The 72089-nt window shown below is 44.6% G+C and overlaps 1 protein-coding gene across 1 annotated transcript; it reads right to left on the minus strand.

Moving 5' to 3' along the window:
* Positions 1–5403: 5403 nt before the first annotated feature.
* Positions 5404–19630, minus strand: SLC34A2 (solute carrier family 34 member 2). Its single transcript, XM_065877196.1, has 12 exons — positions 19519–19630; positions 19281–19415; positions 18115–18243; positions 16519–16662; positions 14980–15091; positions 12112–12307; positions 11242–11337; positions 10686–10806; positions 9358–9525; positions 7836–7952; positions 7609–7733; positions 5404–6045 (listed from the first exon to the last, which is right to left on the minus strand). Exons 1-12 carry the CDS (start codon positions 19628–19630, stop codon positions 5404–5406), a joined length of 2097 nt encoding a protein of 698 aa, XP_065733268.1.
* Between the last annotated feature and the right edge of the window lie 52459 nt (positions 19631–72089).

Here is a 72089-nt window from a genome sequence, read left to right on the forward strand (position 1 = left end):
AACAAAATTGATAAACCATTAGCCTGACTCATCAAGAAAAAAAGGGAGAAGACTCAAATCAATAGAATTAGAAATGAAAAAGAGAAGTAACAACTGACACTACAGAATTACAAAGAATCATGAGGGATTACTACAAGCAACTCTATGCCAATAAAATGGACAATCTGGAAGAAATGGACAAATTCTTAGAAAAGCACAATCTTCTGAGACTGAACCAGGAAGAAACAGAAAATATGAACAGACCAATCACAAGCACTGAAATTGAAACTGTGATTAAAAATCTTCCAACAAACAAGAGCCCAGGACCAGATGGCTTCACAGGCAAATTCTATCAAACATTTAGAGAAGAGCTAACACCTATTCTTCACAAACTCTTCCAAAATATAGCAGAGGGAGGAACACTCCCAAATTCGTCCTATGAGGCCACCATCACCCTGATACCAAAACCAGACAAAGATGTCACAAAAAAAGAAATGTACAGACCAATATCACTGATGAATATAGATGCAAAAATGCTCATCAAAATACTAGCAAACAGAATCCAAGAGCACATTAGAAAGATCATACACCATGATCAAGTAGGGTTTATCCAAGGAATACAAGGATTCTTCAATATACACAAATCAATCAATGTGACACACCATATTAACAAATGAAGGATAAAAACCATGATAATCCCCATAGATGCAGAAAAAGCTTTCTACAAAATTCAACACTCATTTATGAAAAAAACTCTCCAGAAAGTAGGCATAGAGGGAACTTTCCTCAACATAATAAAGGCCATATATGACAAACCCACAGCCAACATCATTCTCAAGGGTGAAAAACTGAAATCATTTTCTCTAAAATCAGGAACAAGACAAGGATCCCCACTCTCACCACTATTATTCAACACAGCTTCAGAAGTTTTAGCCACTGCAGTTAGAGAAGAAAAAGAAATAAGAGGAATCCAAATCGGAAAACAAGAAGTAAAGCTGTCACTGTTTGCAAATGACATGATACTACATAGAGAGAATCCTAAAGATGCTACCAGAAAACTACTAGAGCTAATCAATGAATCTGGTAAAGTAGCAGGATACATAATTAATGCACAGAAATCTCTTGTATTCCTAAACACTGATGATGAAAAATCTGAAAGTAAAATTAAGGAAACACTCCCATTTACCATTGCAACAAAAAGAATAAAATACCTAGGAATAAACCTACCTAAGGAGACAAAAGACCTGTATGCAGAAAACTATAAGACACTGATGAAAGAAATGAAAGATGATACAAACAGATGGAGAGATATATCATGTTCTTGGATTGGAAGAATCAACATTGTGAAAATGACTATAGTACACAAAGCAATCTACAGATTCAATGCAATCCTTATCAAACTACTGATGGCATTTTTCACAGAGCTAGAACAAAAAATTTCACGAGTGGTATGGAAACACAAAAGACCCCGAATAGCCAAAGCAATCTTGAGAAAGAAAAACGGAGCTGGAGGAATCAGGTTCCCTGACTTCATACCATACTACAAAGCTACAGTAATCAAGACAGTATGGTACTAGCACAAAAATAGAAATAGAAATATAGATAAATGGAACAGGATAGAAAGCCCAGAGATAAACCCACACACATATGGTCACCTTATCTTCGATAAAGGAGGCAAGAATATACAATGGAGAAAAGACAGCCTCTTCAATAAGTGGTGCTGGGAAAACTGGACAGCTACATGTAAAAGAATGAAATTAGAACACTCCCTAACACCATACACAAAAATAAACTCAAAGTGGATTAAAGACCTAAATGTAAGGCCAGACACTATACAACTCTTAGAGGATAACATAGGCAGAACACTCTATGACATAAATCACAGTAAGACCCTTTTTGACCCACCACCTAGAGAAATGGAAATAAAAATAAACAAATGGGACCTAATGAAACTTCAAAGCTTTTGCACAGCAAAGGATACCATAAACATGATGAAAACACAACCCTCAGAATGGAAGAAAATATTTGCATGAAGCAACTGACAAAGGATTAATCTCCAAAATATAAAAGAATCTCATGCAGCTCAATACCAAAAACACAAACAACCCAATCCAAAAATGGGCGGAAGATCTAAATAGACATTTCTCCAAAGAAGATATACTGATTGCCAACAAACACATGAAAGAATGCTCAACATCATCATTAGAGAAATGCAAATCAAAACTACAATGAGGGGCTTCCCTGGTGGCGCAGTGATTAAGACTCCGCCTGCCGATGCAGGGGACACAGGTTCGTGCCCCGGTCCCGGAAGATCCCACATGCCGCGGAGCAGCTGGGTCCGTGAGCCATGGCCACTGAGCCTGCGCATCCGGAGCCTGTGCTCTGCAACAGGAGAGGCCACAACAGTGAGAGGCCTGCATACCGCAAAAAAACCAAAACAAAACAAAACCAAAACAAACAAACAAACAAAACTACAATGAGGTATTACTTCACACCAGTCAGAATGGCCATCATCAAAAAATCTACAAACAATAAATGCTGGAGGGGGTGTGGAGAAAAGAGAACCCTCTTGTGCTGTTGGTGGGAATGTAAATTGATACAGCCACTCTGGAGAACAGTATGGAGGTTCCGTAAAAAACGAAAAATAGAACTATCATATGACCCAGCAATACCACTACTGAGCATATACCTTGAGAAAACCATAATTCAGAAAGAGTCATGTACCACAATGTTCATTGCAGCACTATTTACCATAGCCAGGACATGGAAGCAACCTAAGTGTCCATCGACAGATGAATGGATAAAGAAGATGTGGCACATATATATACAATGGAATATTACTCAGCTATGAAAAGGAACGAAATTGAGTTATTTGTAGTGAGGCGTATGGACTTAGAGTCTGTCATACAGAATGAAATAAGTCAGAAAGAGAAAAACAAATACCGTATGCTAATACATATATATGGAATCTAAAAAAAAAAAAAGAAAAAATGGTTCTGATCAACCTAGACACAGATGTAGAGAATGGACTTGAGGACATGGCGGGGGAAGGGAAAGCTGGGACGACGTGAGGGAGTGGCATGGACATATCTACACTACCAAATATAAAATAGATAGCTAGTGGGAAGCAGCCGCATAGCACAGGGAGGTCAGCTGGGTGCTTTGTGACCACCTAGAGGGTTGGAGTAGGGAGGGAGGGAGGGAGATGCAAGAGGGGGGGGATATGGGGATATATGTATACATATAACTGATTCACTTTGTTATACAGCAGAAACTAACACAACATTCTAAAGCAATTATACTCCAATAAAGATCTTAAAGAAAAAAAATTCATGCTAATAATTTCTAAATTTCAACTTAGAATAGCATTAAATAGCAATTTTTAAAAAAGACAAATCAAGAGAGAAACCGTGGAAGAAAGGAAAGCTTGATATTTTTAGTACTTATGACAGCACTTTTCCCACTTTTTGAACGAGGGGCTCCACAAATTATATAGCTGCTGCTGTTGGTCAGTAGTGATATTAAATGAGAAAGACCTCAAATTTTTAGGAAACAGATCCAGGAGGCTCTCATTTCCCTGTAATTGAAAGCAACCTGCTCACTTTGGGTTTGATTATCATTTTTTATTTTTCATTTCCCACAGCCAGTAAAAAAAAAAAAAAAAAAAAAAATCAGCGCAGGTACAAAGATCCAATTTTTAAAAATCATCAGAGTACAAAGAAGGCCACAGCCCTGCCCAGGTTTAACTTACATATTTACAGGCTGTGTGACACGGGTGTGGCTGCAGAAGCAGTTTAAAAGGCAGGATTACAAAATATACAAAGTTGGTCTTTCTTAGTAGAAGCCAGCCTTGTTTCCAAATGAGAGCGCTTCATGACACAAATCACAGAACTATTTACTATATAACTTATGAAAAATGCTGCACATTGCATGAGTATAGAGTATCAATGGCTCTGTTTGGGAATCCGTATCTACACAGGGACGGTCAGGGGAAGGCTCGGTTTGGTACTTCAACCTATGAGAGTGATGGAGAAGCTAGGATCTGGGAGCATGTCTGCACTGACCCCTTTTCCCAGACTTGGTTGAAGCTCACTCAGTCTCTGGGGAGACCTGGGGTTGTTGACGATGAGAAGCAAGGGAAAGAGGAGGTGTACATACCACAGGGGGCTCTTGAAGGCACAGAGAGGGCATCTGGGACCAGAAGGAGCACACTTCTTGGTCCCACAGACACACAAGGACCCCACTGCCACTTGATGACGTGCCCTGGTTTCTGCCCTCAGTTTTGAGGTTTGCAGGCATGGAGAGCGGGCAGAAAATTAAAGTTCTTCTATCTATGGGAGTATGAGAGAATGCTGGGAAAGAGGTCCTGGCTTAGATGGGTGGACAGGTGGGTGGATGTATGGACAGAAGTTGACCACCGAAAGCTGACCCAGACAGTCATCTTGCACAGGACAGAGAGGCACAGAGCTGTTCCATGCTCAGGTGCTTCCTATGATTCAAGGGGGCACAGTGGAGGGGACTCAGAACCTGCATATCTTATTCCGAAAGACTCAGCAGGGATGATTTTTATCAGCACTAAGCTTTAGCCAGAATGTCTGCCAATTTGGTTTCTAAATTAGCCAGGTTAAGAAGCACCCAAGGCCTTTGTGGCAGATGAAACATCTCCCCCAAATGTTCCCCATTTCCCAGCTCTCATCCTCCATCTGCCAGCTCAGGGATAGGACCAATCTCTTCTTATGACTGGAGCGCCGGGTGAGCCAAAGCTCTCTGAGACCCTCTCTGTAGCTCAGATGTGGCTCCCATCCTGGAGACTTGAGGGCACAGCAGGTAAACTACTGGGACTAACCCTCCCTGCTCGGGTAAGAAAACCCTGACAGGGGACGTGGGGAGCACTGAGAAGGGGGAAAGGCCCACATCTATGGTCTTCACCCAAGTCCCCAACAATTACACCGTTTCCCCTGAATCGGGCTGCTCTGGGACACATGGGGGCAACTGCTCTTGGTTGAAGCTGGTCTTTGGTAAAACAGAGAAGTCTGAGCTGGATCATAATAAAGGAAAGTGTACGTGTATATGCACCTTTGACAAAGAAGCTGCCATAAATTCCTCCCTTGGGGCTTTTCCTTTGCAAGGGGATGGTCTGGAAAAAAGTCCTACTGACCAACCCCGCTGTGTGTGGCAGCGGGTGTGATCACCTCTCTGGCCAGGTTTCACTATCTAATTCTCTTTCAGTGTTGTTCTGTGCCTTTCCAGGCCTGGAAGACCCAGGGAGCATGGGGCTGAGATGAAACTACTGTGCGGGGCTGATACGCTGGGCCAGGGAATGAGAGTCGGGACGGATGTCATTTCTCAACGGGGAACAAATCCTCCCGAGGTGGAGGAAGAGGTGGAGGTGGGGTCCTCCTCCGGCCTCCAGGCAGCTCCTACCTACAAGGCTGTGATGCTGGAAATGGTTTTGGTGCCCGAGGCATCCACCTCGGACTTGGGGACCCCGTCCTGGGCCTCTTTGTCCATGGCCATGTTAGCAAAAGCCTCGGGGGACTTAATGGGGACGTCCTGCACCTCCTGCAGGTCTTCACAGCACTTGCTGCAACGGCAGCAGTGGGGGCAGCAGCAGCACTTCCTGCAATGGCAGCACTGGGGGCAGCCACACAGCAGACAGCAGACACGGCAGCAGAGGCTCTGGCAGGAGCTGGTGAACCTGTTGATGAGCTTGTCCCAGGGCTTCAGCGAGTGCATCCACAGCGGCAGGAACTTCCAGTTACGGAGCTTGTGGGGCAGGACGCGCGGGAAGCGGGACTGCAGGAGCCCAACCGCCACCACCAGAAAGACCACAAAGATGATGGGCACTCCCACACCCACGAGCACTGGCCAACCGAGCAGCGAGAGGCCAAACACTGCCAGAGGGATCAGGAAGAAGAAGGTGACCAGGTAGAAGACGGCAAACCAGCAGTACTTAGCTGAGATGCTGCCCAGCCACTTGGCCAGGCGGATGGGCAGGCGGGTGAACGGGATTGGGTACCACAGCAAGATGCCTGAGATGTTGAAGAAAAAGTGGCACAGGGCAATCTGAAACGCAAGAGGTTGGACAGGTGAACGGGTCTGCTACACAGTGGGGTCGGGGAGAAGAGGGCGTCATCTAGCAGCGGAGGCCTGAGTCTTCCTCGTCTTCATAGCCCAGCCCAGAGTGGGACCCTTATTACCTGAGGTCCTACTATGTGTCTGGGGCGGGGGGTAAGGGAGGGAGGGCAAGGGAGGTGACAGGCTGAATCACAGCTCAGTTTTCAGGGCCTGAAGTCCTTTAGGCCAAATCTAACAATGAACTTCATGAATGTGCCCGCTGCCACCCAGTGCCTTGACACTGCTGCTTCCAGCTGAGCAGTTAAGAGCTGGTGGGGCAGAAGGAAAGGTGTGCAAGATAGCTGGCTTTCTTGGCTCAGTGGCCCTATTTCAGGGAGGGGAGAGACAAGGAAAGATGGCTACAGTTAATAAAGATAATAGCAGCAGCAGCTGATGTTTATAGAGTGCTTACTATGGGGGAGGTGACAATTCCAAGCACTTTTATGGATTACTTCAATCCTCAAAAAATACCTGGAGTTGGCAGCATTATCTCCATTTCATGTAGGAGGAAACTGAGGCACCAAGAGGTCAAGCTATTTTCCTAGAGTCACACAGGCGGGAGATGAGATTCAAACCCAGGTAGCCTGTCTCCAGAGGCCATGCACTTGGCACTTTGCTCTTTGCTAGGTGTGCCCACCAGGTACCAAGCATGATGCTAAGGGCTTTGGACCAGCCCTGTCGGATACATTAGCCGCGATCCATTGAGATGTGGCATAAGCATAAAATACACACTGGATTTCAAAGACTTCGTCCAAAAAGGAATGTAAAATATCACCATATTTTTAGATCAATTACATGTTGAAATGATAATGGGTTCAATCAAACACATTATTAAAATTAATCTCCCTGTTCCTTTTTTACCTTTCGAAACTGTGGCTACTAAAAAATTTCAGATTTCGTGGGTGGTTCACATATTCTATACTCACTCTATATTTCTATCAACAGCATGGCTTTAGACAGTGCCTCATCAGATCCTTATAATAATCCTAATGAGATAGGGATTATGGTTCGCATTTTTCAGACATTGATGCTCAAAGGTTAGGTCACCTAAGGGCACTTCATGTGTAAATGGTGGCACAGTGATTCAAACACCAAAGGTCATCTTGCCCAAGGGCACCTAGTTGATCCAGGCAAGGCAGGTCCCCCTGATTCTTCTCAATGCCAGGCTCAAGACACAGGTGATCTCCCAGCGCTCAGTCAGAGTCCACCAAGAGGAGGGCAAGGAGACGGGAAGTGGTATCTATGCTTCCTGAATACCCATTCCACCTCTAGTAAAATGGCCACCCCACCTTTGTCTAAACAACCACTGGTGATGGGAGTCTGACTACCACTCTCAAGAGTAGATGGCTTTGTTCTCAAATCTGTCTCTCCGTGGCTTCTCCACGTCACAGTTTTGGACATAACAGAGAAAGGCCTGGCTTGGTTTCTTGGTTAAACACCATCTGCTTACAAGACCATGGATAGGGTTGGATCCCACCCACAGAGCCCCTGCCCCATGCAGCATTTCCTGACCTGGAGCGAGCTCTTCAAAGTACTGCCTGGGCTAGCTAAGGCGGCCAAAATGGCGGTGGTGGTGGTACCGATGTTGGCGCCCAGCGTGAGTGGATACGCCCTCTCAATGGATATCACACCGATACCTGGCGGGGGGGAGGGTGAAAATACAAAGCCCACAGCATTAGCCCCAGAGGATGACAGAAGATGGTAATGTCGGCCAGATGGAGACCCAGGGAGAAACTCACCGATCAGAGGGGTCATAGCAGACGTGAACACAGAGCTGCTCTGAACGATGAAGGTCATTCCCGCCCCCACAAGGATGGCCAGGTAGCCAGTCACCCAGGCAAAGGGGAAAGGGAAATCTGGAATGCAGAGGATAAGAGATGCGTCACAATCCTTCTGGGGAAGGCATGGGTTGGAGGCCCAGCTGGCATCTCCACAAGACCCAGGGGGCACGGCTTGGCCAGAGGTTGAAGTTGTGTAAAATCCTCCCCACCCCATACCAAGTCTGAAAGTGCAGATTGGATTTTCAGCATCCTTTCACCTTGCATATTCAGATGGTAGAACCAAGGATGTGGGTACGTGTTATGAAGACAAAAATACATTTCACTGGAGTTCTAAATGCTGAACCCATCTGTTATGGACAGAATGTTTGTGTCATTCCCCCCTCCCGCAATTCATATGTTGAAACCCTGACCCCCTAATGTGATTGTATTAGGAAGTGAGGCCTTTGGGAGGTGATTAGGTCATGAGGTTGGAGTCCTCATGAGTGGATTAGTACCCTTATAGAAGGCTGAGCTTGCTTCCTCTCCACTCTCTCTTCCATGTGAGGACACAGTGAGAAGGCGGCCATCTGTAAACCAGGAAGTGGGTCCTCACCAGAACCCAACTGTGCTGGCACCCTGACCATGGACCTCCCAGTCTCCAGGACTGTGAAAAACTAAATTTCTGTTGTTTAAGCCACCCAGCCTACAAGAATTTGCTACAGCAGCTGAATAACGACAAAGCACTTGGAGCATTCAGACCTCTATCTTTCCTCCTGTCCTGGTCTCCCAACGCTGCATACCCTCCACCTTTGTTTCCACCTAAAAGAGCAGTGAGGATGTGAAGCGGCTTGGAAGCCCTATAGACCCCACCCTCGGCACCACCAGCACAGGATCAGGCCCCGCACAGCCGGCAAGCATCCAGGGCACGGCAAGCATCCAGGGCACGGGTACTCAGCTCACCCTCATGACAACCCTGAGAGGTAGATATCCTCGGCCCCATTTCACAGGGAGAGTTTACAGGGTATATTTTCATTGGCCAGGATGCCATTCTCAGCAATGGAGTCTGACTGCCTGCCTCAAAACGCTGACGTATTTATCCAGCACCACATTTTCTTCCCAAGAGTCGAAGCGAAGTAGGGACCGTGGTGGACTTCTGTTAACCTTTTCCTAAGGTATCCTGACAGACCCAGTAAAGTCCTGGGCAAACAGGGAAACTGCCAGGAAGGAAGGCCTATCTCACAGCTCTCTGGATTTGAGCTGGCTCTCTCTCGGGACCTTGCAAACATCTGATGGAAGCTTGTGCCTTCTTCCCAGGCTCCACCCAAGACACTAAGGAAGATTCAAGAGTGAGTGGCATCTTAACTTCCGCAACTTAGCAGAGCCCAGAGAGAAACTCCATGCAGAGGCCACTGCTAGAGGAGAATCAAAAGGAGCGCCCCTGGAGGGACCACAGTGACACGCTATCCCCTAGAACGTCCAGAATGGGGGGCAGTGTGCTTACCAGTGTTGATGGTCTTCTTGATGACAACAGCTACCTGCCCCCTGAGCACAGAGCCCAAGAGCTTGACGATTAGGACCAGGCAGCTACAGAGGACCAGCAGGGAGAATACCAGCAGAATGGTGCCCACGACAACATCCGGGAGGTTGAAATTCACGAAGATGTGCTGGCCTGGAGAGACCACAGAATGCCCTCATTAGGAGGGCATGGAACCCTTGACAGCCACAGATTGCTGCTTATTCCCCAGCATCCTTCCGTCTCAGAGTAACAGAATCCTGGTTGTCAGCTTGACACACAGCAAGGCAGCCCAGAATAAAGACCACACTTTCCAGCCTCCCTTGCAGCTAAGTGTAGCCCTGAGGCTATGTTCTGGCCGACGGGATCTCATGAGGGTGAAGATGTAGTGAAATCCAGCGGCAGACCCAGGTTTCCAGCCCCATTCTTCTGCCTCTAAATCCCATGTTGTGTTTTACTCACGATAATGAGGATGCCTACAACAAAGTATTTGAGGAGCAAGGTGGGGTAGGATGGGCAAGTCAGAGTGGGAGCTATTGTTAATTATCAAACTCTGTGTTTTTTAAAAATCCCTGTGTGTCCCCATGATGATTCCAGAAAAACATGCTTATATCAATGGATGTATAGAACCTAGAACACGAGAGGGGATACGTTCACTTGATTCTGTGAGGTAAAGCACACCTGGAGTATTAAGGTATATGGCTCAGAATTAATGTGGGGTGCACGGAGAGGAGGAGAAGCAGAGATATGCAAATGGGTATATAAGGAATAAATAATTAAAAGAACTAACGTCAGGGCCATAAAAGAGTCCAGAGGCAACAGTATAGCTTCTTAAAGAACTGGAGCACCATGCAAGTGCACTGCTTTGTTCAGTGCTATAGCTCTGCTATATGGGGCCTGCTGTACCGCAGGGACTCATGACTTGAGGGTGAATGTGTTGTGTGTGTGCCCCACATCTCCTTCAAATCAGGCTGTCATCTCCCTAGAGGTGATGCCAAAGGGATACTGAAGCACATAGAAGGGCCATTCTGGTATCTGTTGAGGAGTTCTGAATCCGTCTGGAACTGCCAGAGGAACTGAATACCAAGTCCTAGTTCTGCCCCTTACGGGGGGACCTTGGGCCTGTCCCCTGTCCCTAAGCCTTAGTTTCCTCTGCTGTGAAAGCTCACAGCTCATTGGCCAGTGTAGGACTGGTGTTCAGCGAATCTCACTGCCCTTCTTTCCTTCACTTACTGGGGCTCCACACAGATAGGAAACACCTATCATCACCCCAGACAGCCTGTCCTGGCAGCTGACGCTCTGTGAGTTTCACTCACACTTGGCAAGGTTCTCCTGGTGGGTCACGTTCTTGATGGTCCAGGTGTGCAAACCATCCGTCCAACAGAGGGAAGGAGAGGTGCAGTTGTCAGGCGAGGGGACGGTGACATTCCTCTCAGTCTGGGTGGCAAACATGAGAAATGCTATGTATAGTCCATAACACTCATTTCTGGTGGGGAATGGCAGGAAATGCGAGGCGTCAGGGGAGACCCATAACAATTCGTGCAGTGTAAGTATGATGAATTGCTTCCATGGGTCCCTCCATAAATGCAAGCAAGGAGGCAGCCAGAGGTAAGCCAGGAGACATGAAAATAACAAGCCAGGAATAATGGGTCCATGATGTGGGCTGGTTCTGTCTGTCCTACTGGATAATGTCTGTCCATCCCATCTAGCATTCAAGGACTTAAGGATTCCCACTGGCTAGTTTTGATTTTTCAGAAATCCCTGATTTTTCTTTCCCCTTACCTTTTATATGCCCAATCTAAATGCAAGATCTTGCTTTATCAAGTATAGACACAAGCGTTCACCCACCCAGCAATATTCTCAGAAACTTACCATGCTGGTAAAAGTTTTACACCAAATCTTGACCATACTCTTGTTTTTGGCTGTTTCATCATTCATTGCAATTTGGTTGATAACTTTCTTATCCAGCTGAGGAAGGCAATGGACAGAAGAGAGTCAGCACATTCTCAGAACTGATGTGGGACAGATGTTAAGCTGTTAAAAGGGGCTGAGGTTGTGAACCGGACTGTGCACTGAAGGCGTGAGCTGGGACTCACTCTATCTGCACTCTCAGGGCAGAGCACAGCACCCAGATGTCAGTGGGTGCTCAATAAATGAATGATTGTATGAACAATGAACCCGTATCTAAGAAGCATGCAGTAGATATTCATCAGATGACTGAATGACAGAAGAAAAACAGAAGGTAAGAGTGAAAGGGCAAGGTCCAAACTGGCCCCTTCTCCCCAAGGCAACATCCACAAAGACTTCTTTCATTTATTTTAATAATATGGACAGACCCTAGTGAGCAGAGGGGTGAAATGGAAGGAAAGGCAGTAAACTCTTCCTCTTTGGCTGGGAGCAGGGTGCTACTTGAATCAGTGAGCCCACGGGTGCCGAGGCCAGTAGTGGGAACAAAGCGCCCAGGTGTCCAGTAGAGAGTCCTTGTGTCTAGAGAAGCGCTCACCCCCGCCACCTGCCCCCATCCTAATAAAGATGATACACTTGTTGAAATCAAGGAGATAATAAAGGCCAATTACTCCATCTCATCGGGTGTCCCTGAAGTTCTGCCTCCCTTGGCTTTTTTCAGAGGCAGCCAAAGGGCAGCTTTTACAGACCCTCATCCATCTCTTCCATCCCAGCCCGGTGAGGGGAGAGCAGGGGAGGGTGTTGGGGCCTTTCCCTCTCTGCAGGAAGGCGAGTTACCTGGATAATGAGCTTCGTGAAGGGATCTGTGATAACTTTCAGAAGCTCTGGGGCATCCTCTCCATTCTTGAAGTTGAAGGATTCCACTACCAGGTTGGTCAGGCGCTCCAGGTAATGGGTGGCAGCCTCCAGAGGCAGAAGCACCAACACAGAGAGCCAGTTGAAGAAGTCATGGACGGTGGCCCCTGCAAAGGCCCTGCAGGAGGCGAACCCCATCCCGAGCCAGATTAGTCAACAAGCGACTGGGCACCATCTAGGTAGGTCATCACTTGTATCACCGGCCAGGTGCCACCTATCTGAGTGCATAGAGGTGTACAGTCTCACTTTTGTTCCCACAGCAATCCCCAAAGTGAGTGGTATGAAGATCCCCATTCAACAGATGAGGAAACTGAAGGCCAGGGAGCACGCAGGAATTGAAGACCACTGCAGAAGCACTGGGTCCAGGACCCTTGTCTCCCACTGTCCGGCAGAACCTTTCCCACCAGATCAGACAGTACACAGTTTGCTCTGCTTGGGGAAAAGGGAACTAGATGTGTTCTGGCTGCAATTATTAGTTCATGGAGCACTGTTTGAGAAAACTTCATCAAGACCAGTTTCAAATCATGCATATGGAAGACAATCTTCATTTTGGAAAGGCAGGGGCCAGTATGAAGGTTACCATCAGAGCCTTCTACACAACTGAATTCTTAACTGTAAGATCTTGAGACTTTGATCAAATATTTGAACAGTCTCTACAGAAAACAAAGCTAATATATACTACAATTTGCATCTACCAGAGAAGGTTCACTGATTCCCCCTGAATTCCATCTTACCTATCTCCAGATTAAAAAAAAACTCTATAGTTGTTTTCCCTCAATGAAAAAATGTTCCTTTAAAAAAACTCTGCATGTCAAGAAATACCCAAAACAAATAGAAGATGGGACATGAAGGGACAGAAGCTATTAAACACGTAGGGGGAAATGCTTAACTTCACCAGTAATAAAAGAAATTTGCAATTTATTTATTTGCACGTACAGATTTTCACGTACCACTTTAACTAATATTTTACAATATTTTACAAAGTTAACTTATTCTTCCTGGAGAGGGTGATTTAAGACATTTTCATACACTGCTGATGCAAAGTGATACAAATATTTCTTTGTAGTTTGGCAAAATGTTTAAAGAGCCTTACAGGTGTGTTTGATATAGTAATCTATCCAGGAAAAAATTACCAGGAAAGAATAATACATATTTCCAAAGATGTTACTGAAAGCAATCTATTTAAATATCCCAAACAGGGGGTGAGCTAGGCCAATTATATTCCTATGCACAGGCACTTCCATAGATCGTATATTTATACATCCAGAGGTAAAAATTAGTGTAACAGTGAAAAGAACCCAAAATTTCCAATAAGAAAACCTGGATCGAGTCCCAGCTATGCCCCTCAGTGAAGTTACTTAACCTCTTTGCGTTCCTGTATTAATAAAATGGGCAGAGAAAAGTCTACTTAGCTTCTTGAGAAGATCGAAGTAACAAACACCCTGGGTAATGTGTATTATTATTTAGACCTCCGAACATTTCTTCAGGGTCCAGACTTTAGCCATGGTTGAGGGAAAATGAATGTCTCTGAGGACATCCACTGCCACCCATGGATGAGGGATGGTGTTAGCTGACCCCCAGCCAGCCAGTCATTTGTCTGATGCCACAGTTGAAGGTGTACAATATTATATTAGCTACAGGTGTTCAATACAGTGACTCACAATATTTAAAGGCTATACTCCATTTATAGCTCTTATAAAATATTGGCTACATTCCCCACAATACGTCCTTGCAGGTTCTTTTATATCTAATAGTTTGTACCTCTTACGCCCCTACTCCTATCTTGCCCCTCCCCCTTCCCTTTCCCCACTGGTAACCACTAGTTTGTTCTCATATCTGTGAATCTGCTTCTTTTTTGTTATATTCACTAGTTTGTTGTATTTTTTAGATTTCGCATATAAGTGATATCATATAGTATTTGTCTTTCTTTGTCTGACTTATTACACTTAGCAAAATGCCCTCCAAGTCCATCATGTTGCTGCAAATGACAAAACCTTTCTTTTTTTCTGGCTGAGTAGTATTCCACTCTGTGTGTGTGCACATCACTCTTCCATTCATCTCTTGATGGACACTTAGGTTGCTTCCATATCTTGGTAAATAATGATGATATGACCATTTGGGGGCACGTAGTTTTTCAATTTAGAGCGTCTGGTTTTTTTGGATGGGGACTGCTTCCCTATTTTAACAAGCTGTGGAAAAAGCCCATCACCAGTTAGAAGAGAGGCTGGGAAATGTGCTTAATTTTCACATGAAACTTTTGGAAGAAAAGGATTTCCTTTGCCTGTATTTATCCTGCCCCATTTTTAGATCTTACACATTCACAGAGGCTCTATGTTGCCTTTTATTGGCATGTGAGTGAAGAAGAAAAAAGTGGCATGGGTTGAGCTGGCCAAAAATGGAAGCTTTAGGAGGTAATAATTATTTCTAAGTGAGACAGTAAATCCTATTCTAACTGGCCTTGTTTTACACCACAGGTCAAGCTTCTAGCGAGGACTTGTATTCAGGCAGCCCGTGACTGTGTGCCAGGCACCTTGATCAGCATTTATCTGTATGATTGTGTTAACTCCTTTAGACAACACGGCAGTGATAGATACTATTATCCCAGCCCTGCATATCAGGGAGCTGAGTTTAATCAACTGGTAAGTAAGTGATCCCAACCCCAGCCATACTCCACTGTGTCTATTTCTAAAGAGGGCTAGGGATAAGAAACATGCTCTAATGTTAACGGTAGTTAGGACAACCTGGTCAACCCCAATGGGTGGTGGCAAAGGCTGATGCTGAGCCTCCTACCTTCTGAACTCACTCCGGTCTCCTGCCTGCATGAGCGCCACAATGGTGTTGGTGATGGAGGTCCCAATGTTGGCCCCCATGATAATGGGGATGGCAGCCTGCACATTCAGCACTGGAGGGTGGAAAACAGTAAGTTATCAAGTTAGTAAGTTGAGGAAGGGAGCGTGGCCATGTTCCTGGTGTGGCCCAAGGCAAGCCGATCACATTCAGGCTGGCAATCCCCTAAAGCATCAGTTCTTAACCTCTTTAGGGTCTGTACCTCGCTGTGAATCTGACAAAAGCTTGGACAGCTCACTATAGAAAAATGCACATGTACCAAAAAATAAAAAAATAAGTAAAAAATTTTACTTTCTGTAAAATATTGTTCAGTTTCAATTTCTAATTCCTATGGATTAAAAATAAAATCAAACAGTGTGAAATAAAAAAAAATTTCAGCACTTAATTACAGGGAATTCAGAGTCTCCATAAAGCCCTTTTGTGGACCCCAGTTTAAAAGTTTCTTTCTAAATTCCTCTGTCCTCCCTATTACAGATGCAAGGGTAGCTTAAAAGAGACCAAGAAACAATGTGTAAGGACTTGTGTATTTATTATGGCAAATTTATGGCAGTATGATTTCTTTTTCTAACAAAATTAATATATTGCCACATGTTCTAACATATGAAAGTATTTTGAAGAAGTAATGAATAACTTTTTCTAATTTGGCCTCCAAAAGTTCTAGTTAATTTTAGCTAAAATGCTGGTTTGGGCTGAAAATTAACCAGTTCAAACTGTCCACCCCAGAGGGTCTGTCTCAACTTAGCCAGGGCAAATGTTGAACAGGCTCAAGTTTGGAACGTCAGCTCCCCAAGCTCAGTTGCCCCAAAGCCAGTGTGTGATGTGATTACACGGTTTTATTCTTAGCCCTGACAGCGGTGATGGAAATGTTCTAAATCTATGTGGTCCAATATGGCAGTCGCTAGCCACATATGACTACCAATCCCTTCAAATATAGCTCTTGCAGCTGAGCAGCTGAATTTAAGGTTAAATAAAATGAAATAGGGGGCTTCCCTGGTGGCGCAGTGGTTGAGAGTCCACCTGCCGATGCAGGGGACGCGGGTTCGTGCCCCGGTCCGGGAGGATCCCACATGCCGCAGAGCGGCTGGGCCCGTGAGCCGTGGCCGCTGAGCCTGCGCGTCTGGAGCCTGTGCTCCGCAACGGGAGAGGCCACAACAGTGAGAGGCCCGCGTACCGCAAAAAATAAATAAATAAATGAAATGAAATGAAATGAAATAGCCACATGTAGCTAGTGGCTGCTGGACAGGATAACACAGTTCTAGAGAATTCAGAATTGAGTCTTCAAGCTTTGGGGCCAATTTTCAGACTCAGCCATGGGAAGGGAAACAGGAGACTGCCTATGATCTAAGCCGAACACATCATAGTTAGACAAGATAAGATGGTAATGGTGATAAGCCCGGATACATTCAGAGTAAATCCCAGCCTCCCCAGCTGAACAGGGAAATGCCTGAAATGTTATCTGGGCTCATGGGTTCTTGGACTCACATGAGGAGGCCACCATGCTGACGACAATGGACGAGGAGGTACTGGAACTCTGAACCAGGACAGTCACTAGCACGCCGATCACCAGCCCCGCCACAGGGTTGGACATGATGGAGTTGTTGCTGAAGAACTGCCCGGCCACCTTCCCTGAAAAACAAACCCATGGCCACGTGATGGGGGTTAGGTGGGTGCTAAGTAACAGAAGTCTCCAGTCAAGACCAGCTGGCCATAGGTACCAGCCTCCAGACTTTTATCTTGGGCATCTTGCTTCCTCGGGCTTCTCCCCAGTGCTTCTCTGCTGCCCTGACTCTGCCTCTGTGACCTAGTTCCCCATCCACCCCTGTTCCTCTTGTCCCTTCAACCCTACACCCTCCCATCCTTCAACCACTTTCATCAGCAAGTCCCCCTCTAGTCTTCTCTTTTCATGAACCTGGCCTCAACTCTGTACTTGGCCCGATGAGTGCCAGTGCATCTCCTGATGCCCTCATTCTTGTCTCTGGGATATATTCCCAATTCAGAAGATTTACCCAAGTGGATCTTCTCATTCTTTTCTATCTACCCCCTTCGACCCCAGCCCCTAGCCCCAGCCTATAATTGAACTCTAGGAGTGTCATTTTTGAGAATGTACCTCTGAGACCATCAACCCACCCTCCAATACATTGGTTAAAAAAGACTGAGGCCCAGAGAATGGAAAGTGGAATGACTCGTCTGAGATAGAGTGCAAGGCCCCTTACTGATGCTGCCTTGGACCGGGGGGACCAGAGCGGCATCCAGCAAGTCCATCTGCTCCTCACACTTTCCCAGGTCACAAAGATGAGTTCTCAAGAAAGGGGTGCAGAAACCTATGGTCTTCCATGTCACCGGATCTGAGTTTAAATCCCACTATGCCAATTATGGCTGTGAAACTCAGTGCGGGGCGGTGACCTTCTTGAGCCTTGGCCTATTCCTCTGTAAGTGGGAAGGACTTTTGGGATGGAATGTTTAAGACAATGCCCCTGGAAGTGCCCACCTCAGTAGGCATTCAAAGTGTTGGCTCTTACTGTTGTCACCCATCAGGGATGCACAGGTGACCAAGTGTATGGTGATTACACTTCCAGGTCCCCTCACCCTCCATAGCCACACTCAGTGGTGGGAGGTGTTTAGGCAACTGCTCTGAATGCAGATCCCCTAGCACAGGACCCCTATCCTTCTCCAGCAAAGGGCCAGCTTTGATTTTTAGCAGTGGCTTTAGCCTAAGAACACTCTTATTCAATAATCCCCTCAGGTGGGGAAGCCCAAAGACAGCGGGGATCCCTCAGATAAATCTTTAGGTCAAACAGCTTCCTGTCCAGTGTTCATAGACAAACACATGGAGCTGATTGCTTGGCCTTGGCTCTAGCCCTGGCTCTGGCCTAAGCCACTTCAGCCAGCCAGTCATAGCTCAGTTTTCCTTTCTGTAAAATGGGGGCATGACTTCACAAGATGATCTGAGGTGGCTTCCAGTCCTAAAATACTCCAGGAGACTGCAGCTGGAGGGGGCCTGCTGAGCTGTGACTTTCCAAACCAAATTCAATGAGAACACCACCCCCAACCCAGACCTTTGACCTCTTCCATCCATACCTCCAACCAGCTGGAAGGCACTGCTGAGGACATCCAAGGAGCACACGAAGAAGTAGAGAAATGCCAGAAGTAAAATAAATTTCCCAATCCCTTGGAAGACACAGAGAATCTTCCCTTTGGTGTCTCTCTCTGGGGGAGGGGAAAAGGCATGGAGGCTTTTAGTGTCCGAAACACTGAGAAGTTTGACAATGAGCTCAGAACTCCCCCACCTCCCCTCCCAGCCAGGCAGCTGTAATCTTATGGATCACAAGACCTAGAGATGGGATGTGTCCACGGCTACAGTTTTCAAAGCAATTACCACTGTACTCCATTTAATTGAAATGTCTCTAAAGCATTTGGCTCTGGGACAAGGGGCCAGTGGGCCCTGGGGCACACACAGGCCAAGCCGGGTACATGCTTGTGCTGGGCTGAACCCGGGTCACTGATGAGATGTTAAGAGCACTTGCCCCTTGCTAAGCGTGGGGTCAGAGATAATGGCTGTCCTAAGCACCTTGAGAACCACACAGAATACTTTCTACAAAGTGGCCGCAAGGCAGCCATCACAGACTCCATCTGGGACGGCTTGGGCCCTCATGCATCCTGGAAGGCTACCTCCTTGGTGGCTGTTTTCGACCCTCACTTTTAAAGTGGTTCTCACTTCCTCCCAGCTCCTTTACTCTCCCAGCTGTCTGATTCGCACAGACCTCACACCCTGCCTGGAAAAGAAGTACAGCATTTGCTTGCACCCCAGCTGTTCTGTCTGTAGAGTCTGTCTTCTGCAAGCCTTCCCTGATGCCCACATTTAGGCGAGGGGACTCCTCTCCCCCGACCCCCGGGGCTCTCGGAGGCAGGGCCTCATCTATTTACTGCTGCATCTGCAGCACTGAGCAGTACCTGGGACCTGGTTCAGCACAGGATGGATTATAAAGATCAGCGCAGGGTCTGGCCTGGTCATAACCCTGGTGCCGGCCCACGTTTGTTGAATGAATGAATGAAAGAACAAAAACATCCCCCGGTCACCACAGGATGCTTGACTCTTAAGCTGGGTGGCATCCCCTAGCCAGGACCTTTGCTCAAACAATGGAAGGCAGAGGCCGACACGAAGGAGGTGACGCTGTGAAGCTGGTAACCTCAATCCCTTGCCGACGGGCAGTCCCCTCCCGCCTGCCCCGGCTGGCCTCGTTTACCTGACCACTTGATCCCCGTGTCCTGAAGCTCGGGCAGGTTCCAGGGGTCTTCCACCACTGTGGGCTCCTCTATCAGTGCCATAGTAGAATCAGAGGGCAGAAGTTCAATCTTGGTGACAGGGGTGTCGGTGTCATCTGCCCAAACAGGCAGGGAAGACGATGAGAAATGAGACACCAAGCCTGGGTCTCCTGGTGTCCTCCCAGGGGGCCAGCCCAGGGCTGGAGGGGTGGCACTTACTTTTGCCGGTCTCCTTGCCTTTTGCGGGTGTGGTGGACTGCTGACCGGCGACCCCTTCGATGTATTTATCCGAGTTAGGCTGGGCATTTTCCAACTCAGGCCAAGGAGCCATGGTCTGTGGATGGGAAAACAGCTTACAGAAGTAGCCACTGAAAGGAGGCACACTCAGTTTCTGTGACAAGAAGGGCCAGTGGTTGCAAAGATTTGGAGGAGTTAAGGGATTTCGTCCTTATACCTTCTAAGTATGGACCCTTAAGCATCATATTTCACACCTCTGTAGGCCTCCCTCAATCGCTCACCCAGGCTGTCACTAAGTCAAACCACTGTTTCCAATTTTTCCAAAGCCACAAATCTATATACATCAGTTATCTTCCTTTGATTGCTCTAACGTCTGTCTTGGCCTCTGTCTTGACTCTCTCCCTTAGTCTGAAAGGGAACACGAACCCATTCATCTTCATCAACTTGTGGTACCACCAAGTCCTCACAACCCTCCAATGGGCTCCCCACCTGCTGCTCATTAAGGGACAAGTTCAACTGCAGATCTGCGCCAAACCTCATCCAGTGGACTTAATGTACACACTGATACACATTCTACCTGCTACTGGGTCTTCTGTGAGAAGCGTGACACATTACATCTGGTTCAAAACCCACAGGAGCCACTTCTCAGTGGGTGTGTGTTTAGGCAAGTCCCTTTATGCCTCTGAGCCATCTATAAAATGGGGACAATTCTTCATGCTTTGCAGGGTTATGAGATTAATAGCGATGCCTAGAAAGTGCCCGGTAAATAGTAGCAATGATTACTATGCCATGCTGCTTGGATTAACGACCCTTCGTCAGAACTACATTCTTCCCAGGCTTTGACAGAGACTTCCTCATAACCCATTTTCTGAACAAAGCCTTTCTCAGTTCCATAGAGAGGAAGCCTGGCTCCCGACAATCCGGGACGTCCACTACTCGCAGTCCTTGTCCTGACACACCAGACAATGCTGCCCAAAGGACTGGAACGAACAATTCACAGGAAAGGAAGTACAAGCGGCTAAAATACTTATTACAGAATAGGCGTTCAGCCTCATCGGGACCCAAGATATGCAAACCAAAACAGTGAGATAACTTTCAACTATCAGATTAGCAAAAAATAAATAAAAATTCAAGTATAATATGTCACTCTGGAGAAGATGCAGTGAAATAAGCACAGCTGAAGCTCTGGAAAGCAGCTGGCGAAATGCCTCAAATGCCCTACATTTTTCAAACATCTCTGACTCGATAATTTCACTTCTAGGAATTAAGAATCTAGGAAAAATGGATAACTAATAAGAACCTGCTGTATAAAAAAATAAAATTAAAAAAAAAAAAGATTCTAGGAACATTTTTTTTTCCCTCAGAAAATCAAAACGACCTGCTTTGCTCTGATCACCTCTTTGGAGAGGGTTTCCCAGAACCTTTGTCTATTCGTTTCCTTTCCTATTTTTCTTCAATAGATCTATTTCCTGCCTACCAGAATGTAAGCCCTTCCAAGAGAGGGAGCTTTGTCTTACTCATAACTGCATCCTCAGCGTCTACAGCTCTGCCTGGGACATTGACAGTGCCCAATAAATATTGGTTGATGAATGAATGTGATACAGGCCAAAATGCACTATATAACTTACAGGGTGAAAAATAAAAACAGGAAACTATTGTATTAACTATGGTACATCATACAGCATAATAGCATGCCATTAAAAATGTTATAAAGAACCAGCAAAACAAACCAAAAAACAAAAAAAACCCAGGAAAATGTTTTAGATGAATTGTGAATAAAAGGCACATTTATGTCCCATTCACAGTATGATCTCAGTAAGGAACTAGCAATGTTCCATGGGGTTCAGAGTGGGTGATAGGATTGTCTGTGATTATTTTCTTCTATCTGAACTTTCCATATTCTTTTAAGAGATGCAGCCCAACCCCCAAACCCACAAAGGTAAAATGGTTCAGGACACCTGTATTGTTACTGTCACTCATACTGACAAAGCTAGAAGTTAAAAGAAGCTGATTCTGTGAGTCCCCATCATGAGAGGATTTCGTGAATTTGTTTGGCCCAGGGAACTATTCGACTTCCCCCATGCAGTTGCAGCGCATGGCACGCACTTCTGCGATCACAGGGAACATCCCGCAGTCATTGGCTTCCAGGAAGGCATAGGCCAGGTCTTTCCTTTCAGCTTAAGAAGCACCCAGCACAGGGCCTGACACACAACAGGCCTCGTGCACTTTCTGAGCAGTATGCTGGGACCTGCCTCGCCAGCAAAACCCAATACTTATTGAGCCAGGCTGTGCCCCACCTCACTGCCACCCATGCAGGGAGGTGTTTTTATTCTCCCATTATACAGATGAAGAAACTCAAGCACAAGGAGACTTATAACTTGCCCGAGGTCCCACACGGTAGAGCCTTGGACACAGGTCAGTTTGAATTCAGAGTCTCCTGCAGCCACTCAAGCATGTGTCCTACTGGTGTGACTCATCTGGCACTCCATCACACATTACTGCAATACCTTTCAATTGATTTCTGATAACAACAACTATCACTTTAATGAGTACCAAAGAGGTGCCAGGGGCTGTGCTGGTGCTTGACATATATTATGTCATTTAGTCTTCGGGCAAGAAAGGGGTCGTGAGCATCACCATTTACAAATGGGAAAAAACTGGAGCTCCAAGACGTTGAAGCAACTTGTTCAAAGTCACCCAGTAGGTGAGTGACAGAGCCAGTTTTTAAACACGGCTCCACCTGTCAGTGAGGCTATGGGCCATATCCCCAATATCTTTGGCTGTGACAGACATATCTTCCTGGAGCACTGCTTTAATCCACACAACTGGGGCAAAGGGCATGTTAAATAATGTGACCAGCGGATGATTTACATTTGACTAATCCTATGAAGGGTTACTGTGATGATCAAGTGTGTCATGTTTTAAAAACTCTCAGAACAGTGACTGACATATTGTAAACTTTGTGTGATTATCAAGGATCATACTAAAATGAGCACGGACATATTATAGTACAAAATGCAAGATGTATAATTAAAAATTAAAGGAAAGAAAACAGAACACAAAAAACTGCTTTGAGCTTGCAACTGGCTGTTCTGGGCTTACTCACAGACCTCCAAGGATTTAAATATCTGCCTCTCTGCTCTTGGGGGCATTCTGAAGGAAAAATTTGGAAACTGCAACCTTCTACCATCTTTCTCTCTCTTATAATCTTAATTCACCCTAGAGTTGTTCTCCTATCATTTATGCACACTTATACTGCCTTCTCAACTAGAATTTAAGTTTTAGAGGGCAGAAACCCTGTTAGGATTTTCCTCCCAGCATTCAGTAGACTACACATAGTAGGTACTGTACATTTGTGAATGGAGGAGTCAACATATAGGGTTTGCTGAGGGAAATCCTAGAAGGTCTGCTGTGTCCTAGACCCACATTGATCATGACCAGGAAACAAATCAAGCCTGAATCTTACTGATGAGCGCTGTTCCTCATTACCATATGCAAGTTGGGTTGGCCAAGATCTGCTGGATGGACCAACTGTATCAAGAAGCTGCAACCAGGATGTCACAGCAGTGCCACCTGGGAAATTCTCAACAGCAGTAAGGTGCTATTACTTAAACTGTTTCCGGTGACTGGATTTCTGACTGATCAGAATCATTTTCTTTCAAGAAGTGAACAAAGCGTCTAGCGAACTCAGAAACAGACACGTCTATGGTCTGACATCCAAGTAATTCACAATAATACCAGCAACAGAATGGGCAGACACCCATTTCCACTGAACTGGACAGAAAGGAGTAGAATATGGCTGTAAGGGATCCCACAAGCTAGGGTACCTTGAATGCTTCCTCTCTGCAAGGCCTGTGCTGGCTTCCTTCCCTTCCAGGTCCTGGGTCCTCATTTACTATTAATCAGCGTCACCGAGAAGCAAAGGCAACTTTCTAATGAAATTCTCTACTCTTCCTTCCTGGAAATCTTGCTTCCCCTACTCTAAGTTCAGCCATTTGTCAGAAGCCCAAATCCCCTTTACAAATTTTCCCTGATGAAGCGATCATTTCTCCTCATCCAGTTCAGTAGGCCCTCCTTATCCTTGGCTTCTGCATCTACAGATTCAACCTACCACAGGTGGAAAACATTCAGGGGGAAAAACATATTCCAGAAAGTTCCAAAAAGCAAGAGCTGAATTTCCAGCACACAGGCAACTATTTCCATAGTGTTTACGTTGTATTTACAACTATTTACACAGCATTTACACTGTATTAGGTATTATAAATAATCTGTCTAGAGATGAGTTAAAGTATATGGGAGGATCGCATTGGTTATGTGCGAATATTACACCATTTTATACACGGGACTCTGGGAAAGCCCTGGAATCAATTCCCGCAGACACCAAGGGACCACTGTTCTTCATTTCCTGGTACATTCATCTACTCCACCATCACTCACTGGGCATTCACCGTGCTAGTCGCCTGCAGGTAAGGAGAGGAGGTGCAGGTCCACACACCGAAGCACTGTCCCCCAGAGGGGCAGGCAACGAGGAGTCATCTAACCCAGCCCAGGACATTCTGAGGCAGCTGCCCCCCCGCTCGCCGGCTCCCAGCCCTCCCCCACCCCGCACCTCCGCACCACCACGCTCCCCACTCCCCCACGCCCCAGCTCAAGTTGCTCTTCTCAGGATCTGGAAAGTGGGGAAATGCAGGCCACCTGGCACCCAACCACTGCATTAGGCAGCGTGGCTGTGGAGCCCCATTCTCCCGGACTCCCCAGCCAGCAAAGACCCAGCGCTCCAAGTAGGCTCACCCCACAGATTTGGAGTAAAGGAGGGCTTGGAGCAAACGGCCCATGATTAGTCCCGAGACTAGGCAGCTGTTCAGTACGCTGATACCCTAGCGCTTGTCACATAGCACTGCTTGTCACGTAGCACCGGGAGAGAGAGAACCATGCAGTAGGTGAGGGCCTTGCAGAGCCCTGCCACTCACTGTGTGTGACCCTGAGCCTCGGTTTCATCATCTCAAAAATGGGGAGAATACTCACTGAGCTGTTGTGAGACTAATTGATTAATGAGTGTAGGTGAGGTCCCGGGCACTGTGCCTGGCAGAGTGATCACTCAGAACTTTGTGAAATGAATTACATCACAAACAATGAACAGCCTCAACCCCACTTTGCCCCAGAGCATAAGCTCTTCATCTCAGTGCACAGCTGAGTGGACCTCGGTAAATATTTGCGCTGACAAATGAATCCAAAGCACCTAAGAAAAAAGGATCTAACGTTTGTTTTGCCATGGGGAGTGTCCTATGTGATCTGTGACCTCATTAAATCTTATAATAAGGAAGTCTTCTTTCCAGTTTACAAAGAAACTGAGGCACAGAAAAATTTTAAAAGTCCCACAGTGAGACTTCCCTGGTGGTCCAGTGGTTAAGACTCCGCGCTCCCAATGAAGGGGGTGCAGGTTCGATGCCTGCTGAGGGAACTAAGGACTCACATGCCCCACGGTGCGGCCAAAAAAAAAAAAAAAAAAAAGTCCACAGTTACCTAGGGTTAGTCAGGATTTCAACCCAGGACTGCTGGTTCCAAAGCCGGAGAGGCTTTCGATAGAACTCTCAGCCAGGTGCCAAGACAGGAAGGAGCAGTTATGCTCTGGGCCGCATCAAAGCAGCAAGGCGCCTCAGGTCCAGGCTCAGTGGGGGCTCTGAAGGTGTCTGAGATAGCTGGCTGGGCTCAACACCTCTGCAGGGGTCACTCTTGCCTAGTCATCCAGACAGCTGGAAATGCCAGCTAAGATGCTCTAACGGCAGGCTGCTGATTCCCTACAAAAGGCTTAGGCATAGCAGAGGCCTGGATTCGGCATATGCCAAGACTTTTAGTAGGCACTGGCCAGACAGAAGATGTAGCCTGGGGCTTCCCTGGTGGCGCAGTGGTTGAGAGTCCGCCTGCCGATGCAGGGGACACGGGTTCGTGCCCCGGTCTGGGAAGATCCCACATGCCGCGGAGCGGCTGGGCCCGTGAGCCATGGCCGCTGAGCCTGCGCGTCCGGAGCCTGTCCTCCGCAACGGGAGAGGCCACAACAGTGAGAGGCCCGCGTAACGCATAAAAAAAAAAAAAAAAAAAAAAAAGAAGATGTAGCCTGAATCTGAGGCCACTACTCCCAGGGGTGTGGCAGACACTAGCCTGTCTGGAACCCGATTCCCTTGGGAAGCGGTTTGCGGGACCGAGGGGTCCTTGGAGCCTGTGTTCCTCTCCAAAGGTTTTCTCCCATCCCTATTCCTCCGATTCAGCTGTTCCCTCTCCCCGCCTTCCCCCAAGGTTGTACTCTAGCACTCTCCTGCTACCTGCCAAAAGGAGAGAAGGGTAAAGTCATCCCTTTTGGCAGTTTGGTACTAACACCCAGGCACAAGATTAGTGACTATGACTGCACACCTGCTCCCTTGCCCCCGCCCCAAGCTCCTCCCTATAATTGAGCTGGCTGTATTGATAACTCTTTGGGCTCAATTTCCTGCATCCACATGTGTACCCAATGCCAAGAGGGACTCTCGTAGGCCAAGGAAAATAAACTGCTCAGCCTTCTCAGACCTGGGCAGCAGGGCAATGTAGGGCACCTGGAAGTCACCCAACCCCTATGCTCTGCATTGTCTGAGCCTCTCCAACCAGGACCTGTTCTGGGGCCACCTGCGATCAGAACAGCAGCAGCTCAAGGCCATCTGAAGAAGTGGGGAGAGGAGGAAGGAGGCCCGGGGCATCCTCCTGAGAGACCTCAATACGCAGGCATTTTGGCATTTTCCCACCGGGCTGTGGCCTCCACAAGCACAGGGAGAATGACCTTGAGCTCCCAGCACGCAGGGCAGTGTAGACAGTGTCTGCCAGCCAAATACTTACTGAGTGATTTGTGTCAGGTACTGCAGTAAGCCCTGTTCACAAATTAACCTGTTGAATCTCACAAGCACTTGATGTATTCCTGTCAATTTGCTTGATTTATACCTTAGTACCAATGTTATCCCCATTCTACAGAAAAGGAAACCGAGGCACAAAGAAATGAATTGCTTCAAGTCGCACTAAGCCTTCAGAGACAACTCCAGCTTGGGTATTCTGACTCCAATGTTCTCAATGGGCTCAAGAAATATTACCTTATACTTTGAAAGAATGACCAAGACTTCAAAAATTCCCAAGAGGGCAGTGGTTACTTTCCTTCAGCTTCCTCTAGCCATCACAAAGCAAAATAATCCCCAGAGAACACAGTGGTGGAGGAGGGAGGCATGTGAGACAGAGAATCAATTGGATCCGTTTTACCTTGATGAAAGGCTTTAGACTTTTGAAGACATGCACTAATAGGATTTTAAAAAGATGTTTACGCTACTGCTTTAAACTAAGGCCCTCTTACCAAACCACACCCCCCTTCATAGTGTGCTTCCGATCTGTATTTATGATATTTTAAAATAAATCCTGCAATTAACTTATAACCATATCAATTATTTTGTAATTTGGGGGGGCAGAGGTTTAAAAGGGCTAATTTATAAAAGATAAGCATCTATAAACATCTTGCAATCTTTTTGCAGCCTTTTTTCTGTACTGTTTTGCATTTTTAAATTCACTGGGATGAATTACTTCTCTGGGATGCCCTGACTACTCCCAGCTGATACTGCCTTTCTGTCCCCAGGGGGGAGTTGGGGGCAAGGCGGGAGGAAGGCAGGGTGGAAGGTAGCTAAAAATTAAAATTTTATTCTAAATCACTGATCCTGAGAAGATGTTTTCTTCATTAAAGTGAATTCAGGCTACAATTATGTCTGACTCGAATCTAACAGCAATAACCCAGACATCCATCCTCCTGCCACTGGGGACTTGTTTCAGTGAAACAGTTGAGTGACTTAGGGTGGATTTTGGAGGGGGCAGTTTAACACCCAAACCTTTACAAAGCATGCAGTTCCCAAAGTTACAAAAATAGAGAAAGAGATCATTATCAGCTAGTTGGCCTGGCAGGGGCGAGAGATTCAAAGACACTTAACAATCTGAAACAATGGTTACTGCCATGAGGCACAACTTTTTCAAGAACACTCAACTGACAACAGGTTAAAGAATTCCAGCACAGGAGCCAGGAAGGGAAAAAGTCAAACAGGGCTGGAGCAAGCAGAGCTAACACAAATCTCTTGGTGAACCTAAACAGGCACGAAGAGGGGATTCTAAGTGATGAAATCCACAAGCCACCTCGTGAAACCAGCAAGTTTGAGAAAGTTGAAGTGATGAAATCCACAAGCCACCTCCGTGAAACCAACAAGTTTGAGAAAGTTGCCTTCTCATTAAGGAAAAAGGAGAGGCTCTCTTCACCTCAGCACCAGCTACCCAGGGCATCTGAAGACTGAATTCACTCCACTCCACATGCCTCCCTTTCTGACCTGGAGATGCTTGAGCTCCCCCACACAACCACACCTTACACACATCTCCCCAGCCCGCCAGCCTGGTACCTTGACTCCGAAAACACTGAAAAACTGTGGGCTCTGTTTTCCATACAAGCAGAAGGTTGTCTGATGCTGCCTGCCCCGATGGGACCAGCAAACCAGGACTGTATCTTGCAAGTCACTTTAGATAAATAACCCTGCAAACTAGAACAGTAGCACGTGGAAGTCACACTGGGGGAGGCACGGCATCACTGGACAGCCACCCAAACCTGGAATTTTCAGCGAAGGAAAGACAGCAGAAAAGACAGACCATTCTGTTCCCCTTCTTGTAAAGAGGGAGAAACTGAGGTCCAGGGACCTCCCTCAGATCACACAGCTAGTTAATGACCAAAAACAGAGCCCACTAGTCCTGATTCTACGGCGTAGGAATCCCCAAGTATGCCACTACTAAGAGTGTAGTCATAGGAGCTGAAATAATAACAACAGCGGCAACAGTAAGTAGAAACAGTAAGAAGAAAAAGAAAAATCTGAAAATTTGGGGGAGGTTATGTTTTTCTCTTCCAAGCCCAAAGCCAGCGAAGTTCCTTGAGGTCAGGATAGAGGGAGATCTAAAAGAATTAAGTAAATTAAAAGTGAATTAAGGTTCTTTCAAGAGCCAGAAGGGAGGAGGAAGTGCCCTGACCCCAGCGGCGGTACTCACCGGCACTCTGCGCAGGTAATGGACCCGAGCAGGCACCCAGGTGGAGCGCGGCGCGCTGATATATATCAGGAAGGTGTTGCGCAAAAAGGCCGGCGGCAGCTGCAGTCATCACGCCCCTCGCACATTCCGGGACCGCCTGCGGCCGCCGCCGAGGCACTACTTACCCTCCGGCTTAATGAGCCCATCGTGACCTCGCCCGCTGCAACGAGGAAAGAGGCGGCCGGGCTGCGGGGAGAAAGCTCAGGCGGCCCCCCCCCGCCCCCGCTCCCGAAAGGCGGCCAATGTCCCCGCGCCCAGAGCCCCCGGCTGCTGCACGCCCGCCCCGCCCCGTCGCAGGCCGCCCGAGATCCCAGCCAAGGCGGTTTAGGGGGTCTCCCTGTCCCCGGCTTCCTCCTCCCCAAGAACCTGAACCTTCTAGTTTAGCTCCTCTAAGGCTGAAGAGGTCAGAGACGTTGAGACATAGATAGAAGCCAACTGGAAACTCAGGGACAAATCTTTCCAAACAAAGCCAGGATTGTTCGCCTTATCAGGCTCCGGGATGCTTTCTGCCCTAGTAGCTTGGAGTCGGTAGTCAGACACTTGGCCAGCTGGAGCCCTGGGTCTGAGACAGGTCGGTGCTGGCTTAGCCAGGCTGAGAAAGGCGAGGAGGGCTGATCTCACCGCCAGAACGTCCTGCCTGCCTGTCCCGGCTTTGGCAAACGGTGGCCCTTATTTCACCTTCCGCTGTGCCCTGTATTCCCTGTGTGACCACACATGTTTCTCCATACTGGCTTTGAGAAGACCTGTCCCAGGGAGAGCCCATCATGACACTTATCAAAGCAGCAGCTCATTTATGTGTGGAGCAAACACTTCCTCCAGAGCCCACACAATGCCTTCCTTGGGGTAAGAGTGGTTCCCTTTCCAGCTGAGGTTAGAGTGGGTAGTGAGCATGACATAGGATTACTCAGGATTTGCTGAGCCGGGATCAAACTTGGGTTTTATTCCAATACCCAGGCACTCTCCCGCTGCCAACTGGTCTTGATTTTACATCCGAGGAAAGGGAGGCTTAGCAAGTTTATGAGTTGCCCAGTAGCCCACAACAAATAGTGGAAGTGCCCCATTGGAACTAGGTTGGTTTCATTCCAAAACCAAGAGCTCTCCCCACCATAAGGGGAAAAAAGTCAGGAGTGCTGCTTCCAGGGATCCACAGAGCAAGGCTCTCCCTGAGGCTGAGAAGTCAGTGGTTACACATACTAACGCTGGGGTCAAACTGCCTGAGACCAGTTTCCTGTTCTGCCCCTTGCTTTTTCCCTGCCTTCATTTGCTTGTCTATAAAATGGAAATAATGAACACTCTCTGTGAAAATGAGCTAAAATATTTATAGCACATAGAACAGTACTTGGCACAGGAAGAGTCCTCAGTACACGTTAACTGTTAAAAGTTTCACTGGGAACCTCTCGTGTTGGGAGATGAGGGGGAAGCTTTGATTAGACTTATCTGGAACCTTGGGACTCTGAGGTCATTCTCCACAGACTCAAATGCTGGTCACATCAGTCCAAGGGCTGAGACATATTGCTTGGAGAGTGGGCACTAGAAATCAAATCAGGTCAGCCTGTTCTTATTAGAGGGATAATGATTTTGCCAGTGGGCGCTGGTCTTAAAAGCCGGCCCTTAGAGACTGTGAGTGAGCAGCACCTTTCCAGGGAGTGACTTCTAAAGCAGAGTCCACCAGTGATAGGCGCTGGCAGGTGCTCACTGGGCTCAGCTCCACCTCCAGCCCTAGGCAGGCTGCAGATTCATCTGGGGCAGGCGTGGGGGGGGGGGGGGGCGTGGGGGGGGCTTAATTCCCTTCCCAATTAGGGCAGGTCTTAATTGGACATTCATCCCGCTGAGCCTCCCCCAGTAACTGTGGGCTTATATGGGGTATGGATCTCTAACTGTGTTCACATTGCCTTCATATCACTCCCAACAAGGAGCTGACAGATGGGAATTTCAAAAACTTGGAGAAGGTCTCAGGTCTCCCTTTTATGTTCCAGTTGAAAAGGCAAAATGCTGTTTCAATCAGGAGGCTTTTTTTTTTTTTTTTTAACGAGAAGGGATTTCATTTATAGATCAGGGATGATATCTGTTTGATTCTAGTTTGGGATTGTCGGGTTTCGTATTACTTTGTACAGTGAAGAGAAAGGGTGGGTGGCGTATGTGCGTATAACTCTAGAATCTGTCCCTTTAGCGGAACATATTTTCCTATCTTCATTCCAAATCTGATGCTATCACCATTTAGCATTTTAAAGTACAGCCCATGTTTACCCGTAAGCTTATAAACTACTTTCCTTCAGCATAACCTTGTTTGCCTGCTGTTGTCCTATAAAGTAGAATTGACTGAATGCCACGATATTATGAAGGTGGATGTGAGGCCCACCTAGAGATCACATAGTGTCTTGCTCAAAGCTACAACACTCTGAGCTAATATGTGTCCACATCCCTTACTGAGTCTCTGGGGCCAGATGTATTTCAGAATTCAGGAATTTACATTTTTAGAAAGATGCAGATACTCTAATGGGACCTGGGCAGCATCCTGTAATCAAACTTGTTGATATTTTTACTGTAAAAATGTATAAATAGTGGCGCAGTGGTTGAGAGTCCGCCTGCCGATGCAGGGGACACGAACTCGTGTCCCGGCCCAGGAAGATCCCACATGCCGCGGAGCGGCTGGGCCCGTGAGCCGTGGCCGCTGAGCCCGCGCGTCCGGAGCCTGTGCTCCACAACGGGAGAGGCCACAACAGTGAGAGGCCCGCGTACCGCAAAAAAAAAAAAAGTATAAATATTGGTAATAAGTGGAATAAATTTGATTTTATACATCAGGTTAGGGCATTAAATGGGTTTTTAAACTGCAGATTAGAGATCATGACTGTTTTTTTTTTTTTTGGCCACAGCCAAGTATTTTACATTTATTTATAATATTTTACATATGTAGGGTAATTCACATTACCTATACATGTGTTCCATTTACCTATGCTTTTATTATAAACATTTTAATTTTTAAAAATTTTTTTATATTTTTGGTTGCACCGCACGGTTTGTAGGATCTCAGTTCCCCAACCAGGGATCAAACCCATGTCCCCTGCAGGGGAAACATAGAGTCCTAACTACTGGACCAAGAGGGAATTCCCCATAAGCATTTTTAAACTGCAGAAAAGTGGAAATATTTTTACACTGAACACCTATATACATACTACCTAGATTTAGTAATAAATATTTTACTATACTACTTGCTTTCATTAGATAGCTGTCCATCTATCAATTCTTCTATTAGTCCACTATTCTGGCTTAATTTTTCATCAGTTTACTTCAGCGATAAATTCTTCAGCATGCATATTATTAACCAGAGTTCAGTATTTCTTTCTGGTTTATTTTCTAGGTAAAATTTACGTAAATGAATGTGAATTGTACATCTTGACAAATACGTATGCTTGTGAACTCAAACTCCTATCAAGATATAGAGTATTTCTACCATCCTAAGAAATCCCCTCATACCTCTTCCCAATCAATAAATCTAAACTCTCCCTCCCCAAAAGACATGACACTTACAACTGTTTTCCACCAGAGATTAGTTTTTCCTGTTCTCAAACTCCAAAAAAAGGGAGTTGTAGAATATGCGCTCTCTTGTGAAAGACTTGACTCATTCAGCCTAATGTGGTGTGTATTAGTAGCTTTTTTACTTTTTAAATTGAGGTATAACTGACATATAACATTATATTAGTTGCAGGTGTACAACACAATGATTCACTATTTGCCTAAAAAGTGAAATGATCACTACAATAAGTCTGGCTAACATCCATCCCCATACATAGTTACAAGATTTTTTTCTTATGATGAGGACTTTTAAGGTCCTTTATTGAGTGCTTACTGTGTGCAATTACTGTTGTAAACATTTTACATATACAAAGTCATTAATCCTTATAATATTACGAGCTAGATATAAAGGCCGGGAAACGGGGCCCCAGAGAAGTCAAACAACTTACCCTAATGTTACAGGACTAGTAGGTGGCAGAATTAAGATCTTAACCCAGTTAACCAATTTCAATCACAGAATCAGCAAAGTTTTTTGCTACTTTCTTACCTCATTTTCCTTATACTATACAGATATTTGGTTGCCCAGAGGACTTGTGTGATGAAAGGGATGAAATAAGACAGGGAACCCAGAAACACATATGGATACTTGCCTTACAACAATATCACTGCAGAGCAGTAGGGTAAAGGAAATCTGCAATAAATGGATATCCAAATGGGAACAAGTGAAATACTCTCCACCTATACACCCACACCCTGCCTCCGCCACACAGGAATTTATCTAGAGGTAAAAGGCAAAACAATAGGACTTCTAGAAGACAAAATAGGCAGTCATGAACTCAAGGTAGGAAAAGACTTCTTCAGTAGAATACAGGATGCGTTAACCATAAAGAAAAAGATAATTTGAGAGAGTGAAAAGGCCAACCAGAGTCAAGGGAAAGATTTGGAACACATATAACTGACTAAAGGCTTATTCCAAAATATGTAAAGAATGCCTGTATATCAAGAAAAAAGAATCCAATTGAAAAATGATCAGGAATTCCCTGGCATCCCAGTGGTTAGGACTCCATGCGTCCACTGCAGGGGGCGCAGGTTCGCTCCCTGGTCAGGGAACTAAGATCCTGTAGGCCGCGTGGCGCAGCCAAAAAAAAAAAGAAAAATGGTCAAGACTACAACAGGGACTTCACAAATGAAGATAGTTAATAAACACATTAAAGGTTTATTTATCACAATTGAGGGGAATGCAAATTGAACCACGGTGAGATTTAAACCCAGTGTGGCCTCTGCCCAAGAGAAAGGTGCACCTATGTTCACCAAAATGCATACACAAAATAGCCCACAAAATGGCTTGGATGTCCATTTCCATTCATAGAATGGAATATTAACTGTGAAACACTCCTACAATGAAATACTATTAGGAAATTGACATTTTTTGTAGTCAAAAGTTGTCAAATAATATGCCTCAATGAAAATGAACAATTTATTTATTGTTCCATGGAACTAAACAGATAAGTCTCATCTCACAAACATAATGTTAAGTTAAAGAACTAAAGGTTTGGGACTTCCCTGGTGGCGTACTGGTTAAGAATGCAGGGGACACGGGTTCGAGCCCTGGTCCGGGAAGATCCCACATGCCGCGGAGCAACTAAGCTCATGTGCCACAACTACTGAGCCTGAGCTCTAGAGCCCGCGAGCCACAACTACTGAGCCCACATGCCACAACTACTGAGGCTTGCATGCCTAGAGCCCGTGCCCCACAACAAGAGAAGCCACTGCAATGAGAAGCCCGCGCACCACAACGAAGAGTAGCCCCCGCTTACTGCAACTAGAGAAAGCCCGCGCGCAGCAACGAAGACCCAACGCAGCCATAAATAAATAAATAATTAAAAAAAAAAAAAAGAACTAAAGGTTCATACTGTTTGATTCTACTTATAGAAAAGTCCCAAACCAGCCAATACTAAATCTTAGTGTTCAGTAATGCATGCGTTAAGTGGTAAAACTCTGAAGAAAAGAAGCAAAGACTGGGAATTCCCTGGTGGTCCAGTGGTTAGGACTTGGTCCTTCCACTGCAGGGGGCATGGGTTTGATCCCTGGTCAGGGAACTAAGATCCCACAAGCTGCACAGCACTGCCAAAAAAAGAAGTCAGGTAAAGGTCACTTTGGTGGGAAGGAGGGAGTAAGAGGGAAGGAACATTAGGGGATTTCTGAGGTGTTGACAATCTTCTTGGTTGTAGCTGTTTGTTTTGTGATAAATTCTTGAGTTATACTAATCCTGTGTATCTTTTTCTATGAATATGTCACAATTAAAAATTTCATTGGTGTTAGGGAGGAAAGCAGGGAAGAGGGTACATTCTGAGTTATGTCACTGAGTTGAAAACTTTTTTTTTTTTTTGCGGTTCGCGGGCTTCTCACCGCTGTGGCCTCTCCCATCGCGGAGCACAGGCTCCGGACGCGCAGGCCCAGCGGCCGTGGCTCATGGACCCAGCCGCTCCGCGGCATGTGGGATCTTCCCGGACTGGGGCACGAACCCACGTCCCCTGCAGTGGCAGGCCGACTCCCAACCACTGCGCCACCAGGGAAGCCCAATCCTTTTAAAACCAGTAAGTTTGAGCCACTTACTGGCTATGTCACATAAATGTTTAGTCATCAGCAGAGCTAGTACTTTTATGTGGCTTGCTCTGTCCAGGATGCTTAACCAACTGTTGGTTCGTCAATTGGCCCCATACACAGAGAGCAGGGAGAGACCAAAGAGGCAGCCACCTTCAGATTGATAGGTGGCAGGTTTAATAAGCTAGGGAACTCACATATGAGGCTTGTCTTGGGCAGCTGCAGGACAAGTAGATTTCTGCAGCCACCCTCCAGAATCTTAAAAGTTTATATGGAAGCCTTAAATGGGCTCAGTCCCATATACCACCCAGATGGTCTCAACAACACTTTACTCTCCCAAGGCTGTGTCCTTGGACCAGTTCCCACCGTGGGAACAGTTGGCAGAATGTACATTCCAAGGACAGGGGAGGGGGTGAGGAGCCTCCAATTGCCTGGGTCCAGCTCGTGGGTCAAATGGCAGTCACGTCCTCTCTATTACCTCCTCTAACACCAATTATGTGATAAACTTTTAAAACAGAACACACAGACTTTCCTGCCGGAAGCAAACTGAATATAACAACTTCCTCATGGCTTATTGACTTATGATCATTTTACGAAATCCAATGACAATTCCATAACTCCTTAAGCACTTCAGAGCTGTTTTTATATCCTAAATAGGTCCAGACTGCTACTGCGCTTTAAAATTTTTCCTGTGTGCGTATGTGTTATCTGTGTGTATATATCTGTATGTATGTGTATATATATATATATATATATACGCACACATATATATACTTTTTAAAAATTTTTTTATAAATTTATTTATTTACTTATCTTTTTATTTTTGGCTGCGTTTGGTCTTCCTTGCTGTGCATGGGCTTTCTCTAGTTGCGGCAGCTTCTCTTGTTGAGGAGCACAGGCTCTAGGCACGTGGGCTTCCTTAGTTGTGGCACATGGGCTCAGTAGTTGTGGCTTGCAGGCTCTAGAGCATAGGCTGAGTAGGTGTGGCGCACAGGCTTAGTTGCTCCGCAGCATGTGGGATCTTCCCGAACCAGGGCTTGAACCCATGTCCTCTGCATTGGCAGGTGGATTCGTAAACACTGTGCCTGCCACCAGGGAAGTCCCTATATATACTTTTTTGGTAATTTTTCTGCTTCTTCCTTTGCAGCATGGTGTTGGCAATTAGGCCATTCACAGGCATTTTCTGAGTTATAACTACATGTAGCAGTAACCTCGCTACTTTATCATCATCATCATCCAACATTATTACATTGCTATTTCTAACCTGTTGTGGAATAAGAAAATAGGTCACCACATCTATTTATCTGTTCCACTAACAGTCAATGAAACCGTGTGTCAAGCAAGAGTGAGTAAGCCTGAAAATTCTATTCATATTCACCTTCTGCTACCTCGACTTAACAACATTTACTTAGGATAATCAGAAAACTTTCCCTTACATATTGATACTTACTGGGCTGGGTTCTAAATAGCAGAGGCCAAAAAATAAATAAATAGTTGAGGCCGCTGGCACTAAACTCCCATTTTATTTTATTTTATTTATTTATTTTTTAACATCTTTATTAGAATGTAATTGCTTTACAATGGTGTGTTAGTTCCTGCTTTATAACAAAGTGAATCAGTTATACATATACATATATCCCCATATCTCTTCCCTCTTGCGTCTCCCTCCCTCCCACCCTCCTTATCTCACCCATCAAGGTGGTCACAAAGCACCAAGCTGATCTCCCTGTGCTATCCGGCTGCTTCCCACTAGCTATCTATTTTACATTTGGTACTGTATGTATGTCCATGCCACTCTCTCACTTTGTCCCAATTTACCCTTCCCCCTCCCTGTGTCCTCAAGACCATTCTCTAGTAGGTCTGTGTCTTTATTCCTGTCTTGCCCCTAGGTTCTTCATGACCATTATTTTTTTCTTTAGATTCCATATATATGTGTTAGCATACGCTATTTGTTTTTCTCTTTCTGACTTACTTCAGTCTGTATGACAGACTCTAGGTCCATCCACCTCATTACAAATAACTCAGTTTTGTTCCTTTTTATGGCTGAGTAATATTCCATTGTATATATGTGCCACATCTTCTTTATGCATTCATCTGTCGATGGACACTTAGGTTGCTTCCATGTCCTGGCTATTGTAAATAGAGCTGCAATGAATATTGTCGTACATGACTCTTTCTTAATTATGGTTTTCTCAGGGTGTATGCCCAGTAGTGGGATTGCTGGGTCATATGGTAGTTCTATTTTTAGTTTTTTAAGGAACCTCCATACTGTTCTCCAGAGTGGCTGTATCAATTTACATTCCCACCAACAGTGCAAGAGGGTTCCCTTTTCTCCACACCCTCTCCAGCATTTATTGTTTGTAGATTTTTTGATGATGGTCATTCTGACTGATGTGAGGTGATAGCTCATTGTAGTTTTGATTTGCATTTCTCTAACGATTAATGATGTTGAGCATTATTTCATGTGTTTGTTGGCAATCTGTATATCTTCTTTGGAGGAATGTCTATTTAGGTCTTCTGCCCATTTTTGGATTGGGTTGTTTGCTTTTTGATATTCAGCTGCATGAGCCCCGTATAAATTTTGGAGATTAATCCTTTGTCAGTTGCTTCATTTGCAAATATTTTCTCCCATTCTGAGGGTTGTCTTTTTGTCTTGTTTATGGTTTCCTTTGCTGTGCAAAAGCTTTGATGTTTCATTAGGTCCCATTTGTTTATTTTTGTTTTTATTTCCATTTCTTTAGGAGGTGGGTCAAAAAGGATCTTGCTGTGATTTATGTCATAGAGTATTATGCCTATGTTTTCCTCTAAGAGTTATACAGTGTCTGGCCTTACATTTAGGTCTTTAATCCATTTTGAGTTTATTTTTGTGTATGGTGTTAGGGAGTGTTCTAATTTCATTCTTTCACATGTAGCTGTCCAGTATTCCCAACACCACTTATTGAAGAGGCTGTCTTTTCTCCATTATATATTCTTGCCTTCTTTATCAAAGATAAGATGGCCATATGTGTGTGGGTTTATCTCTGGGCTTTCTATCCTGTTCCATTGATCTATATTTCTGTTTTTGTGCCAGTACCATACTGTCTTGATTACTGTAGCTTTGTAGTATAGTATGAAGTCAGGGAGCCTGATTCTTCCAGCTCCATTTTTCTTTCTCAAGATCGCTTTGGCTATTCGGGGTGTTTTGTGTTTCCATACCACTCGTGAAATATTTTGTTCTAGTTCTGCGAAAAGTGCCATTGGTAGTTTGATAGGGATTGCATTGAATCTGTAGATTGCTTTGGCTAGTAGAGTCATTTTCACAATGTTGATTCTTCCAATCCAAGAACATGGTATATCTCTCCATCTATTTTATCATCTTTAATTTCTTTCATCAGTGTCTTATAATTTTCTGCATACAGGTCTTTTGTCTCCTTAGGTAGGTTTATTCCTAGGTATTTTATTCTTTTCTTGCAATGGTAAAATGGGAGTGTTTCCTTAATTTCTCTTTCAGATTTTTCATCATTAATGTATATGAATGCAAGAGATTTCTGTACATTAATTTTGTAACCTGCTACTTTACCAAATTCATTGATTAGCTCTAGTAGTTTTCTAGTAACATCTTTAGGATTCTCTATGTATAGTATCATGTCATCTGCAAACAGTGACAGTTTTACTTCTTCTTTTCCAATTTGGATTCCCTTTTCATCTCTGATTGCTGTGGCTAAAACTTCCAAAACTATGTTGAATAATAGTGGTGAGAGTGGGTAACTTTGTCTTGTTCCTGACCTTAGTGGAAATGGTTTCAGTTTTTCACCATTGAGGACGATGTTGGCTGTGGGTTTGTCATATATGGCCTTTATTATGTTGAGGAAAGTTCCCTCTATGCCTACTTTCTGCAGGGTTTTTATCATAAATGGGTGTTGAATTTTGTCAAAGGCTTTCTCTGCATCTATGGAGATGATCATATGATTTTTCTCCTTCAGTTTGTTAATATAGTGTATCACATTGATTGATTTGCGTATATTGAAGAATCCTTGCGTTCCTGGAATAAACCCCACTTGATCATGGTGTATGATCCTTTTAATGTGCTGTTGGATCTGTTTGCTAGTAGTTTGTTTAGGATTTTTGCATCTATGTTCATCAGTGATATTGGCCTGTAGTTTTCCTTTCTTGTGACATCCTTGTCCGGTTTTGGTATCAGGGTGATGGTGGCCTCGTAGAATGAGTTTGGGAGTGTTCCTCCCTCTGCTATATTTTGGAAGAGTCTGAGAAGGATAGGTGTTAGCTCTTCTCTAAATGTTTGATAGAATTCGCCGGTGAAGCCATCTGGTCTTGGGCTTTTGTTTGTTGGAAGATTTCAGTGCTTGTGATTGGTCTGTTCATATTTTCTATTTCTTCCTGGTTCAGTCTCAGAAGGTTGTGCATTTCTAAGAATTTGTCCATTTCTTCCAGGTTGTCCATTTTGTTGGCACAGAGTTGCTTGTAGTAATCTCTCATGATCCTTTGTATTTCTGCAGTGTCAGTTGTTACTTCTCCATTTTCATTTCTAATTCTATTGATTTGAGTCTTCTCCCTTTTTTTCTTGATGAGTCTGGCTAATGGTTTATCAATTTTGTTTATCTTCTCAAAGAACCAGCTTTTAGTTTTATTGATCTTTGCTATCATTTCCTTCATTTCTTTTTCATTTATTTCTGATCTGATCTTTATGATTTATTTCCTTCTGCTAACTTTGGGGACTAAACTCTCATTTTCAAAGGACATACCATATCAGGAATAAGTCTAACAAGTTGGTGCCAATCTGGACAAGTATGTATGTGTATACACACACACACACACACACACACACACACACACACACACACTCTTAGCCTCACAGCCTGAGTGGTGGCCAGGAGACCAGTGTGGAGATGGAGAAAGAGGTGGCTTTCCTGACATTCTGGCTTTCTTTCTGCTTCCATCACTCATTCCTACCCCAGGGCCTTTGCTCTTGCCATCCCCTTTGCTGGGAACACTTCCAGATTTTCACAAGGACACTCCACCTTATCATTCAGGTCTCAGAGACCTTCTCTGTTTCTATGAGCATTTCCTTGGTCCACAACCATTGTCACCCTATTTTTATTTCCTTCACAGATTATTGTATGGCTTCTTTTTTCAACAGTAGACCTCCAAAGAGATAGCTTTTTCCTGGGCTGAGGGATTAGAATTGGGGTCCAAATTTCTCCCTAAATATTTCACTTTTGACTTAAACATTTTTTAACGAAGAGGATTTAAAGTTTAGAATAGGGAATTCCCTGGTCCAGTAGTTAGGACTCCATGCTTTCAATGCCAGTGCCCAGGTTCAAGCCCTGGTTGGGGAACTAATATCCCACAAGCCACGTGGCACGGCCAAAAAAAAGAGTTTAGAATATATAATTTTTGATCACATTTGAACTTTAGCCTGAACGCCATCCAGGAGGCTTTCATCTCTCTTCTATTCTCCATTGATTCTGGGACCAAGAGGCCTGGCTGGAGATGCCAAAGGAAGAGATGTGAGTGATTCCCAAGCACCTCACCACACACACAGAAAGATCTCCTAACAGGCCTTTAGGGCATCTCATATTCCCATCATGTGTAACTACACCCTTCAGAAAATGAAAGGTATAGAACCCAATGTGGGTGGAGCTATGGGAAAAAAAAGGGGAGCATATGTATTATCTTAGGAGACAATGCTGACAGTGTGACAGTAGGGCTTTAAAATGGTCTTCGGGACTTCCCTGATGGCGCAGTGGTTAAGAATCTGCCTACCAATGCAGGGGACATGGGTTTGAGCCCTGCTCTGGGAAGATCCCGCATGCTGCGGAGCAACTAAGCCCGTGCGCCACAACTACTGAGCCTGTGCTCTAGAGCCCACGAGCCACAACTACTGAGCCCATGTGCCACAACTACTGAAGCCCGTGCACCTAGAGCCTGTGCTCCGCAACAAGAGAAGCCACCGCAATGAGAAGGCTGAGCACCGTAAAAATAGCCCCTGCTTGCCGCAACTAGAGAAAGCCTGTGCACAGCAACAAAGACCCAACACAGCCAAAAATAAATAAATAAATAAATAAAATTTAAAAAATGATCTTCTAGGTATCCCTTGGTGGTCCAGTGGTTCGGACTCCATACTTCCACTGCAGGGAGCATGGGTTCAATCCCTGGACCCGCAAGCTGTGTGGCACGGCCAAAAATAAATAAATAAATAAATTAATTAATTAATTAAAAAAAAATGGTCTCCTACTCTGCTTTAGCTCCTAGGCCTCATGACCTTTCCCCAAAGCATTATGTATTTAGATGTTCCTAAAGACAATGCTTATGGTGATAAATAATTGGAAACCATTTAAATGAATGTATAATGATTTCAAACTTCACAACCATTTTCACATCGACATCTATTATAATGCTATAGTATAGTCTAGACGCTGTATTTACATACATAACGAAATCCTTATATCCAGCCAACTGTGAGCCATTGGGGTACTACTGAAAAAGCAGAGAATAGCTACGGAGAGAAAAAGATTGGAAGACATATACCAGCTTTAGTAGAGATCATCTGAGGATTTAATAATTTATTCTTATGGATATATATATCCACATATACTAATTTTGAAATTAGAAATAAAAGTTTCATTTTTATCCATCATCCATCCATTTATTCTGTCACTCATTGACATGGACAAGTCATCTAATCTGAACCTCTGTTTTCTTACCTGTTAAATGGGGCCAACATTTAGACCTGCCTTACCTAACTCATAGATGATGAAAATTTAGTAAGATAACATAAGGAAAGGGCTTTGTAACTGTAAGGAGTTACACAAATGTATGATAGTTGGACTGTTTCAACATCATATACACGTACACAAATATTGTTATGTTCAATAGGTAGAAAACAGGGGAGTCCCTCTACATCCCCAATAATCTCTACCAAACGTGTACTTGTGCATTGACAAGGATTGGAAGTGCATTTGGAACATTTCTATCAGTTACATGCCCTTGGCTTTACCTGAAAAGCTGCTGAAATGCATAAAAAATTATAATAACACAAACTCTAGCCCTTCGGGCACCTATTCTCATGCATATAACAACCCAACCTGGGGTTATGTTAAGGGGAAGCCTGGCCTGTGCCGAAATGATGCTGTCCTATCTCTTCCTTCTGAAATGCATCCTGCTTTCACCCACCCTGTTACCTACCTCACACTTTACCAGCTAACAGAGAAAGGCTTTCAGACTTTTTTGCCCATAAGTAGTGTCCTCTCCCACTGTTTCCTTCTTGAAAGATTTATTTCCTAGAAATCCAGCAGCCTCCCCAAATGTCCCTGCTTTTCAGCAAACCCCTCCCACCCCAATGTCCCTGCCTTTGGAGGAGGAAGACACACCAGGGGTAAGATATCTTATCTTTAAGCGGTACTGCTGTTTTTAGAGGTCATCATCAGTCCCGCTGCTTAGTTGTTAAGGACACAGATAAAGTGCCTGAGCTCACAGTGGGACAGGAGTCACTCCCTCAGGGGCAGGCCCCAGGCAGGGATAAGACAGGTGTGTTCTGTGCTAGTCTGGGGCTCGGCTCCAGATGCTGCATGAGACACTGGCACTGGTACTGCCAGATCTCTGGACTTTCCTGGAGAGGCCAGTTTTTCATGTGAAATTTACCACTAAAAATAAAAAAGATAATAATAACAAAATTGGGCAGGTCAAACAAAGCTGGTTTATGGACTGCCAATTCACTTTTCACCCTGATGCCAGAATGTGTTCTCAGGTGTTCAGACCTTGGCCCAGTGCCCTTTCCAACAGTCATGTATATGGCTTGTCTTCTGGGCCTCCAGGTGCTTCTTCCTGCTGGTTTCCTAATCCACTCAATGGGGCTGGTTTTCTTGAAAGTGGCAGAAAGAGGCTCCCGAGAGGCGACAGTGACACTCTTGCCCGGGAGACAGCTGTGCCATGAGAGATGGGTACCCAGGAGCCAGACTCTCATTCCTCTTCCTTGGCTCAGTGCCCTGCCCTCTGAGTCACCAGGCCTGGGAAAACCAAGGCACTTAGACTGATAGGAGAACTAACCCCTGGCCGTGCCCTGTTCATCCCAAATTCCCCAACATTAGGAAGCTGCCAGTGACTGAAACAAGAAAAGAAGGGGATGGCAAATATGCCTGTTTGACTCGCAGCTGTCCAAACTGGGCCTGGAGAGACGGCAGCTGCATTCTGAGCCTGTCTGCTCGGGCACCAACCCCAGAGGGCAGTGCACAAGCAGCTTGGCGCTGTCCTGGCCGCAGCCGTTGCGAGAAAAAGGTCTAAAGTGGATTGTACCATAAAAGCCTGAAAAAGTGGCTCCAAAAATAACACCTGAACAAAACCACTTAGAACTTTTGTATCCATTAGGAGCTTCTTCAGGGCCTGTGACAGTGTTGATAATTTTAGAATTGTTCAACCAGGCCCACTGACAGGGTATCTAACCCCTCCGATGCAGCCAGAATTCAGGAAATGTCTACATAGTTGTGAGAAAGCATTAGACTTCAAAGAATCAGGTTTAAATGGGGAATGGTTAAAGGCACAGAAGACAGACTGACATAACTGTAGGCTGTTCTCAACTTTGCTTAAATATGTGTATAAATATGCAGAGAAAAATTCTGGAAAGCAATGCATAAAAATGTTCAGAGTAGATATCTCTGATAGTGGGAATGAGTGAGTTTATTTTCTATCTCTTTGTATACTGCTCCAAAAAAGATTTAAGGAAACCTACAAATAGATAACGGAAAATTGATTCAGAAATAAGGGGGAAAGAAGGCGCAAAGAGAAATGTGGGGAAGTAAGATTGAGGCAGGAAAAAAGGCAGGTGCTATGTATTAAGTGGAACCATATGAAATTGCCATTTTTGTAAATCAAAGATCTTCCCCAATCTCATGGGCTTCAACTTAACACAAAATGCAGATCTATACTCACTGGAGCGAAGGCAACTTTGGCTCTTAGTTTCCTAGTCACCAACTAGAAGGGGAAAAGAACACTAGTTAAAAACCTATGGCGGGACTTCCCTGGTGGCGCAGTGGGTAAGAATCCTCCTGCCAATGCAGGGGACACGGGTTTGAGCCCTGGTCTGGGAAGATCCCACATGCCACGGAGCAACTAAACCCATACACTACAACTACTGAGCCTGCGCTCTAGAGCCCAGAAACAACAAGTACCGAGCCTGCGTGCCACAACTACTGAAGCCCATGTGCCTTGAGTCCATGCTCCGCAACAAGAGAAGCCACCACAATGAGAAGCCTGCGCACCGCAACGAAGAGTAGCCCCTGCTCGCCACAACTAGAGAAAGTCTGCACGCAGCAATGAGGGCCCAATGCAGCCAAAAAAAAAAAAAATAAACAAACAAACAAACAAACAAAAAAACCTATGGCATTCATCAGGTAAAAGCAAACTAGATACACAAGACTTTCCTTCTATAGTTTCCAAGACCGTATTTTCCTTTTGTAACCAGAGATTTTTAAAGTAAATGCTTTATAAGAAATTGGTGCTGGACCTGAGGCCTCCATCCCTGAGTTCTCAGATTTGGGGCAATGTCACTCCATCTCTCAACAAGAAGATAATGTCTACTCAACCCACTCCAAAGGTGGTTTTGAGTATTCAAATAAAATGATGCTCAATAAGATTCAAATAAGATGTGAAATTAATCAAGAAGCCTTGCAGAATTGGTAATTGCACCACTTATTAAGTGCTTGCAATAGTCAGATACTGTGCTGGTGCCTAGTAACAAATAAGCCCTAGAGAGTTATAGTCACAGATGTAACAGACTCACACCTTATGAAACTGGTGAATGTAAAGTGCCTTGCATGTCTGACACACAGGATATCAACCACAGTAATGATTGTTAGTATTAATACTTCTAAGAGATTTGGATGCTTTGCTTGAGTAATAACTAACAGGTCCTAAGTTTGCAGAACTTTGCATATTTTATAAGTTGTTTAGTAAATTAATGAATATCAAGTATTATCATAGTGCCCAATACATAGTAGGGACTCAGGGAAAAGCTATTAGTTCATTTATTTCTTGTTAAAGGTCTGTTACAAATAGAAGCAAAGTCCAGATCTCAAACCCTGGCCTCTCTTGCTCTCAAACCCTTCTTACCACACTATACACACATTCTGAACACATAGTAGGTACAATATATAATTATCAATTTAGTGAATCAGGCCTCAGTACCTTGAGCTTTCTTTCTTTTTTTTTTTTTTTTTTGCCTTGAATCCATTTTTTAAGTTGTAAATGTTCCCTTAAAATTCCCTGCTACCCTCTTTTGTTTCACTGTTATTTAATTTATCATAACCAATTTCTCCTCCCACCTCTCCTAGGGGGAAAAATTATTCTGAATTTTATTTTCCTCTGGAATTTGAGGTCTCCTCTGACACTTCTCTCTGGCCAACAGAGAGACTGGGACCTTCCCACAGCAGTCAGTCAAGAAGCCTTTATGGAGCACCTACTATGTGTCAGGCTCTATATGAAGGCCTAATCCCTGCGCTCATAGAGCTTACAGCAGTGGATTGTCATGAAGACTAACTTAAATGATGCATGTACAGTGCCAAATACAAAGCTCGGCACACAATAGGACTCCATTGTGCCTCTTATCTTTAGTTCTGGGTGGGGAGCCTCTTTCTTCCAAGCCCCAAATCTAGGCCTCATGCATTATCTCATTTCATACTCACAGTGCCTCAATTATTAATTGTTTATGCACTAGAGAAGAAAAATCCAGTTTGCCTAACTCCAAAGCTTATGCTTCTGTCCAGGGCCTGGCACGGGGGGAAGCATGAAGCACTTAAAGTACAAAACTCAAGGAGGGACTCTCGCTCATGTTCAAGTGCAGACATTTCCATTCTCTCCAGGACCCCAAACGTTTACTGACACCTGCATCGTCTTCCACCTGGTAAGATTCTAGCTTGGAGGTTTTCTGTGAAATTAACATGTTCTTTCTCTACCCCTAGACTTACTTTCCTTCTTCCTTCCTTCTTTCCTTCCTCCCTCCCTCCCTTTCTTCCTTCCTTCCTTTCTTTCTTTCTCTTTCCCTCCTTCCCCTTCTTCCTCTCCTTCTCCTCCTCCTTCTCCTTCTCCTTCTCCTTCTTCCTTTTCTCTTCTTTTCTTTTTTTTTCTTTGCCTCAACCCAGCTCAGTGTTGGCCTCTGTCCGGCTCCAAAACCATAGCAAGGAGGCCTATCCGTACCTGGTTTTCTGGCAGCACAAATCTCTGAGCCAGTGGTTTCTAAAGAGAAAGGCTGCTCCATGCACTGGGTTAACCTAAATTTAAATCACAGGGCAGCAGTCTAACAGCAGGACCAGACACAGCTCCAACAGCCAAGGATGTTTCATACTTTCCAAGGTGTTAAAGCAAGAGTCAGGCCAGCTGGCAGGAGAGACCAGAGAACTCACAATAGCTCCTCGCCATTTAAACAGTAGTTCCTAAAGTGTGGCTCCCAGACTAGCAGCATCCACAGCACTAGGACCTTTTCGGCAATGCAGCTTCTCAGCCCCACCCCAGATTTTCTGATGGGAAAGTCAGGAGATGTGGCACAACAGTCATACAGGTGATTCTGGTATGCACATAATTTGGAGAACGGCTAGCTTGTAAGATAGAGCCCAAAGTCGGCTGTAACAGAACATCCATGGCTCTGCCTACACCTCCAGCCTCATCTCTTCTCTCCCCTTGTCACCTCCTCCGGAAAGCTCTCCCAGGGACGGGCAAACACTGTGCCTTACTAGTCTTTGTGTCCCTAGTGCCTAGAATAGGATCTGGTTCTCAGTGAATATTTGTTGAATAATAAAATCAAAGCAGACATGAGAAAGTGGGGCTCAGGGTATAGTTTCCATAGAAGTGCAACAACTCCCCGAACCCAAACTCTGGCCGATAGCCAATGCCACGGCCAGGTGAGTCTTCAGTGAAAAAGCTCAGATGTAACAGAAGGTCTCAGTATAATGAACTGACCCACTTATTTCCTCCTAAAAGCAGCAGCCACTACTCAGCTTCAGCTGATTGTTGCTATTGGGAGTGAGGACCAGTGTTGCTATGTCTCTCACGTCTCAGAAACCAGAAATTAAGACCTTTAGCTAAAATTTTAGAATTTTTGAGGTTGGTTCAAATTTTAAAAAAAGCAAAACCCTCCAAAAACTCAACTGGAGGAGCCAAACAAAATACATCTCAGGCCAAATGCAGCAAATTAGCTGCTGGCTAGCTCACTACCTCTGCCTGAGGTACCTCTCACTACCTCTCACTGTTAAGCTCTTTCTAGAACTTAAGTTCTTAATGACAATAGAATATACACTGCATGAGGGCAGATATTTTTCTCTTACTCATTGCTGTGTCCCCCAAACCTGGAGGGGTGCCTGGCTCAGAGTAGAACTAAATTGACATTTGTGGAATGAATAAATGAGAGGACAGTCCTACGCCATCAATGTCATGGCCTGTCTCTGTGCCAGTTCCCCTTTTATCAGAACCTGGCTCATCTCAGGAAGGAAGGCCCCCAAGTGCCCACCTGATCACAGACATCACATTCCTGCCCCGACTCTCCAAAACACCAGTGCCTTCCCACTACTAATGACGATGTGGTTGCCCCTGGCTCTCTCCCATCACAGAATGCAGAAGGTGAGGAGGGGCTCCTTGCCCCTGTGATGTGTCCATGTTTGCACTGGGCAATCCCAGAGGATTTTATCCTGGGAACAGCCGCTAGCCGCTAGGAACAATAAGGCCTCTTTGTCCTTATAGGAACTCAGTAAAATTGAGATCTTTTCCCTTCCTTGCTAGAGGCTTTATAACCCCTGAGAAAGGGCAAGGAGGTTTGCCATTTTTAACTGCTACCGTTGGCTGTTATTTCATCCTTTCTGATCTGCTGGAGGTGGGACCCTTGAATGTAACTCAGAAAAAAGCTGTGGGCAGCCACAGTGGAGCAAACAGAATCTAGTCTCATCTTGTTTCAGGAAGTGAGCCTCTTCTAATTTGGGGTCACTGCACAAGTCACGTAGTCCCAGCCCTTAATGGTAATCCGGCCAAATTTCAATTCTTTCCAGAAACTTCCAAAGTAACCCCTTCTGATCCATGCACTGTGGTACCTACTGAGCCCTCTCACAGGGAACCTGTCAAAGCACTTTCCTCTCTCCCAGGAATTTAAGGCACCATCCTGTGTATAACTTCATGGAAACCTTTGTTCAGATAAAATTGCAGTACTGCAATCACCTCCACAATTTACAGCTAACACAGAAGCACAGAATGTTTAATTTGGAACAAACCTTAGAAATCATCCATTCCAGTGATTTTTTTTTTCTGTGCAAATAGATAAAAGAGATAAAAGCAGAACTGCATGATCTGATCCCCCAGCCGCCCATGCTCTTTCCTCCTCCCAATCTCCCTTCAGCCCTAATAACCTGGGGGGTAGGGGAGACTGGGGAGCATTTGGGAGGGAGCTCTGTGAAACCCCTGGGATTTCCAAGTTGCAGCTTGAAAACCTGAATCACTCTCATATTCAGAAAAAAAGAAGAAAAAAAACACACATTTATTGAAGGTTTCCATTACAAAAGGAATTTACGGTTGCGTGAAAATTGTGAAATTTTAAAAAAAGGAGGGAAGTTACTATCAATGAATAGTCACTATGACAGTTTGGGTACATTTCCTTCCAGTTTTTTTATTTCCTACACACAGAGGGGTTTTGTTTGTTTGTTTGTTTTTGTTTTTTGCCTGGGGCTGTGTGCCACCAGATCGAGGGCACCTTTTCCCAATTCATATGAAAAAGTGAGGCAGGACTAGGGCCTGTGTTGGAGGTCCACAAACCTCCTGCATGCCAGGTTCATTCCACAGATCTGGCTTCATTCTGTTTGTAACCACAATCACCCTTTTTGGTGACCTCACTATTTACCACGGATGAGCATAAGCGGCAGATTCAGGGCCTTAGGGAGAGATTTTGATAGGAAAGCAGATACTAAGCCCCAAGTAAGACCAGAGCTAAAGCCACCACATGGACATCCAAGCATTCAGCCACAGGTCGGGGGAGGAAGGTGGGCAGCGTTCCAGGGACAGGCTGCACACCACCGGAGGGCTTTCTCATTTTCTGTTGAGCAAGGGAGCAGGGATCCCTAATACCCTACCTCACCCTCAGCTGATGATACTGTTTTTAATCTTTTTTTTTTTTTTTTTTTCTTGCCGTACCCGGGCCTCTCACCGTTGTGGCCTCTCCCATTGAGGAGCACAGGGTCCGGACGCACAGGCCCAGCGGCCATGGCTCACGGGCCCAGCTGCTCCGCGGCACGTGGGATCCTCCCGGACCGGGACACGAACCCGCGTCCCCTGCATCGGCAGGCGGACTCTCAACCACTGCACCACCAGGGAAGCCGATGTTTTTAATCTTGATGAGAAAATGGAGGCCCTCAGAACAGACCTTCCCATGCCTGCATCAAATTAACTCATCTCCCTGAATTTTGTACCCATATACTCTGCATTCCTTCTTTGTCCATGGCTGAGCTCTCCTGGCTCCTATCCCAGACAAGCCTTTACTAGATCCTCTCCCCCATCACCTGCTCCAGGACAACTTTCCTGAAAGTGCCCCGAGCCCCACCTGCCTCATTTAGTTCTTTCCTCAGTGGGGATTTTTCCCATTGGCACACACGTGGGAATCTTTCCCATTGGCATACAACTTGCCGGGTTTTCTGCCATCTTTCGAAACCATCCTCCTCCTTGACCTCACATCCCCCTCTTAGCTACCATCTCATTTCTCCTGCTCCTCTTTTAGCAAAATTCCTTGAGTCATCCACATTCTGTCTTTACTTCTTTCCTCCAACCCATTCTCTCTTGAACCCATTCTAGCGAGGCTTTGGCCCCCAGTATGCCACTAAAAGAGCTTTATCAAGATCACCACCACCTTCCATGTTGTTAATCCCATGTTCAGTGCTTGGTCATCTTAACCTTGTGATAGCATTTTTGAGGCACATGAACCCTGTCTCTGACTCGAATGTCTGATTGCTTAGCTTCTTTCTTAATGTTCCTCCTACATCATGACCAGTCATTCCTTCTCATGAGTCGCTTGTTGGAGTCCTTTCCTGACCTTTACATGTCAAAGTGTCCCAGGGATCAGTCCTCAGTTCTCTTCCACTCAGCCCTTAGATCAATGACCTTCAAACTTTTGACCATGACTCACAGTAAGAAATACATTTTATATCCTGACCCAGTTTGTGCATGTACGCAAACACAACTGAAATAAAATATTTCACAAAACAATGACCGACCTTACTATGTACAACAGACTGAAATTTTTTATTATCTATTTTCTTTTTTTAAAAATGCTGGTCAGGACCACCGTTAGGTCACAGGTCATGCCCTTGTCATTAAATGCCTTTAAATGCCATCTCTATACTGACAACTCCCAAATACATTATCTCCCCGCTGGACCTACCTGACCTTCAGACATGAATCTCCAACGGACTCTCAACAGTTCCCATTATAGGCATATCTCGCCAGGCTTTCAAACTTGACCTGACTTAAACTGCACTCCTGACTCCCCCAGTCTTACTCATCTCAGTAATGGGTCACTCAATTGCTCAGATCAAAAACTTTACAGCATAAAATTTAAAAAGACGTAATACCTATCCTTCCCAAATTATTTTTAAAAACTGAAGAGGAAGGAATGTTTCCAAACTCATTCTATGAGGTCAGCATTACCCTGATACCAAAATTAGACAAAGACACCACAAAAAAAAAAAAAAAAAGAAAGGAAATTGCATGCCAATATCCCTGATAAAAATAGATGCAAAAATCCTCAACAAAATACTAGCAAACTGAATTCAACAACACATTAAAAGGATTATACACCATGAACACATGGGATTTATTCCAGGGGCGTAAGGATGATTCAATATTCACAAATCAACATGATGCATCACATTAACAAAACAAAGGATAAAAATCATATCATCTCAATATATGCAGAAAAAGCATCTGACAAAGTTCAGCATCCACTAATGATAAAAACTTTCAATAAAGTGAGTATAGAGGGAACATACCTCAGCATAATAAAGGCCATTTATGACGAACCCACAGGTAACATCATACTCAATGGTGAAAAGCTGGAAGCTTTTCCTCTGAGATCAGGAACAATACAAGGATGCCCAGCTCACCACTTTTATGCAACATAGTATTGGAAGTCCTAGCTACAGCAATCAAACAAGAAAAATAAATAAAAGGCATTCAAATTGGATGGGAAGAAGCAAAACTATCACTATTGGCAGATGATATGATACTATATATAGAAAACCCTAAAGACTCCACCAAAAAACTAAAAAAAAAATAATAAGTGAATTCAGTAAAGTTGCAGAATACAAAATTAATATACACACCTTGCTGTACATCTGAAACTAACGCAACATTGTTAATCAACTATACTCTAAAATAAAATAAAAATTAATATACAGAAATATGTTGCATTTCTATACACAGATAATAAACTATCAGAAAGAGAAATTAAGAAAACAATAGCAGTTACAATTGCATTAAAAACAATAAAATACCTAGGAATAAATTTAACCAAGGAGTACTCTTAAAACTGTAAGACACTGATGAAAGAAATTGAAGACAACACAAATAAATGGAAAGATATTCCATATTCATGTTAAAATGTTTATACTACCCAAAATAATCTACAGATTCAAAGTAATCTCTGTAAAAATACCCATGGCATTTTCCAGAAAACTAGATCAAATAATTCTAAAATTTGTATGTAAACACAAAAGACCCCAAACAGCAAAAGCAATCTTGGAAAAGAATAACAAAGCTGGGACCATTACACTCCCTGACTCCAAACTATACTACAAAGATACAGTAATCAAAACAGCATAGTACTGGCACAAAATTAGACACATAGATCAATAGACCAGAATAGAGAGCCCAGAAGTAAACCTACACTTATATGGTCAATTAATCTATGACAAAGGAGCCAAGAATATACAATGGGGAAAAAAACAGTCTCTTCAATAAATGATGCTGGGAAAACTAGACAGCCACATGTAAAGAATGAAATTAGACCACCTTCTTACACCATATACAAAAAGAAACTCAAAATGGATTAAAGACTTAAATATCAAAACCTGAAACCATAAGAATTTTAGAAGACAACATAGGCAGTAAGCTCTTTGACACTGGTCTTAGCTGTATCTTTTTGGATCTGTCTCCTCAGGCAAGGGCAACAAAAGCAAAAATAAACAAACTGGACTACATCAAACTAAAAAGCTTTTTGCACAGCAAGGAAACCATCAATAAAATGAAAAGGCAATCCACTGAATGGGAGAAGATATTTGCAAATGGCATGTCCAATAAGGGGGATAATATCCAAAATATGTAAAGAACTCATACAGATCAATATATTAAAAAACAAACAAACAAACAAAAAACCTCCAAGGCAATCACTTCTCACCCCTTCTGTTACCATGCTAGCCTGCCCATCTTCTTCTCTCACTGGATTATTTCTAGTGTCTTAATGGGCTTTATGGGTCTGCTCCAATCCCTCTACAGTCTATTCTCCAATACAGAGGCCAAAGAAATCTTTGACATGAACTATAACATGTCCTTTCCTACTCGAGCCTTCCCGTGTCTCCCTGTCCCACTTACAACACAATCTAAAGTCTTCCCAGAAAGAAAGAAAACTACAGGCCAATATCACTGTTGAATACAGATGCAAAAATCTTCAACAAAATACTAGCAAACAGAATCCAACAGCACATTAAATGGATCATACATTATGATCAAGTGGGATTTACCCCAGGAATGTAAGGATTCTTCATTATATGCAAATCAATCAAATTCATTATATGCAAATCAATCTTTGTTATATGCAAATATCTTCATTATATGCAAATCAATCAACGTGATACACCATATTAACAAGTTGAAGGAGAAAAACTATATGATCGTCTCAATAGATGCAGAGAAAGCTTTCGACAAAATTCAACACCCATTTATGATAAAAACCCTGCAGAAAGCAGGCATAGAGGGAACTTACCTCAACATAATAAAGGCCATATATGACAAACCCACAGCCAACATCGTCCTCAATGGTGAAACCATTTCCACTAAGGTCAGGAACAAGACAAGGATGTCCACTCTCACCTATTATTCAAAATAGTTTTGGAAGTCCTAGTCACGGCAATCAGAGAAGAAAAAGAAATAAAAGGAATACAAATTGGAAAAGACGAGGTAAAACTGTCACTGTTTGCAGATGACATGATACTATACATAGAGAATCCTAAAGATGCCACCAGAAAACTACTAGAGCTAATCAATGAATTTGGTAAAGTTGCAGGATACAAAATTAATGCACAGAAATCTCTTGCATTTCTATACACTAAGGATGAAAAATCTGAAAGAGAAATTAAGGAAACACTCCCATTTTACCATTGCAAGAAAAGAATAAAATACCTAGGAATAAACCTACCTAAGGAGACAAAAGACCTGTATGCAGAAAATTATAAGACACTGATGAAAGAAATTAAAGATGATACAAATAGATGGAGAGATATACCATGTTCTTGGATTGGAGGAATCAACATTGTGAAAATGACTCTACTAGCCAAAGCAATCTACAGATTCAATGCAATCCCTATCAAACTACCAATGGCACTTTTTGCAGAACTAGAACAAAATATTTCACAATTTGTATGGAAACACAAAACACCCTGAATAGCCAAGGCAATCTTGAGAAAGAAAAATGGAGCTGGAGGAATCAGGCTCCCTGACTTAATACTATACTACAAAGCTACAGTAATCAAGACAGTATGGTACTGGCACAAAAACAGAATTATAGATCAATGGAACAGGATAGAAAGCCCAGAGATAAACCCACACACATATGGTCACCTTATCTTTGATGAAGAAGGCAAGAATATACAGTGGAGAAAAGACAGCCTCTTCAATAAGTGGTGTTGGGAATACTGGACAGCTACATGTAAAAGAACGAAATTAGAACACTCCCTAACACCATACACAAAAATAAACTCAAAATGGATTAAAGATCTAAATGTAAGGCCAGACACTATATAACTCTTAGAGGATAACATAGGCAGAACACTCTATGATATAAATCACAGCAAGATCCTTTTGACCCACCTCCTAGAGAAATGGAAATAAAAACAACAATAAACCAATGGGACCTAATGAAACATCAAAGCTTTCGCACAGCAAAGGAAACCATAAACAAGACGAAAAGACAACCCTCAGAACGGGAGAAAACACTTGCAAATGAAGCAACTGACAAAGGATTAATCTCCAAAATCTATAAGCAGTTCATGTAGCTGAATATCAAAAAAACAAACAACCCAATCCAAAAATGGGCAGAAGACGTAAATAGACATTTCTCCAAAGATATACAGATTGCCAACAAACACATGAAATAATGCTCAACATCATGAATCATTAGAGAAATGCAAATCAAAACTACAATGAGATATCATCTCACACGGTCAGAATGGCCATCATCAAAAAAAATCTACAAACAATAGATGTTGGAAAGGGTGTGGAGAAAAGGGAACCCTTTTGCACTGTTGGTGGGAATGTAAATTGATACAGCCACTGTGGAGAACAGTATGGAGGTTCCTTAAAAAACTAAAAATAGAACTACCATATGACCCAGCAATCCCACTACTGGGCATATACCCTGAGAAAACCATAATTCAAAAGGAGTCATGTACCAGAATGTTCATTGCAGCTCTATTTACAATAGCCAGGACATGGAAGCAACCTAAGTGTCCATCATTGGATGAATGGATAAAGAAGATGTGGCACATATATGCAATGCAATATTACTCAGCCATAAAAAGGAAAGAAACTCAGTTATTTGTAGTGAGGTGGATGGACCTAGAGTCTGTCATACAGAGTGAAGTAAGTCAGAAAGAGAAAAACAAATACTGTATGCTAACACATATATATATGGAATCTAAAAAAAAAAAAAATGGTCAAAAGAACCTAGGGGCAAGACCGGAATTAAGATGCAGACCTACTAGAGAATGGACTTGAGGATACGGGGAAGGGGAAGGGTAAGCTGTGACAAAGTGAGAGAATGGCATGGACATATATACACTACGAAATGTAAAATAGATAGCTAGTGGGAAGCAGCCGCAAAGCACAGGGAGAGATCAGCTTGATTCTTTGTGACCGCCTGGAGGGGTGGAACAGGGAGGGTGGGAGGGAGGGAGACGCAGGAGGGAAGAGATACCAGGACATATGTATATGTATAACTGACTCACTTTGTTATAAAGCAGAAACAGACACACCATTGTAAAGCAATTATACTCCAATAAAGATGTTAAAAAATAAATAAATAAAAAAGTCTTCCCAGGCCGTCCACATGTGGCTGGTCTAACCTCATTTCCTTCACTCCAGCCACATCAGCCCTCCTGCTGTTCTATAAACTTGGATATGTTCCTATCCCAGGGCCACTGACCTTGCTGATCCCTCTTCCTGCATGGCACGGGTATTGTACAACTTCCTTCCTTGCTTCACTCAGATCTCTGCTCAAATATTATCTCCTCTGAAAAAGCTTCCCTGACCATTTGGGGGCTGTTTAACACATTATTTTATCTTGTTTTCCTTTTTTCATGCTCATCACCACATAACATTGTTGTATATTTTTTACTTTTCCCATTGTCTATAGACCATAAGTTCCATGAGGGAGGGTTTATCTTGTTCACTGGGTCTAGTAAATTCCTGATACCCAAAAGGAATCTGATGTATTTTATTGAAACAAATGATATTCAAATGGCTCCATTCCAAGCAGGTCAATGTAGGAGTGGCCACTGGAGGATGATAGGGAGTAGCAGGGCTACGGGTGCAATGGCTAGAGCTTGCCCTGCCCTAAAATATTCATGCAAAGAGAGAAGCTCACATGCAATCAAAGCTAATCTAACAAAAAATGCCACTGTGATGACAAAACCAGAATCCTTCAACAGGCTACCAATGGAGGGGCTGGGGCTAAATTTTAAAACTCAGAGAACATTAGAGTTGTGATCTTTAAGATCTTTGAGACCTTCCTCATTAAACAAATGTAAATGTGGTTACTTGGGCCTCATTGGCATGGAAATGAGATGGGCTACAGTGATGTTAGTAGAACAGTTACCACACTCTACAGAAGCTTTGATTTTCTTATTCTTCCCTTTATTATGTTGTGGCAACCTGATGTTCAAAACTTTAGTGACTTGTCCAGGGTAACTGTAATTTGGGGCCAAGCCAGGGAAGGTCAAGGATTTTCTGAACCTAGCACAGGGGTCATCTTCCTACCTGAAATAGGAATTCTTTATGAGGCCCTGTAGAGGCTACATGGATTGAATTGTTGAAACACAGAAAAGCGCTTGGCAACTGTGGAGAAGAGCAGATGTGGAGGAAACTTCAGTCAGGAAGGAGGGGCAAGGTGATGGCCCTTGGCTTACCCATCCCACCCTGCACCAGATGGTATATTAGTATAAATCCTCTACTTTGAACCAAAGCCAGCTTTTACTGAGATTTATGTACTTGAAGGCAAGACAATTTCATAACTTCAGATTCAGTGAGGCTTCCTATTCTCAAGCTGCCCTCTGCCTACTGGGAGAATCTGAGCTGATATATAACCTAAACATGGCACTGGATTAGGGGACCTTGCAAACAAAGGTTACTTGGGCACCACTGGCATGGAAATGAGATGCTATGGAGATGTTAGTAGAACAGTTATCACGCTCTACAGAAGCTTTGATTTTCTTATTTTTCCCTTTATTGTGTTGTGAGCATTTTTCTTTGTCATTAAATTTTCTTTGAAGTTGTTGAGGCCACAACTTGCATATGCCTCTTCCCAATCTTGCTGAGAGCTCCCCCTCCCTCTCCAGACTGCCCTGCATCTTGCAAAAAGAGAGCTGTGTATGGGGAGCTAGGTGGTTCTCTCCTGCGTTAATAGGGTCTTGTGAGTGCTTCCCTAAGGATGAGGTGGCCTTGAACACCCTAAGGAGGACTACCCTCCCCTCCTATCCTAAATCTCCAAAAGCTTTAGGATGGGGTGGGGAAAGGAGGTCATGTAATTCTGGAGGCAATGCCAGGGGCATCCCCAAGACTCCAACTCAGGCAGGGCCCTTCCCACACACTGCCTGGGGGAGGTGGGGAATGAGCACCTGTTGAGTAAATAGAATATCCCCGAGGCTCTTGAAATCACCATATTTGCCAAGAGTGGAGTAACACGTGATGGCCCAGGGTTTGGATTTATCTCATTTAATCTTCATCATCGGCTTATAAACTTGATCCCATCCACATTTTGCAGAGTACCTAAAATCACACAGCTAGTAATGGCAAAGCACAGGAACCCAGGATACCAAGACCTATTGCTTTTCATCTCTAAACTTTGTGACAAACCACAAGAGTCATCATTTAATTTTCATAACCTAAGCAGTCCAGTCATTTAATCTCCATCTTACAGATGAAGAGCTTGGGCTCAGAGAGGCTTCCATAGTTTGCCCAAAGTTACAAAGTTAGTTTCCGGTCCAATCAGAATTCAGACCCAGATTAACTGCTGCTCCAATGGGACACAAGCTCTTGAACAGGTGTCCCCCAGTGAGGAGCTCAGTGACAGACGAGAACACCACTGTTATTCTAGGCACAGGGACTCTCCCCTTTGCTCTACTTCCTCCTTGATGGATCACCGTGACCTCCTTCATCACTATCTGCCAAGCATGGGGTCCCCTGACACCCCACCCTCCTCCACCGACCCTGAGACCAGCTCTGTTCACCCAGGACTTAAGGAAACTAAGCACACTGTGGTTCTAGGTCCCTGGGACCCCACAGCTGTCTTCGTAAAGGGAAGGATGCAATTGGAAAGAGCTGGAAACTGCTGCCACCTGAGAAAGAGGAAGATATTAGGCATTACACAGGGTGAGCCAAGATGTAGCCTAGCCTTCAGCCTCTCTAAATCTCCACTACCCGGCTCCCACCTCAGCGTTCAACAGCCCCACTCATGCCAGCTCCCCCGCTAAACACAGCTGGAAGAGGGGATGCTACTGGCACCAAGTGGGTAGAGTCTAGGTTTGCTGCTAAACAGCTTGCACTGCACAGCCCCCCACAAAGAATGATCCAGCCACAAATGTGATTAGTGCCAAGGTCGAGAAATCCCAAGCTAGAGTGTTTCTGTTTTCTTCAAAATGAATGGAGACTGCCACTCTGCAACTTATTCCCTAATTCTCTGTTCCATCTACTATGTGGCACTGGTCTCTACTCCTGTTTAGGAGGCTCATAGTGTAAAGATTAATTAATTGCTCACTTCAAGAGACATAGGAGGGACTTCCCTGGTGGTGCAGTGGTTAAGAATCTGCCTGCCAATGCAGGGGACACGGGTTCCATCCCTGGTCCAGGAAGATCCCACGTGCCACGGAGCAACAAAGCCCGTGCGCCACAACTACTGAGCTTGCACTCGAGAGCCCGCGAGCCACAACTACTGAGCCCGCGTCCTGCAACTACTGAAGCCCACGTGCCTAGAGCCCGCGTTCCGCAACAAGAAAAGCCACCACAATGAGAAGCCCGCACACCGCAACAAAGAGTAGCCCCCGCTCGCCACAACTAGAGAAAGCCCACGCGCAGCAACGAAGACCCAATGCAGCCAAAAATAAGTAAATAAATAAATACATTTATTTTTTAAAAGAAGAGAGACATAGGAAAGTGACCTGAAGGAAGGTCAAACGATCAATTTCTTCTTCCAGAACCCAGGGTAACAGATGAAGGGAGTTTGAAAGAAATTTGAAATGCCTGATATGACAATATGGAGCCTGTGTGGAAACATTCAGGCTGCCTCTTGGACTATAATATAGTATGTGGGACCTAGGCATTCTAATATATCCAAACATCCTCCTGCAAGGCTGCTGACCTTTGTGCCTGGGACCAGAGAAGCTTCAGCTAATGGTCAGTTTTGGAAACCAAGCTCTGATAATCCAAGCGATTTCTGTTCTTGAGTTCTCATCCATCTCAACCTTTCTAGTTGTATTGACATTTCTGATAAATGCTCCTTTCTTGAGACTGTGGCTTCAATGACATTGCACTGTTCTGGCTCAATTTGTGCTGGTCGACCCCTGCCCCCCACGACTCATTCATCGCCTTTGAACAAGTTCTCCTCTCTTCTTTCTCTAAATTCAATGTTAACCCCACTTGGGGGTCATAAGTTGGGGTGCGCGGGCCTCTTACAGCCTTGCTGCTGTCACGGGCGTGGCCCAAGATTGTTGTGGACTCAGCAGAGCCTTGAGGGATTCCCATCCGACATTCTGGTACTACCTGTGAGCTGTGGGGTGCCACCAGAGTGGACCACATAAAAGAAGAAAGAATTCCATCAAGTTCAAGGTCTTCTTTGTGGTTAAACAGAAAAGATATTTAAGTATCCTGAGAACAAAAAACCTGAAGTTCAGGAAATCAAATCTGATTTTTTTAAAAATGTAATCTTTAAATGTAGCAATGTGGGTGGAGATACAGATTCCTGGGATTACTCCTTCTAGATTGTTGGAGCCCGTAAGATAATGACTATGAAAAAAAGCTCAGGACTGGAATGACATGGATTTTTTTCCCTTGATGGGTAAACAAAATTAACCCTGGGGGAGGTTCAGAATTAAGAAGAGCTGCAAAGTAAATCAAACCTAGAATAGCAACATTTTTGTGATAAATTTAGAAATAATCTGTACCTATCTGTTCTTTTAATATCTTGAAGTGTTACATACAATTTAGCATATTAGTATTTTCAATAGGTTAACCCAGAGATTTTAATTTAAAATAGGTAACTGCATAATTGATTTAGACTTGTGAATTTAAATTGAATTTTTTAAAAAATAATTTTTAAAATAATATTTATTTACTTATTTTGGTTGCACCTTGTCTCAGTTCCAGCAGGTGGGCTCCTTAGTTGCAGCACGTGGGCTCCTTAGTTGTGGCATTCGAACTCTTAGTTGCGGTAGGCATGTGGGATCTAGTTCCCTGACCAGGGATCAAACCTGGGCTCCTTGCATTGGGAGTGCAGAGTTTATCCACTGTGCCACCAGGGAAGTCCCTAAAATTGAAATTTTATTCAGTTCGTAAATCATATTGGAACACTTAAGAGTACTTAAAATCTATCATTTTAAGGTTTAATTTGTTACATTTATAAAAATGACGTAAATATCTTGGAAGGTTTGTTATATTTGGCAATTGCAATAACTTAAAGAAACCAAACATATTGCAAGTATAAATGAAGCTTAAAATGTAAATAAAGTGATTTTAAAATTAGTTGTTTAAACTTTGGTAGATTTATAAATAGTAAAAAGATATTTATAAACTGAATTTAAGATGAGCAAAAAGAAGGGTTTTCAAAATTTGAAACTTGAACAAATTTAAAATGAGATTTTAAAAACAAAAATCGGGCTTCCCTGGTGACGAAGTGGTTGAGAATCCGCCTGCCAATTCAGGGGACACGGGTTCGATCCCCGGTCCGGCAAGATACCGCATGCCACGGAGCAACTAAGCCCGTGCACCACAACTATTGAACCTGCACTCTAGAGCCTGCGAGCCACAACTACTGAGCCCGTGTGCCACAACTACTGAAGCCCACACGCCCTAGAGCCTGTGCTCCACAACAAGAGAAGCCACCAGAGTGAGAAGCCCGTGCACCACAACGAAGAGTAGCCCCCGCTCGCCGCAACTAGAGAAAGCCCGTGTGCAGCAACGAAGACTCAATGCAGCCAAAAATAAATAAATAAATTTATTTAAAATAAATAAATAAAATAAAAATAAAGACTGAAATCTTTTCAGAAGAATCCTTTCCATACACAAAAGCCAGTCTCTAGGGCACACAAAAGATAAACAAACAAAAAACACTCATTTGACAACTGAGTTGAACTTGAATGCAAGTTTTTCCAGAGTATATGGATCTGTGCATTTTTCTAGGGACTGGGTCCCATCTTTTCTCATATCCACAGGGTCTTTGACCCCAAAAGTTTAAGAATCTCTCCCTGTGGAAGGAGTGACTTGTACCTCTCTTTTCCCAGCCCTATGGATCCGGCTGCCCTGGAGCATCACCTGGACACCCCACCAGCACCCCATATGCAACAGTCTGCAAAACCGTTTTATCAGAGACCCTCCCAAACCAGTCCCTCCCACAGAGATCCCTCTCTACTCTGCAACCCAGATGCTGTCACCCTTCATGGGCCCTCTTCTTTACCAAAAGATCCAACCATTTACCTAATTCTATTGATCTCTCTATTAGCTTTCCCTAGCCTATTGATTTCTGCACCTGCCTGATCTATTGATCAATTCCAATTGATTCTATTGCAAATCAATAGAATTATGTAATTAGTTGGCTATTTATTTCCCCTTTGCCACAAAGATCCAAACTGCCCCCAAAACCCTAGCGATTCTTCCCTCTGAGTGTTCCCTGCGTTTTCCTTTCTCCCAATCCTCACAGGAGCATCAGTATTGCATCAGACCGATGCTTCTCCCTGCCATCCCGAGTGACTTTCTCCAAAATAGCTCTCAGGTATATTGCTCTAGAGCTTTCTGTGGCTCCCTGCTACTCCAGTAGAGATTTAATCACCCAGGCATTTGGTGACTTTATGCAAACTCTGAAAGTCAAGCCAAGGGCAGACTCCTGTGTGCAGCTGTTCCCGCCTCCATCTTCCACATGTGGGGAATGCCCTTGGAGTGTCCTTAACTTTGCCTCTGGAAATCCCATTTTCCTTCAGGACTCAGCCTACTCGGGGACCCTCTTTTCCTTTGAACAACTCAGATAATACTTAATCACATGTCCTCCTTCTGCTGCTGTGTCCTCCAGCCCTTAAATACTCAAAGCTCCTGGAGGAGGGAAACCATTCCCTCTGCAGATTTGAAACCTGTGAAGGGAGGCCCTGCTTCCACTCATTTATTAAGTACCGACTGTGTGCCAGGCACTGTTCTACATGTTGGGGAGAATGAGGGAAAGAAAGTTCCTGCTATCAAGGAGTTTCATCTTGGGGGGAGCAGAGAGGAGGTGAAAGGCAATAAATAAACAAAAACACATACAATTGCTTTAGTAGTGACACATACATAAGGAGAATATAACAGAGTTATGGGATAAAGCGTGACAATTTTGGGGGGAGGCCAGTATAGATCTGGGTGGTGGGAGAGTCCTTTCTGAGATGGTGACATTTGCACCAAGACCTGAATAATAAGAAGCAGGCCTCATGTGGAGATCTGGGGACAGCATCCTGGGAAGAGGGGACAGTGAGGGCAGATGTGCGTGGGGTGATGGGACTTGTCATAATGAGGTGGTGGTCCCAGTTTGGTGACTGAGGAAGTGCTGTACCAGAGAGGTGAGACTGAGGCCACAGCCCATCATACAAGGCCTTGAGAGGATGTGCTGAGGGCTGCCTGTGGGTTCAAGTGCATTGGAGGGTGTCAAGCAGAAGGTGCTATCCCGGGTCAGCTTACTCTGCCACTGTATGGAGCATGGCTGTGGGTCCAGAGCAAAGCAGGGAGGCCAGCTAGGAGAGTATGCAGTAGTGCAAACTGGACTAGAGTGGCCACATCAGATTAGGGTGACCGACTGCTCCAGCTGGCCTGGGACTAAGGGGTTTCCCGGAACATGGGACCTTTAGTGCTAAAATGGAAAAATCCCTGGCCTGGGTGGTTGGTCATCCTAGGCCACCATGCTTGGAGGCAAGACCACCTGACTCGCTGATGGATGGGATGGAAGGAAAAGAGAGAAATCTACAGAGACTGCCAGGAATTAGCTTGAATAGCTGGGTAGATGGTGATGCCGTTTACTGGGATAGGGTGGATGAGAGAGAAACAAGTTCAGGGATAAAATCAAGAGATTGACTTTCTGAGCACCCCAAAATGAGCTCCATAAATCTCTACCAAGTGGCAAAACCACTATAATAACTTGGGAGAGAACTACTGATATCCCATATCTACAGAGGACTAAAGTGGATACAAAAATAGGCATCCAGTCCATAGCAAAATCACTCTGGAATTGCTTAATTGCTGGCTAACAGTCACAGGTGAGCCAACCTTCCGAGAACGAGAGAATGCATCCATTTCCTGCAGATGCGACGTTAACGAAGTCCAGAAGTGGACTGGGGGCTGCACATACCCTGGCTTCTGCAGTCTTGTGACAGACCTCACCCCCAACAATTTGTGATGATTGCCAATATAATTCAAGATGAAGATGGGAGGTCATAGGGAGGGGTCACATCAAGTTACCACAGTAGCATCCTTCTCTGTCTCCCCTCTCCCCTCCAGGATCCTCCAGCCCAGCTCCAATTCAGTGCTCTTTCCTCTGTTAGACAACAGCTTTCCCTTTTCTCTGACTCCAGCTGTCAGTGATGCTCTGGGTCTGCAGCCTGTACAGCAAGCGGGCTTCTTGAAGCATTTCTCAACAGAGATGGTCCTCTCTCCCGCTGATGCTAAGAGAAAACACTCTCTTGTCTCCTGTTACAGCCTTCCCCTTGCTAGCCACGCACTTCTCTTGGAGGGAATACCACTTCTTGGAATTCCTCTAAGCCCAGCCATTCCTTCTGCTTTGCAGCAGCTACTCCTACTTCTCCTAGAGATTCCCCGCCCACTTGCCCAAAGCAAAGTAAGACCAGAAGGACAGGTCCCAGGTCCCAACTGGTGGGAGGGGGAGAAGGGGGTGGCCTCCCTGTCTCCATTGACCTGCCTGGAGCAGTTCATGCTTTTCCCTCAGCAGGGGAGTAGTGAACCTCACTGACACTGATCCTTTCTTTATTTAAATTGTGTTATTTTGTTCATCTTGAATTTTTTACACTAATTTTGATTATTTTTAAAATGCTGCATTAAAATATTATTTCTCTTGATTACCGAGTGTACAGCCCCCGCCTTAAACTTTGTGCCCAAGGTGAGTATCTCACTCATTTCACCCTGGCCTGGACCTTCTGCTTTTTTGGGAGGTGGATCCTTCCATTTTAAAACCAGGATGGTCCTGGGGAAATTGGGAAGAGTTGGTCAGCCCTGGACTGCCAGAAATCAAATCCTGGTGTGGCTGCTCTGTAGCTAGGGACAACCTCTCTGAGTCTCCACGGCCTCATCTACACAGCAGGAATGGAGCAGCAACTACCTCAGAGAGTGGCAATTGTGAGCTCATCTGTAGTGAGCTTGTTACAGAGCCTGGCACATAGCAAATGCTTCAAAATATTAGCGGTGATGGTGATTCATTGAGTGTCTGCCACAGGCCAACGTCTGTGCCGGGGACAGTGCGTCCAGTGGTGCTGGTGACAGACACAGCCTTGCCCTGCAGGGGCCCGGGTTCTAGTGGGGAAGTCAGACCATGAACAGGTAATATCAAGAATTATTTGTGGGGACTTCCCTCGTGGTGCAGTGGTTAAGAATCCGCCTGCCAATACAGGGGACTGGGTTCGATCCCTGGTCCGGGAAGATCTCACACACTGCGGAGCAACTAAGCCTGTGCGCCACGACTACTGAGCCTGTGCTCTAGAGCCTGTGAGCCACAACTACTGAGCCTGCGTGCCACAACTACTGAAGCCCACACACCTAGAGCCCGTGCTCAGCAACAAGAGAAGCCACCGCAATAAGACCACGTGTCGCAGTGAAGAGCAGCCCCCGCTTGCTGTGACTAGAGAAAGCCCACGCACAGCAACAAAGACTCAACGCAGCCAAAAATAAATAAAATGGTTAACTTAAAAAAAAGAATAAAGTTTAAACTCAAGTTTAAGAAAAAAAAAAGAATTATTTGTGTAACACACGTGCCTGAGAATGTCCCATAGACGCATGTGACGTCATGTCACCCTCTCAACCTCCCAACCCACTTGTAAAGGAGGTTCTTTCATTGCTCCCAGATCTTTTAGACGGGGTCAATCAGTGCAAGACCAGGACTTGGATGAGATCCCACAAGGAGCGAGAGACAGATTAGGGATCCCACACCTGCCCTCAGAGCTGATCTTCGTGCCGCTGCCCCTCGGCAGCTCTGGGAGGTGCCCAGAGCAGCTAGGATTCAGGAGGAATGAACCCCAGCTCATACTGTCTTACAGAAAATTCCTGACACCAACAATAGCTAGTGTTCATCAGGCAGGTTCTCCCCTAGAGGATGCAAATTACCCATTACCTCTGGCTGCTTTTCCGTGATGGAGCTGGCTGCCTGGGGAAAAGGAAAACATCGTACTGCCTACCCTTTTGCACTTCTGAACTTTGAGCCATCTGAATATCATTACTACCTATTCCAAAATAAATGCTAATATTAAAGTTCAAAAAGCAAAAAGAAGACTTACGAATTATCTTCAAGAGAATCCCAGAGTGGATTAGCCCCTCAACGAGGTCGGTTTCAGCAAAATCTCTGGTGGGTCCCCCAGAAGAGTCTTCCCTGGCTGGCGAGGGGAACCACCCTCTCTCGGGTTAATTCACCCCTTGGGCCGCATTCCAGATTCCCCGGATATATGAGTTTCTGTTAATCTCAGACAGACAGACCTGGAGTGAGAGTGGGCCTAGAAGGTTTTCCTCAGGGCCCCAAATGATCCAGACTCAAGAACAAGCTTCACAGGACAGCTCCCGAAGAATGCAGAGGAGCTGTAACTGGCCTGACCACTCTCTCGGTTCATTGGAGGGGAAAAAGGAACACCGCAGCCAATAGCTCACATTTGGGATTAACTATAGAATCCAAGGTGACACCAGACCCACAGTCCTTCTGAGGGAAGATCACGTCCTTCCTTTGGGCTGGGTGAGAAACTCAGAATAAAGGATTTTTCTAAACTAAAACACAAGAGATGGTGTTATGAGGTGAGGAGTGTCCCAGGCAAAGAATCCAGAGAACTAAGGGCAGGTCCGGGCTCTGTTACCAACCATATTCCTGAACCTCTGAGTCTGTGGTAGGGGAGTTGGGCTGATGTCCCTCAGTCTCCTCCTGGGTTCTCACACCTCATTCTGGGCTTGTCCTCTGACTGTCTCCTCCCTCCCTGGATTCACCGTCTTGGACCGCAAGAGCTGGAGTCCTAGCTACCTGGCTGTGTTCCGGGGCACGGCTCCCCAACGCAGGGAACGGGGCCTTCATTCCTTTTGTATGTCTTCCCACAGAACACACAGTCCCAAATTCTGCACATGCTCCGGCCCCCTCCCCCCACCCTCCTCCAACATCTCCGGGGCTGCCTCAACCAATGAGGCAGTCACTTCTGCCTCTGGCCTCACAGGACAAGTGTCTTGCCATCTCGGTCCTGCTGAGCTGCGAGGCTGTCTGAAGACCATCGGTACTACAGATGACCCCAGGCTAGGCCAGCCCCCCAGGGTGGGCCTGGAGACGTCAAAGCATTGCACTACTATTGAAGGCAGTTTAATGCAGGCAGGGACTTACAAATTCCACAGACTGGGACCCATATCCTAGGGCAAGTCCCCAAGCCTGTCCTGCAAAGTGCTCTCCTCTCCAAATCCACATTGGTAGTGTTCAGACTGTCTCCGCCCCTCTGGCCTCAACTGATTGGAGCAAAGTAGACAACTGACTTGAGCTGGACCAATCAGTTCCTTGCCTGGAAAATTGAAATTGTGCTAGGAGATTCAGTCCAGCTGTGGCTGGACCAGTCAAGAAATCCTGAGGCTGTGGACAGCCATTTTCTACCTAGGATGCAGAGAAAGTCAGTTTTCAGGGAAAGCAAGAAATGAACGAAGCAGAAATATAAAGAGGGCTCAAAATGGGAGTTGGAGACAGTCCCGTGGGCAATCCTGTCTCTGGTCACTTCATGCGCAAGAGCTGGCAAAGAGCAGGTTTTTGTGTTTTCAGTATCCAGTGCCCATCGCCTTCCAAATTATGCCCCTGTTTCCTTTGGAGGAGTGGCCTCTCTCCACTGTGTCACCTTGCAGGGACACGTCATTCCAGGCACTGCCTCACTGTGTTGGTTGAGGAGCCAGATCCTTCTTACCAGGGACCGCCATGTATGGTCGTATGTCCTGAGCTGAACAAACACAGTGGCAAGTGGCTGACAGGGACCGTTCACCCTAGTGGACTGGATGGTGGCTGCCTGCCCAGGCTATCCCTGCTGGGCCTCCTGCTTTTGTCTTTCCAGGCAGCCTTGGGCTTTGCCCCCAACTGCAGTCAGCCATAAGCTCTGTGTGTCCCCATCACTCTTCCTTTAAATTTCCTTTCATTTTTGCAAAACCAGAGCTGCATTCTCTTGTTTACAAGTAAGAAGTCCTGATTGATATTTGCAGTTAAAACATGTGCTTGGGTTCCGTGAGACATCGGGTATACACCCCACTTCAGTGAGCTGGCGTGGATTTCCATTTCCTATGACCAAGAGTCCTTATAGGTTAGGGTGGCTCCTGGATGAGTTGTTTTACCTGAGCCTCTGTTTCCTCATCCTGAAAATGATGTTACTGATTCCTACTGTGCAGAGAAATTGGAAGAATAAAATAGCAACAGTAATAAAATACTAAAAGAATAACTTTTAGATAAGTGCTTAGGATATTCCATTAACTGTCCAAAGAGCCTACATATAGTAACTCATTCACAACAACCCTACGAAGTAAATGCTTTTAGCCTCATTATAAAGGTTAGGAAACTGAGAATCAGAGAGGCTAAGTGATTTCCCTGACGCCACACAGCTAACAAACGCCAGCGTGCCTCATACATGTTTTGTTGTCCGGTAAATGGTAGCTATTATGTGTGTTAGTCAAAGGATTTAACGAGTCTGAGAAGTCAGTTTATGATTTAGGTAGCATCCCACGTGTGAGGGTGGGGCTGTGCAGGCCCCTTGACTGTGGCCAAGGCTGTTGCAAAATGTGAAATAACTCAGTCTGTCCCCCTCTCCCTTTACACAATCCTTCCAGTGACCTCACCACTCCCATGGCTTCAAATGTCCCCTCTATGTCCCCTGGCTCAGGCCTCTCCTGAGCGCCCAGCACAGCCACCAGCTGCCTGTTGGGCATTTCCGCTTCGATGGCCCAAGGGCCGCCCAAATTCAGCACAGCTCATGGCTGACGAGAAACACTGCATCTCTACCCCGAGCCTGCTCTGCCTCCAGAACTTCCTGCTTCACTGAATGTTGTCGCCAACCGTAAGCTTCCTAAACCATCTGCCCAGGGCTCGCCTCGCTTTCTCTCTCACCCCAAATCCATTCAATCCACCTCTAGACTCAATGCATTCTGCCTGGATAATCCTCATCTCTCCACTCCCTGAAGCAGACTGCCATCACTCCTGCCCCATCACACAGCTGCTGCGCGCCAACCTCCCGTCCGCCTCTGATCCCATCTTACAGCCAAAGTGATGCTTTTAAAACACAGATCATGCCATTTGTTGCTCTGCCTAATTTTTAGTGGCTTCCCCTTGACCCCAAGATAAAGTCCAAACCTCTTCTTATGGTTTATGGGACTTTCTGATCGAGCCCCTGCCTACCCCTCCAGCTGTAAACCTTGAGATTTTTCACTCCAACACTTCCTGCTTCAGACATGCCAAACTTTCCCCTGGGGTTTTCACCATTCATTCACTTACTTATTAATTCAACAAAGTTTTACTGGGCCCTTGCCATGAGCCAGGCACTGGGAGTTCAATGAGATAAACATGATATTTACTCTTAAGAGGCTTGCACTTCTCTGGTTGATTCGCTTTCATCTTTGAGATCTCAGCTAAAATATTAGCTCCTCAAGGAAATGTTCCCTCTCTCCTGAACCAGGGTAAGTCCCTTGGTGTGTGTTCGTTGGATACCTTGTTCTCTGTATAACATACACCACACCTTATTATTGTTTAACCCCTCTCTTCCCTGCCAGACTGTCAACCCCATAGGGATGGGCACTGGCTGTCTTGCTTACCTGTGTATGCCCAAGCCTGATACATAATAGACACTCAAAAATAGTTGACGAATGAGTGAATACATGAATGAATAGCAATTATTATATTCAGCAAATACTCATACTTCTGGTTTTCCTACAAGGCTGTAAGCTTTTTTAAAAAAAAAAAAAAAGCAGGAAAGACAATGTCATGTTTGTGTTTTTCCTCCCAATAGCTTCTACATTAGTGCTCAATGAGTCTTGGTTGAATGGTTAGAGAAGTGTGTCTTCATGTAGGACAATAATAGTTAATAAGGATGGTCCAAGTAGGAAGGCAATATCTTTAGGAAACTGAAGAGTGTAGGGACCTCTGGAATTCACAATCACATGATCTGATTGTTCTATGAAGGGGCATGGAGCCCCTTGCTTCTTAGTCATTGCTGTACAGTGGATTGATGTGGGAAGGTTGACAAAATACTGATGCTTAGGCCCTTGTTGCAGAAACTCCAATTCAATTGGTCCGGGCTGAAGCTGGGCAATGGAAAAAATTTTTTTACGTCTTCCAGGTGATTCTAATGTGCAGCCAGAGATGGACAGGTGTGGAGCCCCCTGGAACTTGAAAGGCTTTGGCCAGATCTAGGTCCGCAGATGAGTAGATAATCTGTCTGGGATTCCTGGGTATTGGATATGGATCAAGACTTATGACATAATCAGAGGTGAAAGCAAGGGAATGAAGATAGAGAAAGAATTCAGGACCAATTAGTCATTGCTTCTAGATATACACTTAGTGAATGAACGAATGAATGAGGGAATAAATGAAATGAGTGGGCAAGAGCAGGTCCTCCATACCACTGTGGACTCACTGGGAATAGCTTTCTTTATGGACATCAAGCTAGTAACTACTCACAGGCAATCAGGAAAAAAAATCCTGAAAAGATTAAACAATATTAAGCTGGTAGAATCTTCTGATACCATAGACTCAATCCCCATTCACCCATTCGACAAACATTTACTGAGCATCTACTATGTGCCAAGCACGTTCTAGATGCTAGGAAGGATACATCTAGTTTGGGGCCGAATTGTTTCCACCCAAAATTCACATACTGAAGTCCTAACCCCCAGCAGCTTACAAAGTGACTGTATTTGGAGATAGGATTTTTTAAGAGGTAATTGAGTAAAAATGAGGTCATTAGGGTTGATCTTAATCCAATATAACTGATGTGCTTATATGAAGAGGAAATTTGGACACAGACAGACACAGAGGGGAGAGCATGTAAAGACAGACACAGGTATAAAATGGCCATCTATAAGCCAAGGAGAGAGGCCTCAGAAGAAACCAACCTGCTGACATCTTGATCTCAAACCTTCAGCCCCTAGAATTGTGAGAAAATAAAGGTCCATTATTTAAGCCACCCAATCTGTGGTGCTGTGTGGCAGCCCTAGAAAACTAATAGCTGCAAATGAGACCAAGTCCGTTTTCTAATGCATATATCCACCAAGCCTTCATTTTCTAAGGGCTATGTGCGTACTTTCAATGTATCTTTCTATTGCTAGTTTTCAAAGCTCTGTGGTCGTAAGTTGCATTTAATAAAATCCACATTCATTGAAAGAGCTCCTTGACTCTAAGTGGCATTTTGTCATTGTATATATTTTGTACTAGATAAAGTCTCAGCTGGGTACTAGCATGTCTTTAACACCTGTCTAACACTTGCTAATCTCTCTTACATAAAAAAGGCCTCAGGCTCAGAACCATCGCCAAGCAGAAATATCTGGCTAGAAATGAATGACATCACTGTTTTATTTTTTGTTATATGTATTTGAAGAGTTACTTGTATTTAATAGCAAGTTACAATAACTTTCCATTTGTAGTAGTTATAGGGTGTTTTCATTTCAGATAAATGTTTTAAGGCAAAAGCTAAGTGATTAGACTTTAAGAATGAATATTGAATAAATAATGGTAATGTAGTTTGTATATAAGGTAAAAGTCATGATGATGGTATGCAATGACAAAAGACTGGAAAACACTGAATGAGGTGACTTCATAGGAATTGCTAGTTTTATTATTATCGTTCATTCATTCACTCACTTTTTCATTCCACCAACACTGATTGAGCATATACTAGCTTCCAGGCATTGTGCTAAGTATTTTCTCATAAAATATCTTATTTAATTGCAGAAATATCCTAGAAGACAGGAACCACATCTGTCCTATTCATTGCTGTATCTCCAGCACCTTGTACAGTGAAAAAGCACTGAAAACTTTTCTTTTGAGTGACGCATGTGCAGTTCTGAGTCAAGATTCAACATGTTAAAGGATGAATATTCAAACCCAAAGTGCCTGCCACTAAGAATTAGTTGGAATGAAGGGCCAGTTATTGATTTTCTCTACTTCCCTGGTCTATATTCTCTTTTTAAAAAATATTGTTATGGGGAGGGCATTTGTTACTCAGTGAGACTATGGTGCTTTCTTGAGACATTAGGTGAGCTGTCCTATAACCTGAAATGGGCCCCTCGTCCCATCTATCTATCATTTATCATCCTTTCGTCCATCCATCCATCCATCCAATGAAGAACCTCTAAAAAAAAAACAAGAAACCTATATCCTTCTTTGAAGAGAACTTGATTAGCACTTGCAAAGCAATTAATAGAATTCCATCCAGTGCCAGGCCCTGTGAAGGAGTAAAACAGGCTACCCCTTCCCCCGTTTTCCACTTCCAGGGAGCAGCCCAGTTACCCGCTATAACCCTCAAGCACTCTGGGGCCTCAGACCCAGTAATTAAAAGTTTGGAATTTGTGACAGGATTTGGCGTTGGATTCCCAACTTCTGCTAGTGACTAGCTGCGGCCTCCCTGTGCAAACCAGGGAATATAATAATATAAAAGAAGATTAAATAAACATGCTTCAGCTATTAGAAGAGTAGCTGGCACATAACCAGTATTCAACAAAGTTCAGCCATTACAATTGTTATTATCGGGAGTGACTGGCCTGCATTCAAGGACAAAAATTCCTGCTCCTCAAGGTCAAGTTCACTTTGTCTGGGATTTAGAATTTAGGCACATTCTAAATTGGGGAAGAGGTTTCAAAACAAGATTATGGCATTCTGGGGAAGAAATAACAGCAGACCTGCCTGTGGCCACTTTCTATTTGGGAGATAATGAAGGCAAGTCACACCTTCAAGGCCAGGGTGAGAAATTCATTATCAATGGGAGAGACTGTAGATATTGATTAAACACTGTTGATCATTATCAATGGGAGAGACTGTAGATATTGATTAAACACTGTTGATCGGTTTCTGCTCTGTCCTACCAGGTCAATTGCTCAGCTGTGGATGTCACCCCAAGTTTTAGCATGGCATGTGTGGCCCCATCTCATTCAACCTGACCCCCCTTTCCAGCTTGCCTCCCACTGCTCCCTTTCTGGAAACTTCCACACCAGAGACTGGTTTACTTACTTACCCCTAAATGTTGCACAGGGTCTGTTCCCATTCTTTCGCTTGTGCTGTTCCCTGAGCCTTGATCACCCTCCCTCACACACACTCCTCTCTACTTAGATAAATTATAACCCCCCTTGGGCTCCAAACCCCATCATACCTCTTCTTTAAAGCTTAATGT

Source organism: Phocoena phocoena, chromosome 5 (genome assembly GCF_963924675.1).
Source record: "Phocoena phocoena chromosome 5, mPhoPho1.1, whole genome shotgun sequence".
NCBI classification, from domain to species: Eukaryota; Metazoa; Chordata; class Mammalia; order Artiodactyla; family Phocoenidae; genus Phocoena; species Phocoena phocoena.

What these genes read in the sequence shown, in the direction of transcription:
- SLC34A2 (XM_065877196.1), bottom strand. Translation starts at nt 19,630, where the DNA reads ATGGCTCCTTGGCCTGAGTTGGAAAATGCCCAGCCTAACTCGGATAAA. An exon ending in CCAGGAGAACCTTGCCAAGT is followed by an intron (nt 9,526 to 10,685) that starts GTGAGTGAAACT and finishes TGGTCTCTCCAG; the next exon opens with GCCAGCACATCTTCGTGAAT. An exon ending in CTTTGAAGAGCTCGCTCCAG is followed by an intron (nt 6,046 to 7,608) that starts GTCAGGAAATGC and finishes CTTGCGTTTCAG; the next exon opens with ATTGCCCTGTGCCACTTTTT.